The sequence below is a fragment of the Apodemus sylvaticus genome, chromosome 15 (genome assembly GCF_947179515.1).
Source record: "Apodemus sylvaticus chromosome 15, mApoSyl1.1, whole genome shotgun sequence".
NCBI classification, from domain to species: domain Eukaryota; kingdom Metazoa; phylum Chordata; class Mammalia; order Rodentia; family Muridae; genus Apodemus; species Apodemus sylvaticus.
The window spans coordinates 38,442,330-38,514,418 of record NC_067486.1 but is presented as its reverse complement, the minus strand read 5'-3'; positions in this window follow the sequence as shown (position 1 = coordinate 38,514,418).

The window sequence follows — 72,089 nt, the reverse complement described above, 5'->3', positions numbered from 1 at the left end:
TGATTTGCATTTCCCTAATGACTAATGATGTTGAGCACTTCTTAAGGTGCCTCTCAGCCATCCGAATTTCTTCAGGTGAAAATTCTTTGATTAGATCTGTACCCCATTTTTAATAGGTTTATTTGGTTCCCTGGGGTCTACCTTCTTGAGATCTTTGTATATATTGGATATTAGCTCTCTATCAGATGTAGGGTTGGTGAATATCCTTTCCCAATTTGTTGGTTGCCATTTTGTCCTTTTGACAGTGTCCTTTGCCTTACAGAAACTTTGTAATTTTATGAGGTCCCATTTGTCAATTCTTGATCTTAGAGCATAAGCTATTGGTGTTCTGTTCAGGAACTTTTCCCCTGTGCCCATGTCCTCAAAGGTTTTCCCCAGTTTCTTTTCTATTAGTTTCAGTGTGTCTGGCTTTACGTGGAGGACCTTGATCCATTGGAGTTGAGTTTAGTACATGGAGATAAGAATGGATCAATTTGCATTCTTCTACATGCTGACCTCCAATTGATCGAGCACCATTTGTTGAAAAGCCTATCTTTTTTCCACTGGATGTTTTCGACTCCTTTGTCGAACATCAAGTGACCATAGGTGTGTGGATTCATTTCTGGGTCTTCAATTCTATTCCATTGGTCCACTTGTCTGTCACTGTGCCAATAACATGCAGGTTTTAATACTATTGCTCTGTAGTGTTGCTTGAAGTCAGGGATACTGATTCCCCAAGAATTTCTTTTGTTGCTGAGAATAGTTTTAGCTATCCTGGATTTTTTGTTATTCCAGATGAATTTGAGAATTGCTTTTTCTAACTCTGTGAAGAACTGAGTTGGGATTTTGATGGGGATTGCACTGAATCTGTAGATTGCTTTTGGCAAGGTGTAGCCGCCAGCAGCTACATGTAAACTGGGTTACCTGTTGAGAGAATTTTGGGGTCATAGGGAAGAGCGGCGAAAAGTACGGCTAAGTCAATGTTCACTGATCAAAGCCGTAAACTTTAATGGCGCCGGACCTTTTAACAGTTCGGGCAAACCCTTCCCCCCAGACTCCAGGCTGAGTTCCGGTGGAAGTTGTCTAGCTTCTCTTGGAGGTCTTCGTCTTGACTGCTCCGGCAGCTGGGTGGGTCACCTGTTTAATTCAGGAATTCCTATACCAGGAAGAACAATGAACTTAACCTTTACTACGTGCACTCCACCCTAGGTGGAGCAGGATCCTGGCTAACTGGGAGAAGTTAACCTTGACCAAAGTCAAACTCTGACCAAGTGCAAGACTGCCCCAATATGGCTCTGTACATGTCCTCCCTTTTTTTATTAATTTGAACACGAGGAGGTAGAAAACAAGTGGATAAATATCCTTCATAAGAAGGCGGGCCTTAACCAGGAGGGGAAGCATTGACCGTAATTCCTCTTAAATATTGTATAACGTCTTTTTCAGAGGAGGGGTAATAGGCTCCCTTATTATTTTAAGGACAGCCTCTCGACGTTAACCCCTATGCAATTAGGTGTACTTCCTGGGGACTCAGAAGCAGAAATTCACCTCCCCATGCAGTGCTTTGCCTCGCACGTCTCGCTGGTACCCATGTTTGTTCATAAACAAACACACATAGATCTGAGTTCTATGTGGCTCCCTCTTTGGAGATCCACTTGTGTAAGTTTTGAAGCCAGGGGGGTCTGCAAGTGTCTTTAACAGACATGTAATCTCTCCATCCAGGTGAGCCTGGGTGGAGACAGCCAGTCTGCTTAACAGACAAGGTCAAGAGTTAAAGGTGGAATAGGATTAACTTGTCCCAGAAGTATCCAATTCAGTTGTAAATTAACAACTTTAAGGACCCAAGGCTTGGCCTCTGAGGTGGGAGAGGTAGCCTTGTGAATCAAGAATTAAGCTGTTACTTCTCAGGAAAAGTGGAGACTATATGTTAAATTAACACAGCTGGCTGAAGATTGTTAGCCATCTTCAAAATTGGAATCTTCAATATTGGAATTATTTCTAGACCAGTCTATGGTTGAGTCAGCTGAGCACAATAAGGAGAAGAGTCATTTTAACTCTTCTTAATTAATTTTTCCTAAGCTAGCATAACAGTCTCCATGTTCTGTCCCACAAAGTCTAAAAGCTTGAAGCTAGGCAATTTATCTAACCTGGGACATTTAACAATTGAGGTAAGTCAAGAACATATATCCAATATAGCTCTTATGTTACCATGGTCTGGGCATTCAGCAAGCACACAGTCAGCATATCTTCTGCAGCATTCTGTGGAAAAAACAGAGGACATGCCTTCTCCCCCAATATTAAATCAGGATCATGGCATATGTTAGTAAGTGAATTCCTTCATTTCACCTAGACATCAATATGTCTAATTACAAGATGTCATATACATTTAGCAAGGAGTTTCTTGGCATCTAAATTTTAAAATTTTAAAATTTTCTTAAAAACATGTAAGCATAATTTAAATTATATGTACAGGGACACGATTTCCCCTCTCTTCTTTCTTCCAAGAAGATATTGTTTTATTAATTTAAGTTGGAACACAAAGTATAACCCATAACATAGGCAATAACTATGTAATTATATAAAATATAGTTGCTTTTTCTGTTAGAGCAGTTGCAACTAGACAGCCTAAAAATGAATCATTAGTCACATGTACATATTTTTTAATCTTCTAAATTAGAAATATGAATATCATTTATCTGTAATAACTAAGTCCTCTAGGATTAACACCATTACGTGGTAGAGGTAGAAATTGAGGACATCAAGAACAAATCTTTACAATTTGATGTGCACAAAATATAAAATTATTTCAAATACCTAAAGGACAGTCATTTAGAGAACATATCCTTTGTTCTTAGAAATTTGAATCACATTTGTATAAACTGTAGAAATTAAGAATTAGCAGTATTAAAAATGGACCAATCTTAAGCAATTATAAACCATGAGCTATGTATATCTACTATTATTAAAAGCTTGACCTTTAACATCTTAAAAATAGCTGCTATAGCACCCAATTCAGGTATCTGTGTTGAAGCAGGGAGAAACTTAAAGGAATAAACATGTGATCTGATAGTACAAATTATCTTTTGGATAACAATTATTAATTTTGCCTAAAAATGCTTGCCATGTAATAGATCAACCATTAATAATAAATTTGATTGTTGCTTGAAGCAAGGAACAAATGTTTCCTACCTTGAAAACAGAGGTTTAAGACCTTCTGTGGCAAGCTTAAAATGAGGTAAATATAAGATAAAGCCAATTAATATATCTTAACAACCTTTGAAAGCCATTTACCTAAAAATTCTAAAAGTCTATAGGAGCAAGGGCCTGTAACAAACATTCTATGAACATTATACACTGAAAATTTTAAGATCTTAACTTCTAGTATTGAAACAGAGACAAAACACTTTTTTTTTTTTTTTAAAGCCAAACACTCCTTAGGTGGGGCCTGTAAGGCAGAAACAATTTCTCAAAACTTCCTCACTAGCTTCCCCTGAGGCAGCTCTAAGCTTTGCATTAACTCAAATGTAAATTTTTTTATCTGCCCTAGGATCCACCTTGAGTCCTTGGCAAGGACATTGTATGAGATTCCTCAAATGTAAATATCTTCTAATCTGAGCCTTTTATCTAAGACCAGACCCAAACCTACAAGGACAATTTAAGGATTAAACAAAAGAAACCTGTAATTCCACGGTCAAAGGAACCTGCTTGATATCAAATACATTTTCACTGAGATCTCCTTTTTAATTTTGGAGACAGCAGTATCACTCTTAAAATTATCTTAATTACAAAATGTTAACAATTACGAGCCTGCAAACTGAAAACTGTAGCCAATGACACACTGATTTTTATTGTAACTCAATGTTTTCTTGCAATATTAGAGCACAATTGTAATTTTGGAAGCAAATCTCAATTTTAAACAATCTATTTTCTTTAAAATCAATGGCAAACACATATTTACAGCACAAGGTTTGTCTGCCAGTTCTTATGTTCAAGTGTATAACAGTGTAACTTATTAAAGAGACAATATTTTAAATCTTAATCTTCATTAAGTCTAATCTCCAGGCCAAGATTCACACAAAACACCATGCCAATTTAGGAGCGTCTTAAAGGCCTGTATTTCCTGGATTGCGTCATGCCATGTGGTGTTCAAAATGGCGACTACCCTAAACTACCAGCCTTAATCGTCATGCCACGTGTTCAAAATGGCGACTACCCTAAACTACCAGCCTTAACCATCATGTCACGTGTTCAAAATGGAGACTACCCTAAACTACCAGCCTTAACCTAACTTTGTTAATAACATTATACCTTTTAAATCATGTGCAGTGACTTAAGCCAATACTCTATAGTCAAGACATGTAAAATATACCTTTAAATCCAATTATAAACAAGAACAAAGCATGAGTGGCGTTAGGCCACGTGTAGTTAGTTAAGATAGCTCTAACACTGAATCACCAGTTTTAAACTAACCTTTTCTTAATAACACTATACCTTTTACATAATAACCAATTAATTTATAACTCTTTAGTCAAGAAATGTAAAGCCTTATATCATTAAAACCAATTAGAAACAAGTATAAAGCGACTACATGAATTTCACAAGCCAAACCAAAGTCTTCCCAAATCTCGAGGTTTCTGGGCTTTTAAGAGCGGCTTTTTCCCCAGCCATGTTTCTGTCTTGGGTGAGTGAGCTACGCTGCTGCAGCGTGGCTTTGAATCAATCCCCACACAAACTGTGGCTAGCTCAAGAGGTTACCAGCAGATGTAATCTTTACCAATTTTTCTTTTTAACATGAAACAGTCATTCACACAAAGACACAGAGAGGACATAAACATACACATAGACAGTCGGTGCACCGGGACAAACACGGAAAGATACACAGAAAGTTAAGCGTGCTTGTTAAGCAATTGCATCCATTTTCCTCTTTAAACAGCTCTTAGAAGCTGTGGACATATGCCTATTTTTAAAAACCCCTTTCTTTTCGCCGAAATCAGCTCTTACGAGCTTTGGGCAAATGCCTACCAAATTCCTTCCCCATATTTCCCTATCTTATCAACCCAAGCAGTCCTGCGCTGGGTCCACGCAGTATGCTTGAAAAACTGTATCCATTCCTGCACTCACAACCATAGACACGAATTCACTAGCGCTAGTTTTGCCCTCTATGTTGCTTACCGTGCGGACACCATTAATTTTCACCTTTTTCTCCGAAGCTTCGCTGGATAGGGCTACCTCAAGAAATTCTCTCGTGCCAGGTCGCCCCACGTTGGGCGCCACTATGTAGCCGCCAGCAGCTACATGTAAACTGGGTTACCTGTTGAGAGAATTTTGGGGTCATAGGGAAGAGCGGCGAAAAGTACGGCTAAGTCAATGTTCACTGATCAAAGCCGTAAACTTTAATGGCGCCGGACCTTTTAACAGTTCGGGCAAACCCTTCCCCCCAGACTCCAGGCTGAGTTCCGGTGGAAGTTGTCTAGCTTCTCTTGGAGGTCTTCGTCTTGACTGCTCCGGCAGCTGGGTGGGTCACCTGTTTAATTCAGGAATTCCTATACCAGGAAGAACAATGAACTTAACCTTTACTACGTGCACTCCACCCTAGGTGGAGCAGGATCCTGGCTAACTGGGAGAAGTTAACCTTGACCAAAGTCAAACTCTGACCAAGTGCAAGACTGCCCCAATATGGCTCTGTACAGCAAGGTGGCCATTTTAACTATATTAATACTGCCAATCCACTAGCATGGCAGATTTTTCCATTTTCTGAGGTCTTCTTCGATTTCCTCCTTCAGAGACCTGAAGTTCTTGTTGCATAGATCTTTCACTTGTTGGTTAGAGTCACACCATGATAGGTTCCAGTCCTGAGGCCTCTGGCGGGAGTCTTCATGTGTCCTCTTTGGTATCCAGAACAGCATGGGCTACAACACCATATCTCCAGGCCCTGCAAGAGGTCAGAGGGGCACCGGGGAGGCTGGCTGGGAGGAGTCAGTGTGCTCTGGTGAGGCCTTCAGGTCTCTGCTTCGGGATTTGAGATACGTTTATAGCCAAAGCTTCAACCTTTTTTTAATATGTAAACATTTAAAATTTTAAACATTTAAGAAACAAAATAATTTAAATAACCCATATGCATGCAATTTTAAGAAAAAAATGAGAAGAAATTTATTGTAAGAAATGCTTACGTGTTTCCAGAGTGGGACAACTATGAACACACAAATCCAGAAAGGTCAATGACCCCAGCGGAGCACATGCATGCAAGTGCATAGACATTAAATACAACACATAAAACAAACAGTAACATTGCTTAAAAGTAATGGAAGAGAAGCACACATCGAGCAGCAGGGGTATGTTATATGTGAAGAGCAAATATAATGATGGCAAAATTTTTTCTCACTCGAAAATAACAGGCAGACAGCTACTTGAAATTTTTTAAGAGTTACTCAGACCTAACTTTCACAAACAGAGGTTCATCAGGATTGGTAGAAGAATAAGAGGGAGCAACACAGTGTTGAAGTGACCATAATACATGACATTAACAAAAGAGTTCATTTGTAGACACATTAAACCTGAAAGAATGCATATCAGATATTCCTTAGATAGAATTAAAGCAGTACCAAATCATTCACAAATGGGGAGAATGATGGAGGGACCTGGGAGGGAAAGTGGACAGGGTGGTGGCAGTGGCAGGAGAGGGGAACCTGATCTGGTGTTGGGTAAGGGAAAAGAAATGAAACCCAAGGGCCAGCAGAAAGAAGGGATACAGGCAAAGTTGGGAAATAGGAGGTGGGTGGAACCCTCCAGAATGAACCAGAGACCTGGGAGGTGAGAGACTCTCAGGACTCAGAGGGAGGGACCTTAGATGAAATGCTTGACAGTAGGTAGAGGGACCTTAAAGATCCCACCTCCAGCAGGAAGACAGAACATCAGATGAGGGAGAGGGATACCAGCTCACAGTCACAACTCTGACCCATAATTGTTCCTGTCTGAAAGAATTACAGGGATGGAAATGGAGTGGAGCCTAAGGAAAAGAAGGTCCAGCAACAAGCCCAAAGTGGGATCCAACTCAAGGAGAGGTCCCAAGGCCTGTCACTATTACTGAGTCTATGGAGCACTCACAAAAAGGGACCTGAATGACCACACCCTGGAAGACCCAACAAGCAGCTGAAAGAGTCAGATACAGATATTTGCACCCAACCAATGGACAGAATCTGCTGACACCTGTTGTTGAGTTAGGCTGAAAGAAGTTTAGAAGGGAGACCATGTAAGAGGACCAGCAGTCTCAATTAATCTGGACCCCTGAGATCTCTCAAACACTGGACCACCAAACAGGCAGATAGACTAGCTGATATGAGGCCTCCAACACACAAACAGTAGAGGACTGTTGGATCTGTGTTCATTCAGAGATGATGCAACTCAAGAGACTGGAGGCCTCAGGGAGGTTAGGTGGGTGTTGTAGAAATTTAAAAATAATATAAATTAAAAAGAATAAAAACACTTAAAATCATATGTGAACTTGTACAGAATTATTGAAATAATCAAAAATCAAATAAAAGTTCATTTATAGATTGTAAGTCATGAAACATCTATTTAAACCTTAAAAGTGCTACACATAAAAATTTTAAAAAACAGATAAAACTAAGAATTAGAACAAAATATTAAATCATTAAAATTGATTTATTAATTTTAACAAGCACATGAGTACATATGACAATACTGTAATTGCTCATTATCAATAAGTTGATAGTTTAATAATATATTTACTGTACTTTTGAAGAAACAATATTTTTCACAGAAATACGATTGTTAGTCTATGCTAACAATAGCTTAAAAAAAAGGAAATTGATTTAAAACATCTTTGGAAGTTATTGAGGGGTTTACCTTCAAGTTTCTAGTATAAAATATGGGATGGGGTATTTTCTCAGTATAGTTCAGTGACTGCTCAGCATATATGAGGTCATGGATTTAATCTAGCCACAGCACTCCAGAAACTGGCATGGTAGTTCATGCCTGCAGTCTTCCCACATGGAAAATAAAAGCAAGATCAGAAATTCAAGGTCACCTTTCCTAGTCACTGAACTCAAAGCAACTCTGGGTTGCATAAAAGAATTTTCAACCAAATAACAATAAATCATATATATATATATATATATATATATATATATATATATATGTGTGTGTGTGTGTGTGTGTGTGTGTGTGTGTGTGTGTGTGTGTGTGCATACACACACACATATATATCTAAATAATTCATTTTGTTCATTTCCATATATTTACTAACTAAAACATTGTACATATCAAGAAAAATATGGAGAATATATGTTTTCATATGTTTCATATGTTAATATGTTTCAAGAACATATATTCTTGAAGCCTTATAGATGTCTCAGTGAGTAAAGGCAATTGCAAAGCAAGCATGGAGACCTGAGTTCAAACACATAGCAGCCATTTAATGTTATTAGCTAATTAGCTCATAGTTGGTTCAGCTTACCTCAGCTTTAATATGAGAATTTGATTGGTCAACAATATATTCAAATTATTACCAAGTTGTTACCTCTTATTAAAACTAGTTTTGTGTACAATTTCTCAAATTTTTCTACTTTGAAATGAGACACCTAAGGAGTATTTTTAGTTTTAGTTGAGGATGTCATTGTCTGGGAATTTATTTTATGCTTCCCTCATGGTTAGATCAGAGTTAGAGACCGAAGGTGGGAGATGTAACTTCAGTTCATCACACCATATCGAATTTTTTTCTATGTGATTTATAGTCTATCCATGTTCCTCTTGATCACTCTACAGTATCCCTCTTCGCACTCCTTAATTTCACTGGTTTCTTCCCTGTCTTGTTTGGAACGAAGCCACTGTGCCCAATGGAAATTCATTCTCATCATATTTGGAACAGAGTTATTATTTTTGAAGTGCTTATTAAAATTACAAAATTAAACCATTTATCTGATTTTCAAAAACAGTAAAAACTTTAATTTAAGATGAGATAAATACAAATATTTTAATGATTTTAATTTGTTCTTTTTCTTCTAAAAGTTTTATGTTTTCCTTTCCATCCACAAATCACAGAATATTGTTAATAAGAGGTTTTTTCAACATCAGTGTGGTATGAAATGAGATAACTATTGAGTACAGTAGATAAGTTGGATGTAGCAGGGGTTTTATCAGTAGCCCTGACTTAGACTAAATCCTAGAATATATTAATTTTTATAGCATAACATTTTATTTTGTACCAATATGACATCAAAAGTACTTTCAGATATTTTTGACAGTCTCACAAACAGTAAAATTGATATAACTAAGGAATTGTTGTGCTTGGTTATAGTTCACTTTATAAATTATCAATTTGTTCTTTCATTGTTTAACTATGTCCTGTGGAAATAATTTTCCTAGAGGGAGGTTCATAAGACTCAAGAAGAACTAAGCAAGGTAAAAAGTCTCATGAATGTTACAAAGTATAGTAACCTCAGTCGTTCTCAAAGACCCAAGATTCACTAATCTTTTACAGAGTATGAACTCTGAAACCCCTGGGGAAGAAAGGAGACACTTTTCAGTAGAACTCTATAAAGGTTGAACACTGAGTTCAAAAGAAAATTATTTGAAGTTCCCTCCCATGCTAGTGTGGGCATTTTCTTGAGGCAGATACCTTTGACTATCCCATACCAAGGTAAATAATCCCTTAAAAACTCATGTATTTACCTAGGTAGACTTGAGTGGAATCTTCTCTTTGGTTGATTCTATACTGATGGTGAACAGATTTTCTTTCTTATCTCCCTGAAGAAATCAGAAAATGTGAATTCATATACTTACTTACTTACTTGTCATTAAATATCCCAATTATATTCCAACTTTTAAAAGATTATTTATACTGTTCCAACATACTTTCTTTCTTTCAAACCTCATTCACTGTAGGATAAAATGTTCTATGTATGCTCTCTTATCCTTAACAAAACTTCTTAAAGAAACAATTCTGGCATTTATAGCATTTGCAATCGGTTTGATTTCTCCTTAACTCAACAAATTCCTGCATCTAGTGATAAACTGTCGCCACTGCTTTGATATCATAGAGAGCTACTAATTTGAAAATTATCTCTTTGCATTTATTGAAGGGTTTGGCGTGTCATGTCTCAACATCTTTCTGCTATAATAAATGTCACAACTCAGAAAATGCCTATCCAGAACAAAGCTGTGGCATTTTCTGATGTCTGTAAAAGTCTTCTTGATACAACTTATTCATGTAATAACTATCTTGTGAAAACAATTCCCATAATTCTTTTCACCACCTCTTTATTCATGTTTTTAATTCTTTAATTCATCATCCCAAACTCTCTTGTGTAGAGACCAAAATTTGTCTCTAGCCTCCCTAATTTATCTATTGGTATTCTTTCTGTGCATTGTTGGAAACGGAGTTGCTTCTACAGTTCTTGAAATAGTCTTGTATCATATTCAATTGCCTGAGAAATGAGCCCTAATAAAAGCAGTAAGAGGTTTTGCTAATCAGTTTTTATGTAACTATACATTCATCCTTTCTCTTGCCCTCCTACTTTGCAATATAGATTTTTCTACATACTAACTTCTGACTTATTCTTCAATAAGACAATTGTATTTTTATTAAAAATAAGAACACACTTTTCAGCAACCAATCATTGTAAATACCTATTTTTTGGATATGATTTTTTCATGCTTGAGTTAGACTCCTCTTTGTATAAAGAGCTTTGTCTTCTGTGAATATCTTCATCTTTGTTGAACCAATGGGCTATCCTTGATATTTAGATCTCATAGAGAATATGTAGAAACATTTAAGTAACGATTAAAAATAAACTAAGATTATTTTTTTATTGTTGATTCAATTGTAAGGTTTTTTTAATTTATTGATATATTTATTTACATTTCAAATGATTTCTCCTTTTCTGGACCCCCACTCCCCGAATGTCCCATCAGTCCCCTTCCCTCCCCCTGTTTTCCCACCCAACCCTTCCCACTTACTTCCCTGTTCTGATTTTGCTCTATACTGCTTCACTGAGTCTTTTCAGAACAAGGGGCCACTCCTCCGTTCTTCTTGTACCTCATTTGATGTGTGGATTATGTTTTGGGTATTCCAGTTTTCTAGGTTAATATCCACTTATTAGTGTGTGCATACCATGATTCACCTTTTGAGTCTGGGTTACCTCACTTAGTATGATGTACTCTAGCTCCATCCATTTGCCTAAGAATTTCATGAATTCATTGTTTCTAATGGCTGAAGAGTACTCCATTGTGTAGATATACTACATTTTTTGCATCCACTCTTCTGTTGAGGGATACCTGGGTTCTTTCCAGCTAAGCTTATTCTCAGCAACAAAAGAAATTCTGGGGGAATCCGTATCCCTGACCTCAAGCAATACTACAGAGCAATAGTGTTAAAAACTGCATGGTATTGGTACAGTGACAGGTAGGCAGATCAATGGAACAGGATTGAAGATCCAGAAATGAACCCACACACCTATGGCCACTTGATCCTCGACAAAGGGGCTGAAAACATCCAATGGAAAAAAGATAGCCTTTTCAACAAATGGTGCTGGTTCAACTGGAGGTCAGCATGCAGAAGAATGCGAATTGATCCATCCTTGTCTCCTTGAACTAAGCTCAAATCCAAATGGATCAAGGACCTCCACATAAAGCCAGACACTCTGAAGCTAATAGAAAAGAAACTGGGGAAGACCCTTGAGGGCATCGGTATAGGGAGAAAGTTTCTGAACAGAACACCAATAGAGTATGCTCTAAGATCAAGAATTGACAAATGGGACCTCATAAAATTACAAAGTTTCTGTAAGGCAAAGGACACCATCAAAAGGACAAATCGGCAACCAACAAATTGGGAAAAGATCTTCACCAATCCTACATCAGATAGAGGGCTAATATCCAATATATATAAAGAACTCAAGAAGTTAGACTCCAGAAAACCAAACAACCCAATTAAAAAATGGGGTACAGAGTTAAACAAAGAATTCTCACCTGAAGAACTTCGGATGGCAGAGAAACACCTTAAAAATGCTCAACTTCATTAGTCATTAGGGAAATGCAAATCAAAACAACCCTGAGATTTCACCTTACACCAGTCAGAATGGCTAAGATTAAAAATTCAGGAGACAGCAGGTGTTGGCGAGGATGTGGAGAAAGAGGAACACTCCTCCACTGCTGGTGGGGTTGCAAATTGGTACAATCACTCTGGAAATCAGTCTGGTGGTTCCTCCGAAAACTGGGCACCTCACTTCCAGAAGATCCTGCTATACCACTCCTGGGCATATACCCAGAGGATTCCCCACCATGTAATAAGGATACATGCTCTACTATGTTCATAGCAGCCCTATTTATAAACTAAGATTATTAAGCCATAAATATTGTTTAATCTCATAGTTCATTCCTAAAGTGAGTCACATGGACAGGTCCATGACTGACCACTAGAGCCATAAGTAGTGTGTAAAGGTTAGGCATGGAGACTCAGGACACAGCCAAATACCATACACAATGTTATCCTTCCCTTAGTTTGTATATATGGTTCTCTTGGCCTCAATAGTACTCAATAAGGAGTGCCTTTATCATCATAGAAGTTTCTCATCATCTCCCAATATCTAAGTAAAGATCGTTTTGTATGTAAATTAACTTTTTCAAAATGGCAATCTGAATTTCTCTTCTTCTCTATTGCTTTTATTGTATTTTTTACAGTTTTAGAACTCCATACATCACTTTGTTATATATGTCTTATTAAGCCTTAAAAGATAACGTTTATTTTTATGTAGGCCCCTGATTTCTCCACATAGTCAATATGAATCCTGGAGCTATATTGATGGATTAATCCTTTGCTGGGAGTATAATAATTTTTCAACAATAACAAATTTTTGAAATTTTCAATAAGTAGACTCTATCTTTAAAGCATCCTAGTATATACTTGGAAAAGACACCTTATAATATAAGTAGATGAAGAAGTTTAAAATCATAGAAACTTTCCATAAAAATATATAATAATTTTTATATAAAACCCATAACAAGATAATTGCTAAAGCTTTTCTTCCATTATACTCAATTTTGATCACTCAATAAAATAATGTCAATTTTTCTTATTTCTAATTTTCAATAAGCCTAAAATGGACAGAATAATAGGCCATAGATTTGATATAATTGTAATATAAGAAAGTGTCCAAAAAGTTGAAACTCTTAAATAGTTACAGTGAATTTTATTTGATTTTGGTTAAAGCAGAGAATTGTGTCTTAGCATACTTATCAGTGGGTAAAATGCTTGATGTGCATATTTGATGTGCTGAATTAATTCAAGCTTGGGTTTAAAGATTCTAATTTGATCCAGACTTGGTAGCATCTGTCTATAGTCATAATATTTGTGTCAGCGGTAAGGTGAAAAGAGAAGAATCACTGGAAAGCCTCACATCAGCTCACTTGGAATGCAAAGAAGTAAACAAGAAACTCTCTCTAAAAGAAGGCAGGAAGCACGGGCTGGCATGCAAAATTGTCCCCTGATTCGTATATACACCCTATAATATGTGTCTACCTGAATTAACACAACACAAATGTATGCCCATACACATGTACCTGCATTGCACGAAGATTACAAATGATATACAATTGAACTTACATTAGTTTTCATGGAAAAGTGATTGTTTCTAAGATACTAGGGATCTACATATGTGGTAGAGTTACATTTCCACTATTTTAAACAGCTTTGCTTGTGACTAAGGTAAATTGAGCAATGGCTGAACAGTATCTATATTGGTCACCATGCACCCCCACATATGCATTGTTTTTATGTACTTTTAAATTTATACATAACTTTATATGCACCAAAATGCCACACTCATATGAAAGCCATTTAAAAGAGTATGCAATCTCTGGAGATTCTCATTAACATTATTAGTATTAATGAATGAGCACATGAAGCATTTTAGGTTTATTTATTATTTTTGCTTTGTTTTGCCTCACTGGTTTTCCACAAAAAGACAAGAAAATGTTCTCTTATATTTTCAATTTTGAAGTAATACAATACAATACAATAAATACAACACAATAAAATTGCATTGTATAAAACAAGTTGTTTTACCTGAATACTGAAACATTACATACAACTAATAAGATTAGAGTCAGATTGGAATCCTGTTGGTAAGTAAAATCAATAAGAAAAATGAATGTGTGGATGTGTAGCTCTGATGAATCTGTAATGATATGCAGGTGATTACATCTTCCAGTGAGTTATTATAGTTACTGCATTGTAAGATGAATATATTACAATTAGTTATTGATTTTGACAAACTTTCACATATTACTTTCTTGTGTTACAAATGAGACCAGTTAATGTTCATTCTTCTACAAACCTATAAATTATATTTTTAATCTTCACCTTATTGTTACCATGATGAATATTTGAATGTAATGAGCCATATGTGGACCAAAGAATTTTTCCATAATAAAATGCTGAATAAAATTTGCAACTCATTATAACTACCAAAAAAGATTGTCTTGTGAAACAAGTAAAGAAGAATCAGACCCAAACTCTCATTAAACTTAATTCTGAGGCTAGGAATTTGCTACATTAGTTTTATAATCATCACGAAACTTGTGGAGACAAAGCTGACTCAGGGAGAACAGAGCACGGATTCTAGATAGCTAGCTCTCAAATAAAAAGCAAAGTCAAAATGCTCAGTGCCTTAATCCTTTTCAACAATACAACATTGCTGGCTGGATATGAACAGAAAAATTTTATTTTTCTTTAATGAATCATTATAGATATGCTAGATATATTTTATTTAACATCTCCACAGCTATAGCTCTCCTATAAACTTAGGTTTATTTTGCACAGCTTTATATACAGATCTTTGCCAAGTGTATGCTGTTTCATTCAACCTACTTCATTTATGTGACTAACTTTTAAAAATAGAAAAGTATATTGGATTATTGTTGCCTACACATTCTCAAGGAATAAGGTTATAATTTCTTAATAGTTTTGAAGTATGGTTTTAGATATTTTAGTATATTATGATAGGTATTATTTTAATTAATTATCCAGTTGGTTAATTAATGGTCATCTGATATAGACCAATGTATTTCTACAAGCCTGACTTTGAATCACTTTAAAGATGACTTTAAGATAGTCATTTGTAAAGCTCCTTTAAATTCTTATATCTGATATACTTGAGTTAGAATCCATTTGCTTCTAGATGTGAGCGTTAGAATCATTTCTGGCTCAATCATGAATATGGATATGGGAAGTTAACAAAAATTATTTCAGGCGAATGATGATGACCTGAAGAGCTACTCAACAGATTATTCAGAATCAACCTCTTATATGAGTTTCAGTCATTTGACTAACTTCCTCTTTACAAAAAAAGAACATTTTGTTGTCCTTCATCAAATTCCTGATTGAGGGATCTGGATGGATGGCATCAAGGTCCTGTTGCCTGTCCTTTACTTCTTGTCAGTGTGTGATAGACACATAGGCCTTTTATATGCTCAAGTCCCTGCAGACGCTTTTCATAGGGAGCAAACTTCCTAAAGATCAGATGTAGTTAGCATTCAAATTCAATGCTTGAAGGTTAACCCAGTCAAACTGTAGCAGGCACACACCTGTCTCACCAGCACTTGTTAGCTGAGGGAGGAAGGTCCTGAGATCAAAGCCTGCTTAGGCTACATCTGGAGATCCTGTGTGGAAACAAGCAAACCAACAAAGAAAAATATTTTTTCTACTTTTTTGGGTGGCACGATTAAGGAATATATAATGTTATGGTGGAATTTTTATTAAAGAAATAGTCTAATTTGTGCTTTATGTATTTACTAGGAAAAAGGAATATATAAACAGTCAGATGATGTTTAAGGTAGATCATTAGATGAACCACTACATCCATACATTTACTACTGCAAAAACCAAACACAAGGAGCTTCATTTTGTAGATGCAAGAGAGGGAGTTTCTCTTGTTATTGCAAGTTAAATGACATGTGGATATTCACTTAGTGTCCATGGGATGACAGGGAAATTGATGGAGCTTACTCTTTGTGTATATTACACCCAACAATTAACCACTATATAATTGCTATACTGCTTTCAAAATGTCCTTAATTATAATTTTGTATAGACATCAATCAGATCAAATCTTTACCTCTTTGAACAAGTATTTTCACTGCTGCTTCAGTTCTGTTTTTGATCTTAGTACCCTTTTGAGTATAGCTCTTCCTGTTCTTCCTGGTAGGCTGCTCTCTTCTTTAAAATATCCTAGAGTTCACTCCTCTTTCATTCTTGCACATTTCTTTTCTGTTTGTTTGTTTGGATTTGTTTTTGTTGTTGTTTTCATTGGATATTTCATTTATTTACATTTGCAGACTGAAGATATGGAAAGTTCCTGTACTCTTAGCAACACCAGTTTCTGCTTCTTTAAATTAGAACTTCACAAACTCCAGCTTTTCTTGATACTTTGTTAAGTATTAGCTATTTGTTATTAGCTATTAATAATAAATATTTGCTTATTAATTTGGTTATTGCTTTGAAGATTATTTCTGGGTATTTTATTGCTTGGTTGTATTTTTAAAAGGGATTTTTTTTAGTTTCTCTGGCAAGCTGGTTGGGCAGATGACAAGAAAGTTTATTTCTTATACAATAATTGTATTATTTATTTATATATAAGAATAAACTACTTTAGAAAATAAAAATTCACTTAACTCCTAAAAGCAATGTATTTATTGAGACCTTTGCAGATTTTTCCTGCATGAATGATGTAATTTGTTACTTTAAGTGTGCTTCTAAAGTCTCAATGCTAGTGAAAACATGTGGAAACATAGAGTGTAAAGTTATGATTAAAAATACAATATGCAAATTTCAAACTGTTAATAGCTAGTTAAATATCATGCAAAGTTTTTGACCAAAAATAAAAACAAAGGAAAAATAAGGCATTTAAAAATATAAATTATTGTGAATAACAATAAATATGTAAATCAGGTATTTATATATAAATTTGACATTTTTCTTTTTCATAAAATTGTGCTAACCTTTCATTTTATGGTATCTAAAGTGCTTATGTAAAATAATAAAAATAAATTACTTTAATGTCAGATTAAGCTTTTGTGAAAATATAATTTGGTACAGACATTAGATCTTTTCAGTTAAAAATCTAAAAGAAACTTTTGTTTTAAATAAATAAGATTACCAAAACCTCAGAATAATTTTTTTAAAAAAAATTATTCTTAAGAACAAAAAGATTTTCCTACAACATTTTAGGGAAAATTTTATTTTCATAAATCAATGTCATCTATATTAGACTACTAACATTAACATGTGTTAAGCAATTCTGTGACTGCAATGTGAAAATAATGTTTTATATATATTAGATTTTTTTTATTTTTGTCAATTTTTACTTGAAAACCAAATGGAATTATTGCATAAGAAATTGTTTTTTTTAAAGTAATTAACTTTCACTTTTAATAATGTTACATTCATAGACCTTTGAGCTAGAATGTTTGATGCAACAAATATTTGAGTAAGTTTGGTCTTAGCTAATTCTGTATATATAACAGATTTAGACATGTTAGAGAATTATATTACCCCTTAAAATCCTACTAATAAGCTCTATAAATACTGTCATATAGGTTCATATTTGAATACTATCTTTTAGAGATGACTGGAAAATATTGTGAACTGGAGCTTCATTGGAGAAGATGTGTCAGTGGGGTGGGTATTGAAGTTTCAAAAACTCACACTAGATTTAGTATTTCTTTGTTTTCTTGAGTCCACTGGATCAGCATACAAACCCCTTAGCTCTAGTACTGTGCCTATCTGCTTCTTGCTAGGAAAATGATGGACTTGAGAGATAACGTCTTTCATTGGTTCAGACTCCATCTTAGAGAACCTGACTTAAGGTTGAACTTAAGTTAACCAAAAAAAGTCAGCACCTAACACCAGATTCCAGGTTAGCACTAGATTCTAGGTTACTCTGCAATAACTCTGCACTGGCACTTTACCTCCAAACGACCACCAGTCAGGTGGAAAGCAGAAGTTATGTTTATGGTTTGGCTCCCAGAACCAGCCAATTATTTTAAAAGGCAAAAAAATCCACAATAGTCTCCCAATCAGATGTGTGCCAAGCTAGAAGCCCTCTGGCTTATTTACTTGATTCTATAAATGCTTATTGAAATTGGGCTCTAGACCTTTCTGTCCTGCTCTGTTAGGGGCAGTGGTGAGCCCAAGCTCAAGCTTGAATAAAAAGTTCCTAGTGTTATTACATTAGCGTCTGCTCCTTGGTGGGCTTTTGCCTTTTGCAAATGGGTAAAACAAGACTAATCCCCTGAAACTGTAAGCAAGGTCCAAAACAACTCCTTTATTCTCTTAGAGTTATCATGGTTGTCATATCTTTTCATAGTAGTAGAACAGTTACTAAGACTGATGTTGTTTCCAAGGACTAGGATATTGCTGTGATTGACAGTCCTAGACATGTTTTTGGAGGAATATGGAAGACTTTATGACTTTGAACAAGAAAAATAGTTAATGTTGAACACTTTAAATAGGGGTAGTTAGGCCATTCTGGCAGGTACTGAGGCCAGTGTGGACTGTGAGGACCCAGCTCTAGATTTTACAGACAGGAAGTGTATTGGAGACCAGTCCAGTTTAGGAAAGAATGTGGCTGCCCTGTGCCCTTGTGTTAAACATTTGATGGAGGCTAAATTGAAGAACCTCAGATTAACACCATTGGCAGGGGATTTCATGACAGCTTAATATTGCATCACATTGTATTTGATACTAAGTGAAATAAAAGGAATGGTGGCTTCAGGGCAAAACCTCACATAGTTAATTCTGGGACCTATAAAAGGTCAAAGGTCTGAAGGATATCTTAAACCAAAACAACACCAAAATGTTTATGCAAATGCAACACATCAAGTGGAGAAGGGTTTCAGTCCAAGCAGGCACCATAACTTTGCCTCTTAGGCAAAGTTATTCCGAATTGTATTTCAAGAAGGATACTAGATCTGTGCTGGTGCTAAATGTTATGGGCAACGAAGCCTCTTTTGCAATGGTATCAATGACTGTAGACTCATAATTGAGAATGAGAGACAATGAAGGCTTTGTGACAACCCTTCATGCTCCATCCCCCAAAGAAAGAAACATTCCAATTAGGAAGCTATTGAAAGTATCCTTTAAAAGGGTGATACAGATACTGAAAGTGCAGGTCTTCACAGTTGATGGTTTCTGCTGTGTGTGAGTGGGGATAGGGAAAGACTCAGATATCTTTAAGGAGCTGAGAGTTTGACCATGCTATGGTAAGTATATGGGCAACACAAACTTGTCTTGGTGTAGGTTTTGTTCTTCTTCTTTCAGGAGGGTACAAGGGGGAGGGGCATGTCTGAGAGGAATGTGAAGTAAGTATGACGAAGGTGCATTGTATGAAATCCCTAAGTAGTCAACAACAATATTATGATGGGAAAAACGAGGGAATAAAAGGATAAAAGAAAGAAAGAAGAAGAAAATATACAAGAAAGAGGGTATAGAATATTCTCCATGGTAAAAGAAATCCACTACAGCTGTGTATTTTTCCAGTTGCCCTCCAAGAAGGGCTATTTCTGCCTGGAGACATGGATAGAATATTGTATGAAACAGTGAAGGTGAGCCCTGGATTGTGTTGGTAACCTCACAATTTTGGAAATGCCAGAAACTTGGGATACCTGCCAAGGAAAGCTTCAGACTAAGTAGAGAACTATAAAAAGAGACTAAAATGCCTTGTTGTCAACAAAATTAAAGAGTTTGAGATCTTTTACATCAGACATGGAAATGTAGACTTGGAGGAGGGGGCTAGAGGGTTTAGTGTGGTGGTTTTAATTAGAAGAAGTTTCTATAGGCTCATATATTTGCATGTTTAGTCCCCAGTTGAAATATTGGAGAATAATTCAGATGTGTCCCTTTTACAGTGGTTGTGTCCTTGTGGAGGGGTTGTATCTTGGGTGGGCATGGGCTTTGAAGTTCCAAAAGTCCATGACAGACCCGGTCTCTCTCTCTCTCTCTCTCTCTCTCTCTCTCTCTCTCTCTGTCTCTCTGCCTACATTCTCTAGATGAAGATTTAAATCTCTCAGTTATTGTTTCAGTGCCATACCTGTCTATGTCCCCCCATGAAGATAATGACTAGCCATCTCAAATCGTGAGCAAGCCACAATCAACTGCTTCTTTTATAAGAATGCCTTAATTAAGGTGTCTCTTCAGAGCTATAAAACAATAACTAATGAACATGCATATATGTTTATGTAGATGTATATATCATTGTATGTATGTGTATTTTAAATCTATCATACAGAAGTGCCAATATTAGTATCTCTCATCTAACCTTCCAACTATATACCAAACCATTACCCAACATGCTACGTTATTGTTTAGAGAATGGAAAGAATAAATTGGCTAGATAAAGTTGCAAGAAACTGATTATAGGAACTTGATACTTTCAACCTAAACCAAAAAAAAAAAAACAAAAACAAAAACAAAAAAAAAAAAAAACAGTATTTTAGGCAAATACTTTAGTACCTCAGGTCATTAGAGAGCCAATTGTAAGTCTGAATGAACCAAATGTTCAACAGTTAATAATATATTTTAGTTTGAATCTCTTTAATATTAAAGCCATACTTTTCTACCAAAATCAATAAACAGAAGGAAAACATTCCTCATACTTTAAATCCTGTAGAAACTTACTACCAGTTACAATTTTTATTTAAAGTGAATGAAAAGCTACAGTATATGTCAACTATAGTTTTTAGTACATTTTAAATTAATACTTTAGATATGTGCTTTCCACAAATGTAACAAAATAATTTAGTATATTAAATTGAAATTAGTAATTTAATATAGTTTCAAAAATTGATAGCCTAAATGAAAAATGAGATTTCTCCTATGTGAATAGCAAATGAAGGTGTTTGTATACAACACATCCATTAAAATAAAAATTGTCATCAGATACTTGTCTAAGGGACCTCCATCCTTGCTTTCCTAAGCATGTTCTTTAAAGATGCTATGAATTTCAGTGTGGCCATTTGTCCCAAGTTAAAGTTTTACCTCAAGAAATATTTGATCTACCAACCTAAGTTTATCCTATCTCACAAATTTCTGATTTACAATAAAGTTGGTATCCTGGTATTTAATGTACGCCAAGTTATATAAAAACAATGATGGATCAAACAAAGCCTCATTTTCCCTTGCATTAGGAAAGTTAATTTCTAAGAGTAAACTTAGATTGATGTTTCTGTGTATCTGATATTGTTCAAACAGTTTCAGATACCCATTGGGTTTTTAAAGGGCTGTGTGCCCTATCCCACGAGTTATGATAAGCCAACTGTGGAAGTTTACAAGATAACAAGAGATCCATTGTAGTTGTGAGACCGTAAAGAATATTCATATGAGTCTTTTTTAAGCCCATTTCTTGTAAGCTTGGAAGAGAGGCTGAGATTTTCAGACCCAAACTTCTGGTTTGGAACCAAAACAGGAAAGAGAAGTGAGAACATTTCTCATTTTATTAACTCTGTCCTATACTCAGGGAAGATGATGTAGAAATCATGATTGTTCTCGGTCTCCAGGAAGGGCAGGAGACCTGGTGTGCACCTGGAAGCAGACTGGGAGCACACAGCTTGCTCCAGCAGCATGGAGCTTGGGTTCCAGTCCTAAGGCCTCTGGCGGGAGCCTTCAATTGTCTGCTTCTGGATCTGAACAGCCTGGGCCACAGCACTCGGTCTCCGGGAAGTGCAGGAGACCTGGTGTGCACCCAGAAGCACACTGGGAGCACACAACTTGCTCCAGCAGCACTGAGCTTAGGTTCCAGTCCTGAGGCCTCTGGTGGGAGCCCTCAGATAGCCACTTCGGGATCCAGAACAGCCTGGGCTGCAAAGCCACATCTCCAGGTCCTGCAAGAGGCAAGAGACCAGCTGGGAGGAGTCAGTGTGCTCTGGTGAGTCCAGCAGGTCTGAGCGGTCGGAGCCTTCGGGTGTCTGCTTCAGGATATGAACAGCCTGGGCCACAGCACCCTGTCTCCGAGCAGTGCAGGAGGTCAGCTGTGTACCAGAGGCCACCTGGAAAGAGGTAGCTTGCACTGGTGAGTCCAGCATTGACAAGACCAACTAACACCAGTGAGAACTAGATGGCAAAAGGCAAACACATGAACATGACTAACAGAAATCAAGGCAATATGGCAGCATCTGAACCCAATTCTCCTTTAACACATGTCCTGAATACCCCATCACACCAGTAAAACAAGATTTGGATTTAAAATCACTGGTCATGATGCTGGTACATGAAAACATGAAGGACATACATAAAGAAATTCAGGATAAAATGGATCAAAAGTTAGAAGCCCTTACAAGGGAAACACAAAAATCGTTGAAAGAAATTCAGGAAAATACAAAAGCAAATAAGGAGGAAACGCAAAAATCTCTTAAAAAAATACAGGAGAACTTTGGTCAACAGGCTGAGGTCATGAAATAGGAAACACAAAAATCTCTTAAACAATTACAGGAAAGCACAAGCAAGCAAGTGAAGGAGCTAAGCAAAACCATCCAGGATCTAAAATCACAAGTAGAAACTACTAAGAAAACTCAAAGGGAGGCAACTCTGGAGATAGAAAACCTTGGGAAGAAATCAGGGGACATAGATGCAAATATCAACAACAGAATACAAGAGATAGAAGAATCTCAGATGCTGAAGATACCATAGAAACCATGGACTCAACAGTTAAAGAAAATGCAAAATGCAAAAAGCTTGTAACCCAAAATATCCAGGAAATCCAGGACACAATGAGAAGAACAAACCTAAGGATTATAGGCATAGATGAGAATGAAGATTTACAACTTAAAGGGCCAGCAAATATCTTCAATAAAATTATGGAAGAAAACTTCCCTAACCTAAAGAGAGAGATGCCCATGAATATACAAGAAGCCTACAGAACTTCAAACAGACTAAACCAGAACAGAAATACCTCCTGTCACATAATAATCAAAACCCAAAATGTACTAAACAAAGAAAGAATATTAAAGGCAGTAAGAGAAAAAGGCCAAGTAACATATAAAGGAAGACCTATCAGAATCACAGCAGACTTCTCACCTGAGACTATGAAAGCGAGAAGATCCTGGCCAGATCTCATGCAGACTCTAAGAGAACACCAATGCCAGCCAAACCTAGTATACCCAGCAAAACTCTCAATCACCGTAAATGGAGAAACTAAGATATTCCATGACAGAACCAAGTTTACCCAATATCTATCCACAAACCCAGCCCTACGAAGGATCATAGGAGGAAAACACCAATACAAGGAGGGAAACTTCACCCTGGAAAAAGCAAGATAGTAACCTTCTCTCATCAAACCCAAAAGAAGTTAACCAATTAAATTTAAAAAATAACATAAAAAATGACAGGAAGTAACAATCACTATTCCTTAATATCTCTAACATCAATGGACTCAATGCCCCAATAAAAAGACATAGACTAACTGACTGGATACATAAACAGGACTCTACATATTGCTGCATACAGGAAACACACCTTAGGGTCAAAGACAAACACTACCTTAGAATAAAAGGCTGGAAGACAATTTTCAAGAAAATGATCTCAGGAAACAACCTGGAGTAGCCATTCTAATATCAGATAAAATTGACTTTCAACCCGAAGACATCAAAAGAGACTCTGAGGGACACTTCTTTCTGGTCAAAGGAAAAATCCACCAAGAAGAACTCTCAATCCTGAACATCTATGCTCCAAATGCAAGGGCACCCTCATTCATAAAAGAAACTTTATTAAAGCTCAAAGCACACATTGCACCTAACACAATAATTGTGGGTGACTTCAACACTACACTTTCCTCAATGGACCGATCAGGAAAACAGAAACTGAACAGGGACACAATGAAACTAATTGAAGCTTTGGACAAATTAGATTTAACAGATATATATATAGAACATTCTATCCTAAAGCAAAAGAATATACCTTTTTCTTAGCACCTCATTGTACCTTCTCCAAAATCGACCATATAATTAGTCACAAGACAGACCTCAAAAAATATAAGAAGATTGAACTAATCCCATGCCTCCTATCAGATCACTATGGAGTAAAAATGGTCTTCAATAGCAACAAAAACAACAGAAAACCCACATACACGTGGAAACTAAACAATATTCTACTCAATGATACCTTGGTCAAGGAAGAAATAAAGAAATTAAAGACGTTTTAGAACTTAATGAAAATGAAGACACAGCATACCCAAATCCATGGGACACAATGAAAGCAGTGCTAAGAGGAAAACTCATAGCCCAGAGTGCCTCAAAAAAAAAAAAAATGGAGAGAGCATATACCAACTGTTTAATGACACACCTGAAAGCCCCGGAAGAAAAAGAAGCTATTTCACCCAGGAGGAGTAGAAGGCAGGAAATCATCAAACTCAGGGTTGAAATCAATCAAGTAGAAACAAAGAGAACCATACAAAGAATCAACAAAACCAGGAGCTGGTTCTTTGAGAAAATCAACAAGATAGATAAACCCTTAGCCAGACTAACCAAAGGGCACAGAGACAGTATCCAGATTAACAAACTTAGAAATGAAAAGGGAGATATAACAACAGAAACTGAGGAAATTCAAAAAATTATTAGTTCCTACTACAAAAGCCTATACTCAACGCAACTGGAGAATCTGGAGGAAATGGACAGTTTCCTAGACAGATATCCAACACCAAAACTAAATCAGGATCAAATAGATAAACTAAACAGTCCCATAACACCTGAAGAAATAAAAAGGGTCATAGAAAGTCTCTCAACCAAAAAAAGCATGGGACCAGATGGCTTCAGTGCAGAATTCTATCAGACCTTCATAGAAGACCTAACACCAATACTCTTCAAACTATTCCACAAAATAGAAACAGAAGGAACTCTACCCAACTCATTCTATGAAGGCACAATTACGCTGATACCAAAACCACACAATGATCCAACAAAGAAAGAGAACTTCCGGCCAATTTCTCTTATGAATATTGATGCAAAAATACTTAATAAAATTCTTGCCAACTTAATCCAAGAACACATCAAAACGATCATCCACCATGATCAAGTAGGCTTCATCCCAGGGATGCAGGGATAGTTCAATATAAGAAAATCCATCAATGCTATCCACTACATAAACAAACTCAAAGAAAAAAAACCATATGATCATCTCATTAGATGGAGAAAAAGCATTTGACAAAACTCAGCATCCTTTCATGCTAAAAATCTTGGGAAGAACAGGAATTCAAGGCCCATACCTAAACATCGTTAAAGCAATATACAGCAAACCAGTAGCCAGCATCAAACTAAATGGAGAGAAACTTGAAGCAATCACACTAAAATCAGGGAATAGACAAGGCTGTCCTCACTCTCCATATCTTTTCAATATAGTTCTTGAAGTTCTAGCTAGAGCAATTAGACAACATAAGGAGGTCAAGGGGATACAAATTGCAAAGGAAGAAGTCAAATTATCACTATTTGCAGATGACATGATAGTCTACTTAAGTGACCCGAAAACCTCCAGCAGAGAACTCCTACAGCTGATAAACAACTTCAGCAAAGTGGCTGATTATAAAATCAACTCAAGCAAATCAGTTGCCTTCCTATACTCAAAGGATAAGAAGGCTGAGAAAGAAGTTAGGGAAAAGACACCCTTCCCAATAGCTACAAACAATATAAAGTATCTTGGGGTGACTCTAACCAAATAAGTGAAAGATCTTTATGACAAGAACGTCAGGTCTCTGAAGAAAGAAATCGAAGAAGACCTCAGAAAATGGAAAAATCTGCCATGCTCGTGGATCGGCAGGATTAATATAGTTAAAATGGCCATCTTGCCAAAAGCAATCTACAGATTCAATGCAATCCCCATCAAAATCCCAACTCAGTTCTTTACAGAGTTAGAAAAAGCAATTCTCAAATTCATCTGGAATAACAAAAAACCCAGGATAGCTAAAACTATTCTCAACAACAAAAGAAATTCTGGGGGAATCAGTATCCCTGACTTCAAGCAATACTACAGAGCAATAGTGTTAAAAACTGCATGGTATTGGTACAGTGACAGACAAGTGGACCAATGGAATAGAATTGAAGATCCAGAAATGAACCCACACACCTATGGTCACTTGATCTTCGACCAAGGAGCCAAAAACATCCTGTGGAAAAAAGATAGCCTTTTCAACAAGTGGTGCTGGTTCAATTGGAGGTCAGTATGCAGAAGAATGCAAATTGATCCATTCTTATCTCCATGTACTAAACTTCACTCCAAGTGGATCAAGGACCTCCATGTAAAACCAGACACACTGAAACTAATAGAAAAGAAACTGGCGAAGACCCTAGAGGACATGGGCATGGGGGAAAAGTTCCTGAACAGATCACCAATAGCTTATGCTCTAAGATCAAGAATTGACAAATGGGATTTCATAAAATTACAAAGTTTCTGTAAGGAAAAGGACACTGTTAAACGGACAAAAAGGCAACCATCAAATTGGGAAAGGATATTCACCAACCCTACATCTGATAGAAGGCTAATATCCAATATATAAAGAAAGAACTCAAGAAGTTAGACCCCAGGGAACCAAATAACCATATTAAAAAATGAGGTACAGATCTAAACAAAGAATTTTCACCTGAAGAAATTTGGATGGCCGAGAGGCACCTTAAGAAGTGATCAACATCATTATTCACTAGGGAAATGCAAATCAAAACAACCCTGAGATTTCACCTTATACCAGTCAGAATGGCTAAGGTCAAAAACTCAGGAGACAGCAGGTGTTGGCAAGGATGTGGAGAAAGAGGAACACTCCTCCACTGCTGGTGAGGCTGTAAGATGGTACAACCACTGTGGAAATCAGTCTGGTGGTTCCTCAGAAAACTGGACATGACACTTCCAGAGGACCCTGCTATACCTCTCCTGGGCATATACTCAAAGGATTCTCTGGCATGCAATAAAGAGACATGCTCCATTATGTTCATAGCAGCCTTATTTATAATAGCCAGAAGCTGGAAAGAACCCAGATGCCCCTCAAAGGAGGAATGGATACAGAAAATGTGCTATATTTACACAATGGAATACTACTCAGCAATTAGAAACAATGAATTCACAAAATTTTTAGGCAAATGGTTTGATCTGGAAAATATCATCCTAAGTGAGGTAACCCAGTCACAAAAGAATACACATGGAATGCAATCTCTGATAAGTGGATATTAATTAGCCCAGAAGCCCTGAATACCCAAGGCACAAATCACATAACAAATGACTCCCATGAAGAAGTATGGAGAAGGTCCTGATCCTGGAAAGGATTGATCTGTCATTGGAGGGGATTATAAAGACAGAGAAAAAAAGGAGGGAGGTCATTGGAGAATGGATGGAGAGAAGAAGGTTTATGGGACATATGGGGCGGGGGGATCTGGGAAAGGGGAAATCATTTGGAATGTAAACAAAGAATATAGAAAATAAAAATATTAAAAGAAAAAGAAATCATGATTGTTTAACTGAATTTTATAATCACAACTTAAATAGTATTTTATGAAATGCTATTTAATGAATTTTTTTATGTCAGCTAACTGTAATGCCTAAAGCACCATTTCACACTGTTCTTTAATCTGCATATAAATCTTAGGTATCATCTTTGCTTCTAATTAAATTCTTTTATTTAATTATATTCTACTTTCTAATCTATATTTCTCCTACGTTTTACCTTTTCTGATTCTATTCAACACTGTTTCCAAGCATGATCCTAGCTAGAAAGGTATTCTTTCTCAAAGCTCTATTGTGACTTATCATGTTATTATATATAAATATTTGCCCATCTTCTCTGATTCCGTTTATTTCTAATACCCTTATTGCACAGTAGAATATGCCACTGGACAGAGGAACTGGTCAGGTTGTAGCAAAGTTCTGAAGCCTGATTAAAATAACTCATAATTGTGAATGGCAGAAGTTTGAACAAGCTCCCGATGAGATTCCTGTTCTAGAACATGTGAACATCAAACCCCATTATGACCATGACAGTGAGTCATGTAGGGACAACACCTGAAGTTTACCACCAGGCTAGGGGTTCCTAACTTCTCAGACTGAGCCAAAGGAAAGATCTACTCCTAGATTCCAGCCCAATCCCCAAATGTTTGTAAGGTCCTTGTCCATAAGAAATGCATACATAAATTACTTCACCAAAGATTAACTGAAAGTACCTATAAGAGTTTAGGGAAGTGCTTTCTTCACCTGACCTCAGCCTGGCATAACCTGCCAGGTATGGGAGCTTGATTGCAACTACTTCCTGCTCGGTGGCCCCAAATATAGCTCCTGGTTGTCCATTGCATCTTACTGCCTGGCTTGCTCTGTCTTCCCCTTGGAATGTTGTAACACTTTGGTCTCTCTGGCCCATGCATGAGCCCCTTGAGGCCTTTTGTCCTGCCAGCTGGGCAGAGGATTCCACACAGGCTGTGCTCCAATACACAGACCTATATAGAACAGCATGTCCCCCTCTTGGTTATTTGCCTTCCAGTTTTCTTATGTTTCCTAGCCTGTTCAAAAGTTAGAGCATTGTCTCCCTGATCATTTTGCTGCTTCCGTTGGGCTTCTTCCCTGTATACCATTTTCCTTTTTGTTCCTCTAGATCTCTATTTATTAATTATATTCCTTCATTACTAAAGTTTCTCTATCTATATTTCTTTATGTTGTTAAAATGTCAAAATATGATTTAATACATGCTACTTGTTTCTTTATATATATTATGTATAATGTCTATTTTGTTCATAGTTGGAGACACAGCACTAACAATTATATAGTGAAATCTCAATGACTTATTTGCTGAGTTGTAGGTCTGTGGAATGGGCCGGTGTACCTGTGGAGGAAGCCTGTTGGTCTGCTCTGGCACCTAGAAGCACTGTGGGGTCTTTTCCATTGCTCCAGCAAAGTGGGTTTAGATAAGAAGAAACAGCCCACGATTTTAAAGCTTTATTATAGAAAAGTAGGGAGAAAGAAAAGAAATAGAAAAGTAAAGAGAGAGGGGTGTGAGACCTGGCCATGACCACGTGGAAAGAGGAGAAAAGAATGGAGGGGGGGGGTCAAGAGACAAGGGAGAGAGTGTGGCCAAGAGAAAAGGGCAAGAGAGTTAGGACGGTACAAGCACCCCTTTTATAGGTTGCTGGGCTACCTGACTGTTGCCAGGTAACTGTGGGACAAGAAAAACCTGGTTGTGAAAGGATAGAAAATAATACAGCCTAACTCTAATGACTCCAAGAAACCAGGAGTTTAAAATGCTATCTCGTTTTGTTAGAAACTAGGTAAAAGGTTTCTTTTCTATTAACTTCAGAGTGTCTGGCTTTATGTGGAGGTCCTTGATCCATTTGGATTTGAGCTTAGTACAAGGAGAAAAGGATGGATCAATTCGCATTCTTCTGCATGCTGACCTCCAGTTGAACCAGCACCATTTGTTGAAAAGGCTATCTTTTTTCCATTGGATGTATTCAGCCTCTTTGTCGAAGATCAAGTGGCCATAGGTGTGTGGGTTCATTTCTGGATCATCAATCCTGTTCCATTGATCCTCCTGCCTGTCACTGTACCAATACCATGCAGTTTTTAACACTATTGCTCTGTAGTATTGCTTGAGGTCAGGGATACTGATTCCCCCAGAATTTCTTTTGTTGCTGAGAATAGTTTTAGCTATCCTGGGTTTTTGGTTATTCCAGATGAATTTGATAATTGCTCTTTCTAACTCTGTGAAGAATTGAGTTGGGATTTTGATGGGTATTGCATTGAATCTGTAGATTACTTTTGGCAAAATGGCCATTTTAACTATATTGATTCTACCGATCTATGAGCATGGGAGGTTTTCCCATTTTTTGAGGTCTTCTTCCATTTCCTTCTTCAGAGTCTTGAAGTTCTTGTCATACAGATCTTTCACATGTTTGGTATGAGTCACCCCTAGATACTTCATACTATTTGTGGCTATTGTGAAGGGGGTCATTTGCCTAATTTCTTTCTCAGCCTGCTTATCCTTTGAGTATAGGAAGGCCACTGATTTGCTTGAGTTGATTTTATAACCTGCCACTTTGCTGAAGTTGTTTATCAGCTGTAGGAGTTCTCTAGTGGAGTTTTTTGGGTCACTTAGGTAGACTCTCATGTCATCTGCAAATAATGATAGTTTGACTTCTTCCTTTCCAATTTGTATCCCTTTGATCTCCTTATGTTGTCGAATTGCCTGAGTTAGTACCTCAAGTACAATATTGAAAAGATAAGGAGAAAGGGGGCAGCCCTGTCTAGTCCCTGATTTTAGTGGGATTGCTGCAAGTTTCTCTCCATTTAGTTTGATGCTGGCTACCGGTTTGCTGTATATTGCTTTTACTATGTTTAGGTATGGGCCTTGAATTCCTGTTCTTTCCAAGACTTTAAGCATGAAAGGATGATGAATTTTGTCAAATGCTTTTTCAGCATCCAATGAAATGACCATGTGTTTTTTTTTCTTTGAGTTTGTTTATGTAGTGGATTGCATTGATGGATTTCTGTATATTGAACCAACCCTGCATTCCCAGGATAAAGCCTACTTGATCACGGTGGATGATCGTTTTGATGTGTTCTTGGATTCAGTTGGCAAGAATTTTATTGAGTATTTTTGCATCGATGTTCATAAGGGAAATTGGTCTGAAGTTCTCTTTCTTTGTTGGATCTTTGTGTGGTTTTGGTATCAGCGTAACTGGGGAAGACCCTTGAGGACATGGGTACAGGGAGAAAGTTTCTGAACAGAACACCAATAGCATATGCTCTAAGAGCAAGATTTGACAAATGGGACCTCATAAAATTACAAAGTTTCTGTAAGGCAAAGGAAACCATCAAGAGGACAAATCGGCAACCAACAAATTGGGAAAAGATCTTCACCAATCCTACATCAGATAGAGGGCTAATATCCAATATATATAAAGAACTCAAGAAGTTAGACTCCAGAAATCCAAACAACCCAATTAAAAAATGGGGTACAGAGTTAAACAAAGAATTCTCACCTGAAGAACATCGGATGGCGGAGAAGCATCTTAAAAAATGCTCAACTTCATTGGTCATTAGGGAAATGCAAATCAAAACAACCCTGAGATTTCACCTTACACCAGTCAGAATGGCTAAGATTAAAAATTCCGGAGATAGCAGGTGTTGGAGAGGGTGCGGAGAAAGAGGAACATTCCTCCACTGCTGGTGGGGTTGCAAATTGGTACAACCACTCTGGAAATCAGTCTGGCGGTTCCTCCAAAAACTGGGCACCTAACTTCCAGAAGATCCTGCTATACCACTCCTGGGCATATACCCAGAGGATTCCCCACCATGTAATAAGGATACATGCTCTACTATGTTCATAGCAGCCCTATTTATAATTGCCAGATGCTGGAAAGAACCCAGGTATCCCTCAACAGAAGAGTGGATGCAAAAAATGTGGTATATCTACACAATGGAGTACTATTCAGCCATTAGAAACAATGAATTCATGAAATTCTTAGGCAAATGGTGGACCTAGAGAACATCATACTAAGTGAGGTAACCCAGACTCAAAAGATGAATCATGGTATGCACTCACTAATAAGTGGATATTAACCTAGAAACCTGGATTACCCAAAACATAATCTACACATCAAATGAGGTACAAGAAGAAAGGAGGAGTGGCCCCTTGTTCTGGAAAGACTCAATGAAGCAGTATTCAGCAAAACCAGAATGGGGAAGTGGGAAGGGGTGGGTGGGAGGACGGGGGAGAGAAGGGGGCTTACGGGACTTTTTGGGAGTGGGGGGGGCTAGGAAAGGGGAAATCATTTGAAATGTAAATGAAAAATATACAGAATAAAAAAAAATTAAAAAAAAAAAAAGAAAAAGAAACTAGGTAAAAGGTCACATTCCAGAGCCTGCCCTTTGTTTAGACCTAGCAGAAAGGCCTTGAATAGGTGATCCTGGCCCCACAGGGTAACTAGAAATGGGCTAAGCTTATCTTCTGTAAACTTAAGCCATTACCCCTAAGCAGGAGTTCACACAGCTGTAGACATTATAGGAAACTAATTGGTCCACTGAGCGTGGGCTCCGATAATTTAAACTGATTGGCCTAAAAACTATGGAGTGGTACAAATCAATTGGCTCCCATTTCGTGGGCTCTCCATGCTAAGAAATGATTGGTTTGTGATTCGCGGGCTTTGTCGTAAACTTATAAAAGCTGTAGCAATAGGCACTCAGGGTCCATAGTCCTCTAACCCTGCATGGTGCACGGCTATGGAACCCAGAATTCTGGAATAAAGAAATCCTCATGCTATTGCATCGAGACCGTTTCTCGCGAGTGATTTCGGTGTCGCCTTCCGGGGTGGGGGGTGCTGGGGCACCCTCGGTTTTTGGGGTCTTACAGTTGTAGCCAGATGACTGTGGGGGTGGAGTCCAGCCAGAACACTTGGGGCCTGGGGCATGGCCCTATGTGACTGATTATACAGGGTTGTATCCAACACTGAATGAGTAAAATAATCTATCGAATAGATTAATGAATTGAGCAAACACATTCAAAGGAAAAGTATTTAAAAGCAATTTAAATAAAACTGAATTTAAAAAAAGTAGATTGTTAATTTTTGTTTAGGGTTTTCCTTATAAGTGATATTTTTGGATATTTTCACACTCATAAAATTGAATACAAAGGAAATTTATGTGTGCTCAAGTAACATCTGAAAAATCTATATTGGCTTTGAAGTCTTTAAATGTCTACTGAGTATATAGAACATATTCATTATACACAATGCTTCTAAAAAAATGGAGTTTCTCTCAGATTACAAACACCGTTTAGTGACATTCCACTGAATAATGCTCTGTTCCTGTTGCCTCTATGATTCTTCAGGTGTCCCATCATCTAAATGATGCCACATAGCTCAAGCTGAAACATATATTAGGCTTTTCTCTTTTCTAACTATACAAAAGATATTTGTAGCTTCACAACTTCAAAAATGTGCTTATTCTTCTTGATTTCCTTCCCCTTTATCATCTGACTGATGAGTCTTTCCTTCTAAAGAAGAGAGGTCATACTTACTTTCTTGATTCCTACCATCTAGTCCATGCTATGAAATATGGTGAAAATTTGAAGATTGACCTATAGTTTTCACAGTGTGTTTCAGGAAAAGGATGATCAGGGATCTGAGTTCTTTTTCTGAGTTTGTCTGAGTTGTTGCAAATATTTCCCAGATGTATAGAGCCTTATTGATGTGTCATTCCACCTGGCAGTAACTTGACATCCACCAATGTGAAGTTCTTCTCCCAGCCTTTGAGCCGGAACTTTTGTGTAGCCATAATCCCCTCCACCTAGGGTGGAGTGCTCAGACCAAGGTAAAGCCCATTGCTCTTCAGGGACCTGCAGTTTCCTGAGTAACACTAGCCACCTGTGGGAGCAATTGAACCAGTTCTGTGGAGAAGCTTCCAGCCTTTGGGGAAGGGTTTTCCTCTGCCTATATATTTGGAGTTCTTCATTAAACTTTGAGACCTTGAACAGTAATGTTGTCTTGGTCTTCATCTCTTTCTGCCACCTTCCCATACATCCCCAGCTTCCCTTCCAGGTAACCCATTCTATGTAACTGCAGGCAGTTACATCCAGATATGAAATTAACTCCTTAAAAATGAGGCATTTGAGAACAGTGATATTTTTTAAATAACTTTCTAATTTGTGCTTCAACAATTATTAACTAAGTGAAAGCAAGCATTAGACTCATTCCCAAATTCCAGATGTTATTAATGTGAAAGAGTATTTATTTTACCATATGATAGTACTTAAAATAAAAATATTTTAGCCTGTGACTGAAAATTTATTTTCTAACTGTCTAAAAAAGTCATGGCAACAATGTAAATAATGCAAAATACCACCTTGAAATGTGCTACTTTTCAAAACATGCTTCATTATCTCTATGTGGAGTACAAGAAAATAAAGGTGTATGGGGACAGAAAAATAGAGGAGTGATTTCAGGTCACAAATGAAAAAAATTAAATGGTGGAAGACTCTCAAGTGAAGAAATATATATGATGTGAAACTAAGAACCATATGTATAGGGTTTGAAAGTAAAAAAGTATGATAATGTTTGCAGAGGAGTTAAAAGGGATTTCTGTTGGAACTTGACAGGTGGCTGAGTACTTACTGATCTTACAATGGACCAGAGAATGACACTCAAGATGATCTTGACACAAGTGTGTATGCCTGTCCCTCCGGGGTCCACTAGTAGATGCTCAGTCTAATGGGGTTGCTGTTAGCATGTGGCTGGACCTTCAAGAGGAAAGGTATAGTGGGAAGTCTTTTGAAAACATGTTTTTAAGAGAGCTCATTGGGAACCTTATCTTTTTCTTTTTTTTCTTTCACTTCCTTTTTTTTCTTTACTTTTACCAGGTTGATTTGCAATATAGCTCTTTCAACTACTCTTGGCAGAATGTATAAGCAATTGCCTTCTTTCCTTTCTTTTGATGCTAATTGCCTCAGATATATCATTGTAATGATGGAAATGTGACTAGCTAACAGAGTATGAGGGTCATATATCAAGAGCTCAGATGAAATAGGACTAAAGTGCTGAAATGTAGGGTGTTTGTTTTGTCAATTAAAACAATAAGCAGAAAGAGCCAACAGGTGTAGAAATCATTTTTGTGAGACTTCAGATACAACCTACTGGATATTTTAAACTACAGTCTATGGAGGGAGGAGAAAGGAGTTGGCATTGATAGGGGGTAGACTTTGTATAAGAACAGGAAGACATTTTCAAGTTTTCTTGTTCTGCCCATCCACATATTGGAAGGTGTATCAGAAGCATCTGAGGACTTCAGTCCAAGGTCTAACACAGAGAGATCTTGGAATGAATGTGTCTGGGTATGGAACCCACTGATATAAATGAAGGGTATGAATAACCAGAGGAGAAGAGTCAGGAATTGTAGCTCTCTTCACAGCTTGTGCCTTGCTATTTACTATATATGTCTCATTTGTGTAGGCAGGGAAGATTTCTCTGTGAGGCTGGCTACATGGTATTTTCATTGTCACTGGTTGTATAAGAAAATCACTTACAGTGTTTCACAGAACTGAACTCTTCAATATTGTAAAAGCTCTGTGCACATTATGGTGAGGACAAAAGAATGCTGATATAATTTTGAAACAGAATTGCCAAGGAATTTTAATCCAGAATGATTTCTCTGATCATACCCAAAGACCTCCTAGGTTTATGTGATAAGGCTAAAATGCCTTTAAGATGAAATTAGTTTGTGGAACGGAGTTTAACAGTTACATCTAATTGAGGGGCAAATAAAGTGACTAATCAGAGAATGATGTGATAGAATGAGTCAGAAATAGAATATACCTAACTCTTACTAGAACAGCACAGGAAGGAAAATCTACTTAAGAGCAGTACCAGGACAGATACAGACAGACAGGCATCGAGACAGACAGATAGACAGACAGAGAGACAAAAAGACACAGAGACAGACAGAGACAAAGAGATAGAGAGTGACATAAAAAGAATGCAATCAACCTATATGAGACAGATGTTAAATACTTGGGCTACCCAAAACATGATTACCCTTCAAGACTGAAAATACTTAGCAGCAGCTGTACTGCAAGCCACTTCTCAATTATAATGGCTGACATATTGTTAAGAAGAAGCTGCAATTATGGAAAATTGTAATGGGGCTGCAGGTGTTAATATTGTGAAAGACCAATTGTTAGGTGAATAACAATTTACTGATTTAAGAGAGCAGATGCAATTTTCTGAGTCTATTATTGTATATGTGTACTTTATACTTTATGTACTTAAGTAGTTTTAAGAGCCTATTATAAAATGAAGGAACAAGGACACGGGTCTATGCAGCTCACAGAGATTGTTCAAACCCCCAAAAAAGACTTTTAGTGATTTCTGACATAGGTTAGCATCAGTCATTATCAGAGCAATATCAGATCCCAATGGTAGACAGGTATTAATTAATACCTTAGATTTCAAAAATACAAATACAGAGTGTTAAGAAAGCTCTAGGATCTTTAAAAGCTCAATCAGCACCCATGGATAAATGGATTAAAACAACTGATGATATTTACCCTAATGACTATGTTAATTAGAAAAACAATTGCTGATAACTTTACATATCAAAATATCAGTTGTTATAGTTTGGGGAGACCGGGTCATTTGAAAAGGGATTATAGTCAAAGCTTCTAGAATTTCTAGGATTTCTTTAGAAGTCCTGAGCCTTCCAGAATTTTTAGAATATGTGATAAGTGTAGATATTGAACTATTAAGTGCAGGTCAGCATAAATAATTTGAGAAAATTCCTTACTGATGGGAAACTCCTTAAAGATAATCCTGTAAATTAGAGAAACTTCCTAAAAGGGTTATCTCATACTCAGGCAACAAACAACATGAGCTAGACATATCTTTTTAGCATGGAATACCTGATCCAAACTTAGTATCTGAGACTTAATGCATGCTATAGAAGGGAGCTCTGCCCTAGACTTAGCAATAAGTAAAAATTTTACAGTATCTCTAAAAATTCCATGATTAAAAAAATACCCCTGGATGTCATGAACCTGGAAAAATGAGATAAAATGGATTGATTGTTTCTGTATTTGAATTGGTAAAAATCCTGACACACTGGTATAGGGCTAGGTATAGAATGTGAGTTCCTATCTGTTTTAAAAGGCATAAAATACTAGCAGTTGATATATGAGGATTCACAAAGATCTAACTAGACCTTGATAAACAGAAAGAAAGCTTATGATTAGCTGAAAGATACTAGATTGTAGGAAAAAACTGCAGAATTAAAACAAGCTGTAATATACCCTAAAGATGTCTTAAGATCAATATGATATTGAGGGAATGTCGTATATTGGAGAGGACATTTCGTCCATATTTTCACAGGTGGTAAACGACTATGGGTTCCATCTAAAAGAATTCAACTGAATTCCACGTGAAAGGCAATGACTCAAGGAAGGAAGAAACAAGGAAAGACAGCAACAAGGAGGATGTAGAAAGCTGATCCATCCCCCTGCATGGGGACAGCTTAACAAACTGACTGGAAAAGGACAGCTCCTTCATAATACTGGAAACATAGAACATTTGCTGAAGGACACATGATCAGGACTGCAGTTATGAAGGACAATCACATCAAGGGATCTTCATTAGGATATATGGACTGCTACGTTTATGGGATGGATAATTGCTTCTGTTTTAATAATCAAAACTGTATATGATTTTTAGCTTAAACAGAAAGGGAGAAGATGTAGAAAAATTTTAATACAACAGCATGGCTGTTCTGACCACATCTAAATACCTTTTAGGTTTATGTGATTATGTTGAATGAAGAAACACCCTATTAAATACCTTTAACATAAAAGTAGTTTGTAGAAGGAAGAAGCTATTTTTGAAAGTCTCTCCTCTCTCTCTCTCTCTCTCTCTCTCTCTCTCTCACACACACACACACACACACACACACACACACACACACACACACACACACAAAATCAAGGGTAGAGAAAGGATCAGATCTGACAAAGATGCCACTTCTTTGCTAGAAGGGACTAGCTCCTGTTCAGGTCAGACACAGCTGTGGCCACTGTCTTTTTCTGATGCCAACAGTTCTGATTTACTTTGATTTAAAAGTGTAAAACAGGAAATGATTTCCACTTGATTATATTTATCACAGCTTTTGATTATATGCAAACACATTTAAGAATGCAAGCAACAGAAATTTTTTATTTGTTCTCTTTTATTTGGGAGAAGATTACAATGAATTACTCTTATTTCTGAAAATGACCCCTGTGCCTCTTTCAACTGTGAAATAAATGCATGAATATTATATAAATTAAGCCAACATAGTACCATGATAAAAATGCACATTTCTTATAAGTGAACATAAAATTGTTAAATGTTTGTCTTAAAGATGAATTGTTGTGGTATGTATTTTATATCATTACCAGTAATGTTTCAGGCTTATGATATATAGCTCACCTAAATTTCCTATAGCATTCCTATTCTATGTAGTACATGTATAACTAAATCAATTCAATGTGATTTTAAGATCTCATCAATAGCATCAAAAGCATTTGTAATCAAATTATATTGCAATAGAAACTGTGATTTGAATTTTATTGTATTCTTAACTAATTAAATTTATAAACATAGTATTTTATCATCCATTAATTAAGTCCTTGAATTCCTTTTTCTTTCAGGCTTGTCAGCTGAGGTTGATTTTTGTCTACCTGTTTATGGTCATAAATTTAAAACAATTATATAAATATTCATATACTTTATATATCAAAACACATTCAGTAATTATTATTGTATGCTTGTGGTTATCCCATGAATTTCAGAAAGTTCACATAAATAATTAAGGATATCCTTGCCACATTATGCTCTCCTTATGCAATACTTGAGAAATTGACAATTTTAAATTATTTCACAAACATTTTGTTTATTCTGAGCTTAAATTATCCTATTTTGTTTTATACAGTATTAAATTAGATCATTATAAATCTTTGATGGAAAGACCTCCCATATTCATGGGTAGATAGGATTAACATAGGGATAATGACCATCTTACCAAAAGCAATCTACAGATTTTTTTTTTGCAATCCCCATCAAAATTCCAACATGATTTTTCATAGACCTTTAAAGAGCAATTCTTAACTTCATATGGAAAAATGATAAACCCAGGATAGGCAAAATAATCCTGAACAATAAAAGAATTTTGGGAAGAATCAGAATCTCTGACCACAATCTCTGCTACAGAGCAATAATGATTAAAAACTGCAAGCTATTGGTAAAGAAACAGACTCAATGATCAAAGGAATCAAATGGAAGACACAAAAATAAACTCATACACCTATGAAAACTTGAGGTTTGATAAAGAAGCCAAAAACATACAATGGAACAAAGAAAGCATCTTCAACAAAAAATACTGGTATAACTGGATGTCTACACATAGAAGAATGAAAATAGATCCATATTAATTACCCTGCACAAAACTCAAGTCCAGATGCATGAAGGACCTCAACATAAAACTGGGTATACTAAATCTCAGAGAGGAGAAACTGGGAAATACCCTTGAACACATTGGTACATGAGACAGTTTCCTGAACAGAACACCAATTGCTCAGGCTCTAAGATCAATAATTGATAAATGAGACATCATGAAACTGCAAACTTCTGTAAAGCAAAGGGCACTGCCAATAAAAAAAAAAATGGCAGCCTACATATTGGGAAAGGATCTTCACCAACCCTATGTCTGACAGAGTGCTGATATCCAATCATCACGAAGAACTCAAGATGTTAAACACTAATAACCAAGATAACCCAATTTAAAAGTGGGGCACAGAGCTAAACATAGAATTATCAAGAGAGGAATATCAAATGGCCAAGAAGAACTTACGTAATGTTCAAAGTCCTTAGACCTTAGAGAAATACAAATCAAAACAACTCTGAGAATCTATCTTATACAGGTCAGATCAAAAACTTAAGTAATAGCAGGTGCTGGCAAGGATGCAGAGCACTCCTTGGCCACACTTCTCCATTGCTAATAGTACTGCAAATTGTACAAACACTTTGTAAATCAATTTGGTTCTTTCTCAGAAAACTGAAAATAGTTCTATCTCAAGGCCAGCTATACCACTCCTGAGCATACACCCAAAGGAAGCTCCATCATCCCACAAAGACACCTGCACAAGTATTTCATAGCAACTTCATTCCTTTTTTTATTTGATATATTCTTTATTTACATTTCAAATGATTTCCCCTTGATCTCCCCTCCCCACAAGTCCCATAAGCCCTCTTTCCTCCTCCTGTTCGCCCATCCACCCCTTCCAACTTCACTGTTCTAGTATTCCCCTACACTTCTGCACTGAGCCTTTCCAGAACCAGGGGCCACTCCTTCCTTCTTCTTGGACATCACTTGATATATGTATTGTGTCTTGGGTATTCCAAGCTTCTAGGCTAATATCACTGCTTATCAGTGAGTGCATATGATGAGTGTTCTTTTGAGACTGGGTTACCTCACTTAGGGTGCTGTTCTCCAGCTCATCAATTTCATGATTCCTTTCTTTCTTTCTTTCTTTCTTTCTTTCTTTCTTTCTTTCTTTCTTTCTTTCTTTCTTTCTTTCTTTCTTTCTTTCTTTCTTTCTTTCTTTCTTTCTTTCTTCCTTCCTTCCTTCCTTCCTTTCTTCCTTTCTTTCCTTCTTTCTTTCTTTCTTTCTTTCTTTCTTTCTTTCTTTCTTTCTTTCTTTCTTTCTTTCTTTCTTTCTTTCTTTCTTTCTTTTATTTACATTGCAAATGATTTCCCCTTTTCTGGGTCACCACTCCCCGCAAGTCCCATAAGCCCTCTTCCATCCCCCTATTCTTCCCTCTACCCCTTCCCACTTCCATGTTCTGGAATTCCCCTATACTCTTGCACTGAGTCTTTCCAGAACCAGGAGCCACTCCTCCATTCTTTTTGGACATCATTTAATTCGTGGATTATGTCCTGGGTATTCAAAGTTTCTAGTCTAATATCCACTTATCAGTGAGTGCATACCGTGATTGATCTTTTGAGGCTGGGTTACCTCACTTAGTATGATGTTCTCCAGCTCCATCCATTTGTCTAAGAATTTCATGAATCCATTGTTTCTAATGGCTGAATAGTACTCCATTGTGTAAATATACCACAATTTTTGTATCCATTCTTCCACTGAGGGACATCTGGGTTCTTTCCAGCTTCTAGCTACTAAATAGGGCTGCTATGAGCATAGTGGAGCATGTATCCTTAATAAATGCTAGGGAATCCTCTGGGTATATGCCCAGGAGTGGTATAACAGGATCCTTCAGAAGTGTCCTGCCCAGTTTTCTGAGGAACTGCCAGACTGATTTCCAATGTGGTTGTACCACCTTGCAATCCCACCAGCACTGGAGGAGTGTTCCTCTTTCTCCACATCCTCGCAAGCACCTTCTGTCTCCTGAGATTTTTTGTTTGTTTGTTTTGGGGTTTTTGTTTGTTTTGTTTTGTTTTGTTTTGTTTTGTTTTGTTTTGGGTGGGGTTGGTTTTTTGGATTTGGTTTTTTGGATTTGGTTTTGTTGAGACAGGGTTTCTCTGTATAACCCAGGCGGTCCTGGAACTCACTCTTTAGACCAGACTGGCCTCAAACTCAGAAATCTGCCTGCCTATGCCTCCCAGATGCTGGGATTATAGGCTTCTCCTGAGTTTTTAATCTTAGCCATTCTGACTAGTGTGAGGTGAAATCTCAGGGTTGTTTTGATTTGCAATTCCCTAATGACTAATGACACTGAATATTTCTTAAGGTGCTTCTCAGTCATTTGAAGTTCTTCAGGTGAAAATTTTTTGTTTAGCTCTGTACTCCATTTTTAATAGGGTTATTGGTTTTCTGGGGTCTAACTTCTTGAGATCTTTGTATATATTGGATATTAACCCTCTGTTGGATTTAGGGTTGGTGAAGATCCTTTCCCAATTTGTTGGTTGCCGTTTTGTCTTTTTGACAGTGTCCTTTGCCTTACAGAAACTTTGTAATTTTATGAGGTCCCATTTATCAATTCTTGATCTTAGAGCTTAAGCTACTGGTGTTCTATTCAAGAACTTTTCCCCTATGCCCATATTCTCAAGGGTGTTCCCTAGTTTTTTTTTTTTCTATTAGTTTCAGTGTGTCAGGTTTTATGTGGAGGTCCTTGATTCACTTGGAGTTGAGCTTAGTACAAGGAAATAAGAATTGATCAATTCACATTCTTCTGCATGCTGACCTCTGATTGAACCAGCACCATTTGTTGAAAAGGCTATCTTTTTTCTACTGGATGTTTTCAGCTCTTTGTTGAAGATCAAGTGACCATAGTGTGTGGGTTCATTTCTGGATCTTCAATCCTATTCCATTGATCCACTTGCCTGTTGCTGTACGAATACCATGCAGGTTTTAACACTATTTCTCTGTAGTAATGTTTGAGGTCTGGGATACTGATTCCCCCAGAAGTTCTTTTACTTTTGAGAATAGTTTTAGCTCTCCTGGGTTTTTTGTTATTCCAGATGAATTTGAAAATTGCTCTTTCTAATCTATGAAGAACTGAGTTGGGATTTCGATGGGGATTGCATTGAATCTGTACATTGCTTTTGGCGAGATGGCCATTTTAACTATATTAATCCTGCCAATCCATGAGCATGGAAGGTTTTTCCATTTTCTGAGGTCTTCTTCAATTTCCTTCAGAGACCCGAAGTTCTTGTCATACAGATCTTTTACTTGTTTAGTTAGGGTCACACCAAGATACTTTATATTGTTTGTGGCTATTGTGAAAGGTGTCATTTCCCTAATTTCCTTCTCAGCCTGCTTATCCTTTGAGTATAGAAAGGCTACTGATTTGCTTGAGTTGATTTTGTAACCAGCTACTTGGCTGAAGTTGTTTATCAGCTGTAGGAGTTTTCTGGTGGAGTTTTTTGGGTTACATAAGTATACTATCATATCATCTGCAAATAGTGATAGTTTGACTTCTTCCTTTCCAATTTGTATCCCTTTGACCTCCTTATGTTGTCTAAGTGCTCTAGCTAGGACTTCAAGTACTATATTGAAAAGATACAGAGAGAGAGGGCAGCCTTGTCTAGTCCCTGATTTTAGTGGGATTGCTTCAAGTTTCTCTCCATTTAGTTTGATGTTGGCTAATGGTTTGCTGTATATTGCTTTTACTATGTTTAGGTATGAGCCTTGCATTCCTGTTCTTTCCAAGACTTTTAGCATGAAAGGATGCTGAATTTTGTCAAATGCTTTTTCAGCATCTAATGAAATGACCATGTGGTTACTTTCTTTGAGTTTGTTTATGTAGTGGATTGCATTGATGGATTTCCATATATTTAACCATCCCTGCATCCCTGGAATGAAGCCTACTTGATCATGGTGAATGACGGTTTTGATGTGTTCTTGGATTCATTTGGCAAGAATTTTATTGATTTTTTTTTCTTTGCATCAATGTTCATAAGGGAAATCGGTCTGAAGTTTTCTTTCTTTGTTGGATCTTTGTGTGGTTTTGGTGTCAGCTTAATTTGGCTTCGTAGAACTGGATGGGTAGTGTTCCTTCTGTTTCTATTTTGTGGAATAGTTTGAAGAATATTGGTGTTAGGTCTTTTTTGAAGGTCTGATAGAATTCTGCATTAAAACCATTTGGTACTGTGCTTTTTTTGGTTGGAAGACTTTCTATGACCACTTCTATTTCTTTCGGGGTTGTGGGACTGTTTAGATGATCTATTTGATCCTAATTTAATTTTGGTATTTGGTATCTGTCTAGGAAATTGTTCATTTTCTCCAGATTCTCTAGTTGTGTTGAGTATAGGCTTTTGTAGTAGGATCTGATGATTTTTTTTAAATTTCCTCAGTTTCTGATGTTCTATCTACCTTTTCATTTCTAATTTTGTTAATTTGGATCTGTGCCCTTTGGTTAGTCTCCAGAAACTGGAAACAACCTAGATGTTCCCGAACTGAAGAATGGATAAAAATGTACTACATCAATACTATTCAGCAATTAAAAACAAAGCTATCATTAATTTTGCAGGCAAATTCATGGATCTTAAGACTATCTGTCTGAATGAGGTAACCCAGTCCCAAAAGGATATGCATTGTATTTATTCAGTTATAAGTGGATATTAGTCATACAATTAGGGGATACCCAGGCTATAGTTTACAGACCTAGGACGGGTGAGCAGGAAGGAGGACACAAGCAAGGATTTATAAGCCTTCCTTGGAAGAATTGGAATGGAATGATCATGGATGGCAGATTAAGGGAGGGAACTTAATGGAATAGAAGGTCTAGAAGGGGTGGAGGGGTCAGATGTGGGGAGGGATAGAGGAGATGGCCAGATAGACATGAAAATGAACAGAAATCTGCATCTGTTATGGGAGAAATGGGGTCATCTCCAGGCATAGATAGGGTGGTACCCAATAATCAATGAGAATGTCCTTAGTTGTGACTCACAGCATTAGGGATGTTGAACCTGGGAAGGCTGTCTCCTGTGGTCAAGCAGGGAAATGGAGCAATATGGACACCAAGCCACCAACAAAACTTTTGACTCAAAACTTATTCTTTCTATGCAGGAATTGGGGATGGAGCAGAGATTGAGGGAATGACCTACCAATAACAAGCCCAATTTGAGATTCATCCTATGATCAAGAACTAATACCTTACACTACTAATAATACTTTGGTATGCTTTCAGTCTAGCATGGCTGTCCTCTGTGAGGTTCCATCCATCCACTGACTGCCTCAGATAGAGAAATAAACTCACAGTCAAACAGTGGATGGAGTTTGGGGACTCTTATAGGAGAATAAGAGGAAGGATTGTGGAAGGGATAAGAACTCCACAGGAAGACCAACAGAATGACCTAACCTGGACCCTTGTGGCTCTCAAGGACTGAAACACCAATCAAAGAACATACACAGGTTGAACCTAGACTTCCCTGTACATATGTAACAGACATGCAGCTTGGTCTTTATGTGAGTCCTGTATAACTGGAACATAGGCTATCCCCAATTCTGTTTCCCTTATGTGTAATATGTTCTTCTAGCTGGGCTGCCTGGTCTGCCCTCAGTGGGAGAGGAAGCACCAACCTAACAGAGACAGATACAATTAGCATATCAAATGATTCCCATGAAGAAGGAAGAAGAGGGCCCTAATCCTGGAAAGGCTTGATCCAGCATTGTAGGGGAGTACCAGGGCAGAGAAAAGGGAGGGGGAATGACAGGGGAATGGATGGAGAGAAGAGGACTTATGGGACATATGTGTGTGTGTGTGGGGGGGGGGAACTGGGAAAGGGGAAAGCTTTTGGAATGTAAACAAAGAATATAGAAAAAAATAAAGTGCAGGGGGCAGGGGGAGGATAACAAGAGAGAGACACCCAGGTGCTCAGAGGAGAACGGTAGGCAGGAGGCAAGAAGGACTGGCTGAGGAGTGACTGGGAAAAGGGCAGTGAGCAAGATATAAAGTGAACAAGTAAAAAATAAACAAACAAAAGAAAACAAGACATTTATTTCAGTGTCCTTAGGGATTAATGTATTGTCTACTGGTAACTCTAGAGGCCACACTAAAAATTTAATATAATTGAAAAATGTGCCCCTATACAAACTGTAAATATTCTAATTTCATTAAACAGGCCATATTATGGAAATTTTCGTTTTCATTTAATATATTTCTATTAACAGCATATCTCTAATTCTATATTGAACAACATGAACTGCTAAGTTTTAAATAGTTGTTTATAATGTAACACTAATCTAAAATCAAATAATCTGTACATTTTTAAAATGTCACAAAACTACTCAAATGGAACTAGATAATGATGAAACAAACTAATATCATTGAAAACTCAAATTCCCAAATTGAGCCGTATGGTGTGTGGTGCTTTCCAGAGAAAGGAGCATGTGAAATGGAGGTTGCCTGAGAAAAAGAGTGAGGTTCTACCCTAGGACCTAATTTATATTCCAAGCCTAGGAGAATCCATGAGATTCTTTATAAAGCAGCAGAAAAAGATAGCAATAAAGCACCTGAGAAGGAGCAGCAGAAAAATAGACATTAGGATTTTTTTTTTTATTTTATCCCACTGAGTGTAGAAAGGGTACAAAAAGCCAGCATCTTATGTGTGCAACAGCAGTGCTTCAACACCTGGATAAACAATCTATTTTTCCTCATGTGCTCTCTTAGGATAACATAGTAAATGAAGAAAAATAGCAGAATAGGAGCATCAATGTGTGTAAGTCTCTGAGGATAGAGCCTAATACAGAAGATGCTGTTGGAAACAGGGTACAAATCATTGATCAAAGAGACACTCTGCTAAGTTCATGCAGTACTTTACTTGGAAAGTGATAAAAATAAAATAGAGGACAGAAGCCAGCAAGTATGCTTTTGTCAACTACAGGCATCTTAAGAGTGAAACAAAATAGACTTTTGCTTCTAAGCAACATGATGTAATCAATAAAAAATGAGAGATTAATCAGTTATCTCAAAATGCACTTTAGATCATATCATAAATATTAGGGCTTATTGTATACTTTGAGGAATTGAGAATGAATTTAGAATGCAGGTCCCTTTGTTTAAATGTGCAATCAATATTTCTCTCTGAAAATCTATATTGGTTTTTCACTGTTTAATTTCTTTATAAAATCAGAACTAATCAGCAGGAAATTTACATTATAATATGCATTTACAACATTAGAATCAAGTATCAGATAGATTCTTGAAGATATACTGAAATTATTTAATTTGTGTTACAAACATTACCCACATATCTACATTTTGTTCTTGTCAATACTGTACAAATAGTGCACTGGGGTAATATTCTTTGTTTTGTCTTTGTTTTTGCTTAAGATGCATTTATTTTTCTGAAATTATCATTTTTAGCATACTCAGAGGAAGAATGATTGCGGTGAAGCATGGTTTGTAACCTTGTCTAATGTATATAAAGCTCTAGGCTTAATTGCCAGAACAAGGAGGAAAGGAAGGACGGAAGGGAGGAAGGAAGGAGCAGAGGATAGAAGGAAAGATGGAAAGAAGACATGTAATGTTGCAAAAAGGGATTATTCATTGCTTTTCTCCTTTTACTTTTATGTATTCATTTTCAGAATACACATTATGTTGGTGAAGCAGTATGAATAAAAGCATACATGCAAAGATTCCTTTGTCATTTGTATTTCTTAAAATAACATTACCTGAAGCAAATTCTTAGTTAAATGTCAAGCGTGTCTTCTCTGGTTCTCAAAACTTTCTCTTACTCAGTTAAGATAAATTACTTAGCTTCTAGGAACTTTCATTCTCACTGAGGTCTCATGCACAATTGATCCTCTGGAGGATTGAGCTAGGAAAATCTTGAATAGTCTTTGTAAATTTAGTGCCAAAGAATATTAAGCACACATGTGAGAATAACTATCTGTACAATGTACACCTTTTAAAATGCTTTATTTTATTATTTTTATGCATATAGTGGTTTGGCTGCATGTGTGTATGTGTGTGTGCTCGGTGCTTACAGAGGTCAGGAGAGGTCATCAGAGAACTAGAGTTATAGATGCTTGACAGCCAATATGTTGGTGCTGGGAATCAAATCAAAGTCTCTGCTATAGCAAAAAGTACTCTTAAACACTCAGCCATCCAACTGGTCTTACACATACACAATTTATTTTTTCACTGAAAACTACTTTAATGCATAAACAATAAGCAGAAATTATAAAGACTTTGAACATTGTAATAGAAAAAATATAGCCCATATAGACTCTTTCAGCATAGACCCCATGTAGCTACACTCAGATTACCTGGCCCTGAAGAAGTTTAGTAAAAATAGAAGTAACTTTCAGTGGTGTTTAGCTCTTTGTCATTGTGGCATTATATAGTGATCCTCAGGTGAATTAGTCCAATTTCATACTATGTTGCATATGGCCCACAATGCTGCAAATTTACAACCCTGTTTCAAGTCAATGAATGAAACAAAATTTATTTTAGCCACTTTTTGTCTTTATATTTATAAATATTTTGTTTTTATGTATTCATGCTCATAAAGTGTGTGAATCAAATCTACCCACATTCCCTGCATTCAGTTTTTTCCCTATACCTCTCTACATTTCCTATACAATTTCATGTACATTTAAAAAATCTTCTTGAATGTAGATTTTCACATACTATATTCTGATTACATTTCCCCTTTCCTTAACTCCTCCCTCTTCTCTCTCCCCATTATCCTCAAATTCATACCCTTTCCTGGTTTTTCACTCATTAGAAAACAGACATCTAAAAAAGAAGAAAAATAAATTAAGAATAAGCAACTTCAACAAACAAACTAAGAACCAAAGAAGAAACAGGAAAGGCAAATATAAATGCAGAAACACACAATTGCACACACAAAAACACAATGAAGACACCAAATTTGGAAACTGTAATGCACAGATAAAGTCTTGTGAGGTTTAAAAATAAATATACTGACAAATATTATGAACCTGTAGGGGAATGAGTCAGCATACCCTGACTGGCTACCCATGGAGATACTCCTGGCATATGGAGACAAATAATGACAGAGCACATGACCTAGCCAGCCAATCAAATGGTGCCAGCAACAAGGGGTAAGATGTCCTGGGTCAATGGGGGCATGGGTGGAAGGTATAAAGACGCTTCCAAGTTCTACAATAAATGCGTTCTCTTCCCCTTCTCACCTGACTCCTGAAGTCTGTGTCCTTGATTCTGTGTCTTCTTACTCCCTACTCACAAGTACCATCACAAGGTGTCAAGGAACAGAACAACATGAGACAATAACAAACAAACAAAACAAATAAAAACAGACAAATAAACAAACCTCCCAAAAAATGTCATTGAGCTTACCTTCTGCTGACTATCTCCTGATAGAGCTTGCCCTTAAGAGTGGTTTGCATACCCAGTGAGACTTTGTTAGAAAACAACCTCCTTTTCCTGTAGACAGTTTGGAGATAGGTTCTCGGTTAAAGATAGTGTCTGCTCATTTTCCCTCTTAGTGATAGTTCCCATCTAGCTTAGACCTGTCCTGAACCTGTGCATGTGTCACAGAGTATAAGTTAATATGTGCATCACATCTATTGTGTCTGAAAATTTGTCTCCTTGGTGTCCCCCATTAGCCCCTTATAATCTTTACAATCTTTACAATCTTGTAATCTTTATCCTTCCTCTTTTGCAGATATCTGTAAGACCTAAGGGATAGATTTGATTAAGACATCCCTATGAGAACCCAACAATCCACAATTCTCATCCTACTCATTGTCCTTGTTGTGAGTCTCTGTATTTGATCCTTTGTACTTCAAGAGAAATATTCTTTGATGATGACTGAGGAAAACATTGATCTATGAAAATAGCAGACTTTTGGGGGGAGTTACTTTATTGCTACATTCACTTGCCAAAACATGTGTATTTGATTTTCCCATAGGTTTATGGCCTGATTAGTCTCAGGTTGTTGGTCAGTTAATGAGTACTGACCAACATGAGTTCAATCTCATGGAGTGAGACTTAATTCTATTAAGACAGTGGTTGGTTAACCCCACAAATTTTGTGTCATTATTACACCAGCATATCTAGTAGGTAGGTAACACTTTTAGATCTAAGACTTTGTAGCCATGTTTGTTGGTTTATTTTCTGGTAGTATACAGAGTATCTGTTAGTACCATGAACACTGCTCAGTAGCGGTAACTGTTCTAGGCTGCCAACAACTTGAATTTTTGTTGTTCAAAGTGTTATGCAGGCATTTTCTTCAGCTTCATCATAGGGATTTGCAATCAGTTTGTGGAGAGTTACCAATAGATTTGGTAGTAATCTAGGTTGTTTTGAGGGATTTCCATGGCTCCTCTTTGGCCAACAACTCAATTAGATGCAGCCCATTCCTGTCACTGGAGATTTTAATTGGGGGTGATAAATGGAGATGTCTAGTTGTGCTTTCGCCTCCCTCATTACTTGTCAACTACATTCAGATATCTTTCATATATGTATATATTTTAGTAAGCTTCTACTCTAGCAGATTTCCATATTATTTGTCAAATGGCCCTTGGTTTGATTTGTTACCTCCCCATATTCCACACCTTTTCTTTTCTCTTTCTTTTTATTAGATATTTTCTTTATTTACATTTCAAATGTTATCCCCTTTACTGGTTTTCCTCAAGAAACTCTCTATCCCATCTCCCCCTGCTTTTATGACATTGTTCCCTGACCCACCCACACACCCATTCTCCCCTCCCCTCCCCCAGGGAACTATGACATTGTTCCCTGACCCACCACACACCCATTCGCCTACACTGGGGCATTGAGCCTTTACAGGACCAAGAGCCTCTCCTCCCATGGATGTCCCACAAGGCCATTCTCTGCTACATATGCAGATGGAGCCATGGGTCCCTCCATGTGTACTCTTTGGTTGGTGGCTTAATCCCTGGGAGCTCTGGGGGGGATGGGGTCTGGTTTGTTGTTATTGTTGTTCTTCCTATGAGATTGCAAACCCCTTTAGCTCCTTCAGTCTTTTCTTTAACTCCTCCATTGGGGATCCTGTGGTCAGTCCCATGGTTGGCTGTGAGCATCCACCTCTGTATTTGTCAGGATCTGGCAAAACCTCTCAGGACACAGCTATATCAGGCTCCTGTCAGCATGCAATTCTTAACATCCACAATAGTATCTGGGTTTGGTGAGTGTATGTGGGATGGATCCCCAGGTGAAGCAGTCTCTGGACGGCCTTTACTTCAGTCTCTGCTCTACACTTTGTCTCCTTACTTTCTCCTGTGAGTATTCTCTTCCCCCTCTAAGAAGGACAGAAGCATCCATGGTTTGGTCTTCCTTCTTCATAAGGTTCATGTCATCTTCCTCTTTCCTCTCTCTCAACATTGCATTTCTTCCTGAAACAAGACATTTTCTATAAAACACAGTCTTCCTAAAATATTTAGCAAAACTAACGAGTCAATTATAATATGTATATTTCAAAATAACTACAAAATGAAATCATGTTCCACTTCTCTGGCTTTTAACATAAGTGAAAAGTATCTCTGGCAGTTTAGACTAGATGGTAAGAGAATGCCAGGAGCAATCAAGAGAGTAAGTGGAGAGTAAGGCAAAAATTTTGATAAGCCATTCATGGAATATGGATGGACAGTCTGACTTGATGCGGAACACAGCTGAGACAGATTTTCTTTTCACTTTGTGTAAAATGTAGAGATGAAGTATTTGTGATGTCTGTTCTTCTCATAAACAGACTCATGGCAGAAATGTAGACATTTTAACTCCTGACCCATAATATCGGACAAAACAAAGTTATCTAGGCTTAAAAATTAGTTGGAAATAGATTGGTTGTGCTGGTACATGCCTTTTATTCCAACACTCTGAAGACAGAGTCTGGCAGATCTCTTGAGTTTCAGGTCAATCTGTTCTATAGAGTTCCTTCCAGGACATCGAGGCCTATACAGAGAAACTGCCTCAAAAACTAATTGGAATGACTTAGTAGTAGTTCAGCCCTATGTGGGGAAAAAGAATGACTACTGCAAGAATAATCACATTGACATGAGGGTGAGAAAGCACTTAAAATTTTAATTAGTAATAATGAATAACTTAAAAATGTGTGCAATATAGCAGTCTGGATCTAAAATCAGGAACTTAATTAAGTTCACTTTTAATGAAACACCTAAGAATCATGCCAGCTAAGTGTTATTGTTGAGATCTATAATGATGACCATTCAGGAGTTTCAGGAATACTACCACCTTATTGGATCTTAGGTCTAAGAGTACAATTGTAGTATTATCCACATGTTTGAATACACAAGTTTAGCTTTGCAATTCTTCCTAAATGATGTTGTTGTAACATATGGGTGTAATGCCTGTAGAGCCTTCTAAAATGGTTGTAGAGAGCAGAGATAATAGAAGGAAACTGAGAAACAGTATTTCTTATTAAAAGAAGGTTATTCTGTGACGATACCACACAGATAAGTCTCCTTATGTTATCTTACTCTTATGGAACAGATCTCATTTTAATCCCTCTCCCTTGCCAGTTGGATAAATAGAAAGGGGAATGATTGCTCTGGAAACTGGCACTGCTAAGTGTTAACAGCCAAGTGTGCAGCACCATAAATGAACAGATTGGGCAAAACTAGTTATGATGAAATAACTTTATAAATTATAGAAGGTCTACATATGAGAAATGATAATCTAAATGACAGATTCTATTTTATGTTGTATATAGCCTTTATTTATCATGCATAATGAGAAAAAATGATTCCCCTATTTTGAGAGATTGAGATTGTTGAAGAAGTTTAACTAAGAATCCTCATTTGAGAGAAGGAGTATGAAAAGTGGTAAGTTTTCTTATGACAGTACAAATCCTTATTGGAACTCCGAACAAAGCCAAAAGCGAGTAGAGGTCTTTGGGAAAATACACAGCTTTAGTACACACATACACATATATCTGGTGGCCTTTATTTGCTTGCATCCTATAGTGTCATCTAGAGTTGTAGTTAAACTGGATCCAATATAGACACAATTCTTATAACCTCAAAATGAAGATATTGCATATTAGAATAAGTGTTTCTTATGATTTTCCTAAAATAAAAAAATGCTCTATAAATTAGTATCATGAGTAAGGTATTTCTTTTAGATTTTTAATTAGCTTATATAAATATTATTACCATATATTAAGAACATAAAGAGGTATCACTATAAGTTCAGAATATTTGATACTTACTTTAATCATATTCGCCTCTGCTACCACTTATTATTACCTTTTTCTTTTCTAGTTCCCTCTCTAAATCTGTAGAATTTCACCTTTTGCTTTCAAGCTGTTTGGTTTTATTGTTGCTGTTGTTATTATTGTTGTTTTGGAACAACTTGCACATATTTAGCTAAGTAAGTACCAGAACATTTGTTTGGTTCAATTGCAACACCACCAAAGAACAGATTTGTCAAAACTGATTGTGATTAAGTTGCTCTCTTAACGTACAATGTCTACATATAATTTTAAAAATCTAAATTACAGATTCTACTTTATGTTGTAGACATATTTTATTTATTATGTAAAATGAGAAATAGGATTTTCTAGATTATTTTGAGAGATTGAGAAGTAAAAAAAATTTCTGAAAAAACTGAATTATCAATAATTAATTGGGGCTTTTCCCAATGATAAGTACTACATTATGGAGATGAAATATGACCCAAATGGATCAAGGACCTCCACATAAAGCCAGACACTCTGAAGCTAATAGAAAAGAAACTGGGGAAGACCCTTGAGGACATCGGTACAGGGAGAAAGTTTCTGAACAGAACACCAATAGCGTATGCTCTAAGAGCAAGAATTGACAAATGGGACCTCATAAGGTTACAGAGTTTCTGTAAGGCAAAGGACACCATCAAGAGGACAGATCGGCAACCAACAAATTGGGAAAAGATCTTCACCAATCCTACATCAGATAGAGGGCTAATATCCAATATATATAAAGAACTCAAGAAGTTAGACTCCAGAAAACCGAACAACCCTATTAAAAAATGGGGTACAGAGTTAAACAAAGAATTCTCACCTGAAGAACTTCGGATGGCGGAGAAGCATCTTAAAAAATGCTCAACTTCATTAGTCATTAGGGAAATGCAAATCAAAACAACCCTAAGATTTCATCTTACACCAGTCAGAATGGCTAAGATTAAAAATTCAGGAGACAGCAGGTGTTGGAGAGGGTGCGGAGAAAGAGGAACACTCCTCCACTGCTGGTGGGGTTGCAAATTGGTACAACCACTCTGGAAAGCAGTCTGGCGGTTCCTCCGAAAACTAGGCACCTCACTTCCAGAAGATCCTGCTATACCACTCCTGGGCATATACCCAGAGGATTCCCCACCATGTAATAAGGATACATGCTCTACTATGTTCATAGCAGCCCTATTTATAATTGCCAGATGCTGGAAAGAACCCAGGTATCCCTCAACAGAAGAGTGGATACAAAAAATGTGGTATATGTACACAATGGAGTACTATTCAGCCATTAGAAACAATGAATTCATGAAATTCTTAGGCAAATGGATGGAGCTAGAGAACATCATACTAAGTGAGGTAACCCAGACTCAAAAGGTGAATCATGGTATGCACTCACTAATAAGTGGTTATTAACCTAGAAAACTGGAATACCCAAAACATAATCCACACATCAAATGAGATACAAGAAGAAAGCAGGAGTGGTCCCTGGTTCTGGAAAGACTCAGTGAAACAGTATTTGGCAAAACCAGAACGGGGAACTGGGAAGGGGTGGGAGGGAGGACAGGGGAAGAGAAGGGGGCTTACGGGACTTTCGGGGAGTGGGGGGGGGCTAGAAAAGGGGAAATCATTTGAAATGTAAATAAATTATATCGAATAAAAAAATTCCATGGTGAAAAGAAAAAAAAAAAAGAAATATGACAAACATTATTTGCTAACATTATAAGTAAATGATAAACTCTTAACATTTTTGTACCTGTTCTATCTTCTGCAGTGATCTATGAACCTTAATTGGAAGATGTACATATTATAGATATATCTATTGGGACCTCTCCCCAACTCTGTAGTTGGATGGGCTATGGTTTTCTGTAATTTTTTTTTTGTTTTAGTTAAGATTTTTATTTCTCCTGAAGAGATACCATGACCATGGCAATTCTTATATAGGAAAAGGTTTAGTAGGGTCTTGCTTGCAGTTCAATGATTTTTGGTCCATTGTCATAAGAGTAGGAAGCATGGTAGCATTCAGGCAGACATAGTGCTGGAGAAGGATATGAGACTTCTACTTCTTGATCCACAGGCAGCAGGAAGAGAGAGATACTGGACATGGAACCTCTAAGCACAACATCAAGGGCACACTTCTTCTGACAAAATCCCAACTACCCCAGCAATACCACACCTTCTAAATAGTGCCTCTCCTTGGTCACCAAACATTCAAGACTATAAATCTATGGAGGACATTATTACTAAAAAACTTCTGTTGCATAGAGAAATTTCCTTGATAAGAGGTGACTACTTCATTTACCTGTGGGCATAAGGACAAATATTTAGAATGTAGGTAGGGATTATGCTGGTCTAGTAAAGTAGTAGTTGTAGATTCTCCTCCTAGATCCATGACTTGACTAGCCCCATGTAATTGAGTGGATTTTAATTCCAGGTATAATTTCCCTATTGTTGAGTGGAATTTCACTCTCTAAGTGATTTCATCTAATTTTAAACACATGAGCAATTTCTAAGTAAGGATTCACAAGTAAGTTTCCAAGGCTACAATTATAAATTCCTTGAGGCAATTTTCTCCTGAAAATAATCGACAATTTTATAGATAATTAAATCAGTAAGTATTATATTTTAACACAAAGTAAGCTTTTGTTCACCTAGATTAGAAAGCTAGAATTAATTTTTCTAATTCAATGTTATTATGCTATCTAAATGTTATAAATATATATCTTTTTACTTGTATTCCTTCTTTTAATGCTTTATTCTACTTTTATTGATTGTCAATTAATCATCCTTTCATGTGAATTATACCATGGCATTTAAATATGTAATACAAAATATATGATGTTGCAGATCGAGTATTTATTTTGACATCGAAAAGCATGGCATATAAAAATAAAAAGTAAAAACATGAATTTTTCAGACCATTATATTTCTATAATTTTTTATATAATATACTTTGATCATGTTTCTTCTCTTCCAATTCCACCAGATTCCTGATACTCTCACCCCTAAAAACTTTCTTTTTTATATCTTTATCTCAAAACAATACAAATAAAACACATAAAATCACAAAAGTGAAACTCAAAACAAAGAAAAGACAAATAAGGCAAAATATGACAAAAAACCATGAAAATCTTCATGAAAAATGAAGTTTGTTTTGTGTTGACCAACTCCTCCTGATCATGAGTGTTAGGATTCTGTCTAAACTCCACCCCACAATTACCTGGCAATAGCCAAGTATGCTCCTCCCCACAGTTACCTGGTAACAGCAGGGTAGGCCTGGCCCACTATAAAAGAGGAGGCTTGCTCCTTCCTTTCTCTCTTATTCTCTTACTCTCTTAGCTTTTTTTCTCTCTTGCCCTCTTAGGCTCTTCTCTCTTCTCTATCCCTCCCTCTCCTTCATGTGGTCATGGCCTACCTCTACTTCTCTACTTTCTCCCTTTCTCTGTCTTTCTCTGCCTCTACTACCCTCTTAACTCCCCTCTCCATGCTCTGAATAAACTATGTTCAGGTTTATACTACTATACTCTTGTGTGGCTAGTCCCTCAGGGGGAAGGGATGCCTCCTTGGCATGGGCCTGCTTAGACATCCCCTTCCCCCTTACCTTACCCCCATAGAATATAATCTTTACCTCTTTATCTTTTTATAAAGACATCAAAGAAGCTTTCCTTAGTGTGTAGTTGATAAACTCAATGATACTCCATTAAGCAAATGGTTTTTCCTTGCAGCAGGTAACAACTATACACGTTCTTGGTTAGGGGTAGGACCTTGTGTCCACTGTCCACTCTTGAGATATGGGACACTTGCTAAATGGAACATTCATAAGTTATGTTACAGTCTCCAAGAGTTTATATGTACAACAGTTCCATTGTTTTCAAGAGACTATTTCCTTGGGAATTATTGATAAACTGGGGATTTTTCTTCTTCTTTTCCTTCTTCCTTCCTTTCTTCTTTCTTCTTGTTCTTCTTCTTGTTCTTCTTGTTCTTCTTGTTCTTCTTGTTCTTTTTCTTCTTCCTCTTCTTCCTCTTCCTCTTCCTCTTCCTCTCTCCTCTTCCTCTTCCTCTTCCTCTTCCTCTTCCTCTTCCTCTTCCTCTTCCTCTTCCTCTTCCTCTTCCTCTTCTTCTTCTTCTTCTTCTTCTTCTTCTTCTTCTTCTTCTTCTTCTTCTTCTTCTTCTTCTTCTTCTTCTTCTTCTTCTTCTTCTTCTTCTTCTTCTTCTTCTTCTTCTTCTTTCTTCCTCCTCCTCCTCCTCCTCCTCCTCCTCCTCCTCCTCCTCCTCCTCCTCCTCCTCCTCCTCCTCCTCCTCCTCCTCCTCCTCCTCTTCTTCTTCTTCTTCTTCTTCTTCTTCTTCTTCTTCTTCTTCTTCTTCTTCTTCTTCTTCATTTTCCTCATAAATTCCTGAGATTTGAAGAGAAAGGTTTGATGAATATATTCAATTTAAAATGAATTATTTCTGGTTTCTCAAACTCTGCACATTGTGCAGTTGAAGGGTTTTGTGGTAATTTACATTTATTGCAGGAAGAAATTCTCTGAATGGGTTGAACAAGGTACTTAACTGTGGGTTTAATAGTATGTCAGAAAGAGTTATTTTATTGCTGTGATACCTTAGCATAACAATAGCACTAGATTGTCCCCTAGGCCCATGACCTACTCTGGCCCTTTTAAACTCATTTCTTTAAAAGGATTAGAAAGATTAAGAATTGTGACCCTGTAGGAACAAGGGTGGTTTTGTTGGAAGAATTATGTCACTGGGAAGGGAGGGTATGAAGAAAGGAAGGGTGTGAAGGTGCTTTGAGGTTTTAGAAGCCCTGTCAAACTCAGTCTCTGTCTCTTGGAGGATATCAGCTACAAGCCATGACAATAGCCTGTGAAGATTAAGGTGTTTTATGAGACCCCACTGACCAAATGACTTAAGAAATTTTTTCATTTCAGAGACTGAGATTTTAACTGGTAGTAGAAAATGTCTAGTTTTATCTAGAATATCTAAAGTGTCTAGAACTTTATCTCCCCCAATAATTTGGTGACTCAATTTAGACTATTTTTATATCTATGGAACATCTAGAGTAGTAAGTTTTCAAATGTCCTTTTATATTAGATGTTTGCCCTGATATTCCTTCTTTTACCCGTCTCTGCTCTGCCCTCTCCATTTAATCGTTGTGTTGGATAGTTTTATGTCAACTTGACACAAGAAAATGTCATCTGAGAGGAGAAAGCCTCAATTAAGTAAATACCTCCATCATACTGAGTTTAGGCAGGCCTGTAAGGCATTTTTTTTTAATTAGTGAGTGATAGTGCCCATTGTGGGTGATGTCATTCTTGGGCTAGTGGTCCTGGTTTCTATGTGAGCATGCCATGAATATCAAGCCAGTAGACAGCACATCTTCATAGCTCCTGCATTGCCTCAGCTCCAGCTTCCTGCCCTGATTGAATTCCTGTCCTTACTTCCTTTGATGAAGAACTGTGAAGTGGAAATAGAGGATGAATAATCTCTTTCTTCACCAAGTTTCTTTCACATGGTATTTCATAAAAAAAAAACCCTATGAGCAATAACCTTAGTAGCAATATTAATCTCAGCAAATTCAATCCTCCTATTCTAGTTCCTCTTTATCTCTCCATAATACTATATTCATTTCTACTTCCTTAGAAGAACTTCATCTCCATCCTCATAACCTAGTCTCTTGCTAAGTACCTAACCTCTGTGGTTATTTGAATAGTAGTATACACACTGAAAACTTAAATGATAACATTCATATATAAATGAAAACATGCTGTATTTCTTACTTTTAGTCTGGGTTATCTCAGTTAAGACCATTTTCTAGCTCTGTCCATTTACCTGCAAATTTCATAATTTCATTTTTAACAGTTGAATAACATCTTGCCATGCTTTCATGATCCCATTGCATGAACTCATGTTTGGGTTTCGATTCTATTCTATTGACAATGTACCTATTTTCATTATGATAACTCTGTAGTACAACTTGAAATCAGCATTGGTGATACCTCTAGATGTGCCTTTATTATTCTGGACTGTTTCATCCTGTATGCGTGCGTGTTCATGTGTGTGTGTGTGTGTGTGTGTATTTGTTTGTGTGTTTGTTTCACTATGAAAGTGAAGATTGGTATTTTTTCAATTTCTGTGAATAATGGATAGATAGATGATAACTTGGATAAGGGTTGCATTTTTCTTTTTTTTACTTTTTTGTACTTTCACATCTGATACTTTTGCCAATTATCTGAAATCCATTAATTTTTATCCAATCAAGCTTCTTTAATTGTATTTATCTTTTCATTTACCATCACTTTTTCCCTTCATGTAAGTTGACTTTTACTTTTCATGTAATATCATATATGGACGGTAGTGACCAAGGGATCACTTGGTGTCAATTTACACTATTAAACTTTTCTCATAGGCAACACATGGGATGTTTTGAGTGGTTAATCCCTAATCCAGATTCTGCCAAATGGACAATCAAATTCTAAAAGGCCTTTCTTTCTGGTTTCTACACTTTCTACCAACTCACATACATAATCTGTTCTGTTATACATCTTTATAGATTCATCCATGTACATATTCCTGTTCCTACATTCTGAAAAAAAATCACAGTTTTCTATTTACCATCAAATCTCTTTTAGATTTTACTGTATTATCAACTCATTCAGAACCACACTTCAATTACATGCTTTTAAAATAAATCCTTATTTGTTTTGGTGTGAGAGAAAGATAAGCACACATATTTAAATTTCTGTTGTGATTAGATAATAAAAAAATGTTTGTTGAATATACTTCAGATTCAATCATCCTAAGATTATTTTATGAGTTCTGTATTTAACATAATAAAATATATTAAGCAATTATATTCATTTATATTTGTAAGGGAAAAGAGGCAATATCTTAATTTAATGAACTTAATCACTGTGGTGGTGAAATTATGTCAATGTTTATTTTTAGTATAACTAATCAAGTTAAATGATATTCATTGATTTATTCTTGTTAAAAATTACAAGTTCCTTTTTCTCTTATTTGAGAAAAATATATTGTTCCATTTTATTTCACTTACATTTTTGTGAAAGTAAATGTTTCTTTCTCATCATGAAAGAGGAAATTCAAGATAATAGTTATTGTCCAAATGTTGTTTTAAATTTCATGACTATAAAATATCAGCTTTACATGGCATTTTAAATTTGAATCATATGAAACTATTTCTATTTTATTTTATTTCTATTAGAAACAGTTTAAATAAATCCTATTTTATGTCTATTTGAAAGGGTATTGAATGGCTCCACTTTAAATGGATGACACCTTTTTAAAAGGTTTTTAATTATTCCTCTCTTATATATGATATTTTTCTATGTTAATAGTAATCAAAGAATGAGGCTGAGATTATAAAGATGGTTCTCACAACATCATGATTAATATGTGCCTTTGTAAATAACTATCCTGTTATTTTCAACAAGACAGTCAATATAGATATAAAATCATATATCTTATAGAAAAAAGAAATTTTTATTTTTTTGTTAAATTAAACTCATGGGAAGTTTTATGTTTGTCATGCTTATGTGTGCAAAGCCCATAAAATTGAGAAGTGAACTCACATACTAATTTCTAAAAATCTATCTTTGGTCTCCAAATGTTTCTTTTAGAAGAATGTTTGTGATTATGACTGAGTGCTATGCTATATATACAGCTAATGTCAATAAAAACTATAATAATTTATACATAATTCATATCTTACTAAATTAAATATTTTTCATATGTATAAATTCAACATTTAATTAGAAAATCAATTGCTCTTTATAAGGCTTTATTCTGAAACTACCATGCATATATAATATTTTATTTATACCATATAATATTTTGTAGACTACATCTTACTCATGAAGATATTATCAACTGACCCAGTTTACAATTGGTACATTTGAGGCTATGAGAGGTTAGGTGATATTTTTATTATTCAACAATCACAAAAAATAGAAACAGATTTATGGAAATGTTTTGTTAGTCTTCAAATTAGAAAGCTTTACTGTTTATGAACTAATTTCTTGCCAGGCAGTGATGGCACACACCTTTAATCCCAGCACTTGGGAGGCAGAGGCAGGCAGATTTCTGAGTTCGAGGCCAGCCTTGTCTACAGAGTGAGTTCCAGGACAGCCAGGGCTACACAGAGAAACCCTGTCTCAAAAAAAAAAAAAAAAAAAAAAAGAACTAACTTCTTATACAAATCAATTTTATTTTATTCTGAGTTTATTTTGACTATATTATATAGAATTTTAACCAGTAATCATATCAATTTTCATAGTTTTCATGTTTCTTATCAAACAAAAATGTAAATAATTATCTTAATTTTTTATTCCAAAGTAGGTTTAAATATTTATTCTAATTTGAACATCTGCACTATTCCTCTACAAGAGCACTTTTCCCTTCTCTGTGGAATCCATAGTTGGGGAAATGGCTAAGCAAGTGGAGCCCTTGGTCGGTATGCCTGGATCCCTTGCTTAAGTCTCTGAACCTCTTAAACCTAATGTGAGAGCTGTACTACAGCTCAGAGCTACAGAGCTGTAATCCTAGCTAGAGAGATCACATTAGGAAGACCAATAAGTCCAGATCACCTTTAGCTAAACAGTGAATAAGAGGCTAGCCTAGTATTTTTCAGGCCATAAATCAACAACAACAACAACAACAACAACAACGCCTTAGATGATCTGTAATAGTGACATGCTTTGTCACAATTGGTGCTCATTATTGAGAGGCTCAACACATCGATTAAAATTGGTCTGATTTCAAGGATTAGGAACATCTTCTTTCACATAGGCCAGACCAGGCAGTCTTCTGCTATATATGTGCAGGAGACTTCAGACCAGCTTAAGTATGCTGCCTGGGTGGTGGTCAAATCTCTGGGAACTCCCAAGGGTTCAGGTTAGTAGAGACTGTTGGTCTTCCTGTGGGGTCACCCTCCCTTTCAGCTTCTTCAAAACTTCCCATAATTCAAACATAGGGGTCCTTGACTTGAGTCCAATGGTTAGGTGTAAATATCTGCATCTGTCTCACTCAGCTTCTGGTAGTGCTTCTCAGAGGACAGCCATGCTAGGCTCCTGTCTGTAAGCACATTATAGCACCAGTAATAGTGTCAAGCCTTGGTAATCACCCCCATGAGATGGATCCCAAGTTGGGTCAGTAACTAGACTGCATTTCCTTCAGTCTCTTCTCTAATTTTTGTCACAGGAAAAATTCTGAGTCAGAAATTGTGACTGCATTAGCAACTCTGTCCCTTCACTTGAGGCCCTGACTGTCTACTATAGGTTGACTCTTTCAGTTCCTTCTCCCCATTGTTGGGCATTTTGGCTAAGGTAACTTCCACTGAGTCTGAAAATCTCTCACTTTCTAGGTCTTTGGGACTTTTAAGAGGGTCTCCCAATCCCCACCCCCTGAGGCTGGATATTTCCATTCATTTTACTGGATTCTCTCCTGCCCCACCACCCCATACATGATACTGTTCCCCTTTTGCCCTCTGTACCCTACACAGATAATCTACCTTCCTCTGCCTCCTATGATTATTTTCTTCCCACTTCTAAGTGGGATTAAAGTATCTACCCTTGAGTATTTATGCTTGTTAAATTTCTTATAGTCTGAGGGTAGTATCCTAGGTATTCTGCACTTTTGGCTGATATCCATTTATCAATGGGTAGATACCATGCATATCCTTTTGGGTCTGAGTTACTACACTCTGGATAATATTTTTTATTCCCATTCATTTGCCTGCAAAATTCATGATGCCCTCATTTTTAATAGCTGATTAGCATTCCATTGTGTAAATGAAGTACATTTTCTTTATCCATTCTTTGGTTGAGAGACATCCGGGTTTTCTCCAACTTCTGGCAATTACAAATAAGACTGCTATGAACATAGTGGAGCATCTTTTGAGTATATGCCTAGGAATCATAGAGCTGGATTTCCAGGTCTCTTTCCAGTTTTCTGAGGAACCGCCAGGTTGATTTCCAGTGTGGTTGTACCAGTTTGCAATCCCACGGAATGTTACATTTTCTCCACATCCTTTCTATCCTATGCTGTCATTTGAATTTTTGATCTTAGACATTCTGATTGGTATAAAGTGGAATTTCAAGATTGTTTTGATTTTCATTTCCCTGATGACTAAGGTCTTTGAACATTTCTTTAAATGCTTCTCTGTTTTCTGAGTTCCTTTATTGCAAATTCTTTGTTTAGTCCTACACCCCAAATTTTAGTTGGGTTATTTGGTTTTTCAAAGGTTAATGTTTTGAGTACTTTGTGTATTTGGATTTGTGTATTGAATAAAGGGTTAGTGAAGATTTTTTCTGGAGGACCCAGGAAAGTGGGATGACTGGTTGGTGGGGGAGGTCCCCTCTAGGAGACAAGTGGGAGGAGGAATGAGGTGTGGATTTGTTGGAGGGGAAACTGGACAGCTGGAATGCAAATAATTAAAATATCTTAAATAACTGATCTGATCTAAAATGTATATTATATCAAAATTCTGGTAAGGAAAGATTTAAGAAAAGGAAACATCAGTGACTTTTGACTCTGGAACAGGCATATCAGCCATTTTGTTTTTTCCATAGCATGCTGCCATGGGAATATTTAAAACTTTTTATTTTGATACCATAAAATTAAGAATTATTAGTGTTTTTATTTTCATATCAGTGTATCAGATGAACAGTCTTTCCTCACAGAATTCATTGTGATTACACATAGAAATTTTTCAATTATTCCTTTATCTTTTAGAAATTATTATATAATCATCCTCCCTTCCTATTTCAAGGCTTCTAATAAGCCTACTTTGTATCTCCTCCCTTTCAAATTCATGTTCTCCCTTTTCAGTATCCTGTTTTGAGCCAGTTTGTTTACAAGAGAACCCCTCCACCCATTTTGACTTCCTACAGGAGAACATTATGAGCATTAAGGTGGTAAAATATTTGGTTTTTGTATTTCTGTACTTTTCATATTGCTAATATCTTTCAATTATAGACTTTTAATTGTCCATATGTTTTAAATTTGTGAGTAAACCAATTCAATTTATTACAGAAAATAATGTACAATTTCCATGAATGAGCTTCATGTTTTCACTCCACCATTTTGGAATGATACAATTTGAATGTATAAAGAAACATTTAACATAAGAAGTTTTGTCTTCATTAACTTGGCATTTGAATAAAATAATTCTTTTAGTTAAAAACTAATTGAAAAGTTATTCAATAGTCATAAGGAATATGTGTGCTTAAAATATTCTTATATTTTGATCATTATGAAATACCTAGCCAGGTATAAGATTATTATTGTAAGTTTATAGTAAGAATGATGTTGTTTAATAATAATTAGTAGTGACAAAACTGATTCATTGAGAGTAGGTTTTTTTCTAAGACAACAGCATTTAAAATTTACTTGTGCTAAATGATACCAAGTTCTCAAATAATAGGAATATAATTTGATTTTGTTCAAGGCAAGAACATCATTCTTATTTCTACAGATAATTGTGTAATAAAAACTGTCTTTTCTGTAGCATGAGTATGCCTACTTTGGTCATGATACATTCTTGCAATTCACTTACATCTTTCTCCCAGATCTCATATTTTCTATTATGTTCATAATGCTGACATTAAGTGAGTAATATGTTTTTACCACAAGGGAGGGTTAGAAAGTTATGATATCCTGAACTGAGAATATATTAGGTTTTTCTTTGGAATTTTTGACAGTGAAAGATGTCAGAAGATCAAACACCAGAGAGAGTTTGTAATAAGGAAAAAACACCAGAAAAGTAATCTTTAATAAAGTTCACTCAGGAAGTATTCTTCAGGGCCCACTTATTTAAATGCAATAGAGAAAGAGCTGACTTGACTGTTGTTTGAGTATAGCAGTAACCTTTGTTTAATATAGGTAGAAACATAGAAGGTGCCACTGCCTTTTATCTGTTTCCTAGAATGAACTACCAAAACTGAAAGTATGTACTGGAAAGCAGATAGAAGGATGATCATTATAAAATTTGTTCAGCTCCAAAGAAATGGGCTACACTCAGATGAACTTATCTAAGCTAATTAAAATAAATAGTATTAAATGTATTAGGAAAATAATTACATGCTATTATTTTCTGGAATTATATATCTTAGATAATTATATATTTTAGAAAATTTTGTTTTAGTATATTTTCAGGGTTATACATTTTAAACGAATTTACCTATGCATTTCTTCCTGTCTTTACTCTGAAATACATTTTTCTAGTTATAGACATGTCTTTTTAGAAATAGAACTCTTTTAAACAAAGAGTTTAAACTATGTAATGCATCGATTGTTGTCTAAAATGCTAACTAATTCAGATTTTGCAAACCAACATTGAAAAGAGACTATTCCTGTTCAGGTAGAATTTATGATTTAGTAATTTGGTCATAGGTACAAAATATATTTGCCAAGAGCGTATAGTTATTATAAAGTTATTGTAAAGTGATAGTTATTATAAAGGCATGCGGATAGCATAAATCAGAGACAATGGAAAATAAATGTTTTATTTTAAAATTGTATTTATTTATTATATTTTAATTAAACATGATTGCATCCCTTTTTCTTATTCCCCCCAATGCCACATGCATTAATGTTGTGTTATATATATATATATATATATATATATATATATATATATATTTATATATATATGTTTTATATGTATTATACATATAATACATATATACATATATACGTTATATATATTATATATGTTTTATATATTATATATAATACATATATACATATATATGTATGTATAAATATATAAATGCAAATGAAACCTGGTGAGTCCCTTGTTTGTTGCTTCTTTCAGTGCTGACCTCTATATACTGGACAAGCAATCTGGTGACTCATCTGTGGGGGAAGATAATTCGGTCTTTCTCGACACTCCTAGTGGTCTATAATATTTTCTATTTTAAATAACTATGTGAGATAATGTGTAATATAAAATGTGTCAAAATAATATAGAAGGCAGAGATAACAGGACAAAGATTATCACGCAGTGATAGAAGCAAGAATATTACAGAACAGTCTGACATTTTCTAGAGAGAACTACATCAGCAGTGGCATATTATAAAAAATTTGAAATACCAGATTGTTGTTGACAAAATTACTTGTGCTTTTAAAAAATGATAATAATTGTGTATTTACATTTTATAGATATAAAAATCCACTGGTTGTTATTATACAAAGGAAAACATGTTCCCTGTGACTATTGTAAGGAAACAGAAGAGAGAAAACATAGGTGGCATTTGTAATGATATGGGTTGGAATTCAATGGTAGCTTGACATATATATTATGCTTTCTATGGAAAAGTATTAACATAACTGATTTTTAAGTAGATTTTTCTTAATTTCCTGTTCCTAAAAGTATCACAGTTGTGATATTGTATATTAATTCTATAAAGAATAGAACACTGTTGTTAAAGATGGTGCCAATTGGTTTAGAAACTGTAAGTGTACACTATCATGCCAATTTAGTATAGTCATATATGCCTGTCATATTAAGACCCAAAATAATAACCATAACAATGAAAATACTTATTTCATTACAATAGATAAAATGTCTCTTAACTTAGTTTATATTTATGTATAATAGATACATATAATAAACCAAATTACAGGAAATTAATTTGCAATTTATAATTTCATAATATTATTAATATTTAATTTTATACACAATATAATCAGTTTGGTTTTTCTATCACTGTAGTTGGTAAAAAGACTTCCTAAACACTGGTCAGTGGAAAAATGGAATCAAGTTGAAAATTGTACTAAAGATTTCCTAGACTCCAAGGAATGATTATGATTAATATTTTATTTTGATATTTGGTGCTAGTGATTGAATTTAGAGACTTATACTTTCACTTACTGCATCCTAAGTCCATAGTCTGCTGCTACTTTCTTATGCTCATATGTACATAAGGGACAGTTTTTGCACTGTATAAAAATAAACTGAATTTCACAGTAAACTCAGTAATACTCAACGGTAAATGAAACACAAAATATATGTGTTTAAATACACATATATTTTAAGCATACATAATTATAATTATTGAAATTTGCCTGAAATTAAATTAAACTCTGGTGGAACTCTTGATCCTATCATAGGATATGAATTATCCTTACATTGTCAGTATTGTGAAACTTGTGTTTGTTATTTCGATATGATATGGTTTGTTAAACTAACTGTAAATAAGAAGTAGTGCATTCATTTTACCTACCAGGGAAGCCTCTACGGCACATTTGTGAGTGGAATTTTAATGGAACAGATGTTTTCTTCAGAGGTAGTATGTAAATAATGATATCCTTTCCAAGTTTTTGGAAGTGATAAATGCAACAATGCTTGATTACATTTCAGAAAGAGAAAGTACTTAGAAACTGATGATATTAGAAGTTTGTAGAAACAGTTTTTACATGAAAACCTAAAGCAATCTTATCCTTGCTATTTCTTTTATTTGGTTACTGGCAAATTCTGTAGTCAATTATTACAGATTATGTGAACTACTGTCTTAGCAAGTGCTATATTAAAAATTAAGTTTTAATCAAATTTATATGAGTGGTATAATTGATTGAAGTCTTATTGCCTGAAACATCAATTTTAGGTCTATTATCTTTCCCCTTTGGGGGTCTAGAGTAGTCCATTCTTTGATATTACAGAAGAAATATTATGAAAGGGCTCATTTTTCTGCATTTTGAGGAGTTTGTTTTTAACCAGTGTGATCTTAAATTTAATTTTACATTGATGTTTGGATGGTCATAAATATGCAATAATCACAGAACTCTTCCTGTATATCCTATTTGCAAATAATGAGCATATATTTCATACCTTATTTTTGAACCTGTGGAGAATGCATAGCTATCTGCTTTGTTGAATAACAAGCATAACAGTGCATTTAAATGCCAGCAATATCACTCGGTCAACTATGGAATGATGATCATTTTGAAATTGTAATTTGTGGGTAGAGAAAACATGTTAGATTTAGCTGGAAATGAAACATTCTCATAAAAATCTCAGTTGCCAAGTGACTGTTCACCACCTAATGCAATTATATTTGCCTTGGTGAATTTAAAATGAAGTTAAAACACCTAAAGCAGCACACTAAATATCAATTCTTGAAATACAAATGTACAACCAAGTGATTTACTGCAAAGACATGCACCTTTTTTCCTACGTGAATATCATCGATGATTTGAGGATGAAGGGCATGACCAAATGTGCGTGAAACATGTAATCATTAAAAACAGTCCAAATCTCTTTTTAAAAATGACTCAATATATTTTAACCAGTTAGTTGTCTGTTTTATAAAATATTTTAATAGTATAGAAGAGAGTTATTCAGGGCATGGGAGGGGAGTTAAGAAGGTAGTAGAGCCCGAAGAAGGGAGACAGACAGACAGACAGACACACACACACACACAGAGAGAGAGAGAGAGAGAGAGAGAGAGAGAGAGAGAGAGAGAGAGAGAGTAGAGAAGGAGAGGCCTGCCATACCATGAGCACAGAGAGAGAGGGGACAAGGGAATGGGGAGAGAGGCGGGCGGGAAGGGAAGCAGAGGAAGGGCAGGAAAGAAACAAGGGAGTCCCTCAACAGAAGAAAGTATACAGAAAGTGTACATTTACACAGTGGAGTACTATTCAGCTATTAAAAACAATAGATTCATCAAATTCTTACTCAAATGGATGGAACTTGAAAATATCATCATGAGAGAGGAAACCCAATCACAAAAAGAACACACAGAGTATGGACTCACACAGGATACGTGGCTATTAGCCCAGAAGCTTGGAAAACCCAAGATACAATTCACAGACCACATGAAGCTCAAAAAGAAGGAAGAACAAAATGTGGATCCTTCTGTCCTTCTTAGAATGGGGAACAAAATACCCACAGGAGAAGATACTGAGACAAAGTGTGGAGCAGACACCAGAGGAAAGATCATACAAAGACTGCCCCACCTGGGGATCCATCCCATATACAATTACCAAATCCAGACACTATTGTGGATGCCAATAAGTGCTTGCTGACTGGAGCCTGATATAGCTGTCTCCTGAGAGGCTCTGTCAGTGCCTGACATAGGCGGGTGCTCTCTGCCAACCACTGGACTGAGTACAGAGTCTCAAATGGAGGAGATAGAAAAAGAACCCAAAGAACTGAAAGGGTTTGCAGCTCCAAAGGAAGAACAACAATATGAACCACCCAGTACCCACCAGAGCACCCAGGGACTAAACCACCAACCAAAGAGCACACATGAAGGGACCCATGGCTCCAGCTACATATGTAGCAGAAGATGACCTTGTTGAACAGCAAAGGGAAGAGAGGCCCTTCATCCTGAGAAGACTCGATGCCCCAGCATAGGGAAATGCCAGGACAGGGAAGTTGAAGTGTGTGGGTGGGAAGGAGGGGGATGTGTTAGGAGATTTTCAGAGGGGAAAGGAAGAAGGGGGATAACATTTGAAATGTAAATAAAAAATATCTAATAAAAATTGTAAAAGAAAAAAAGAAAAGAATCAAGAGAGGGAAAGAGCAATGTCAAATGATTTTAATCATCAAGTAATTTTATTGAAAGAAATCTATTCAGTTAACTACATATCAAGATCTCTTAAATTTATGCTGATATAGCAGCTATATCTCTTTAAATGTATAGAGGGATTTTAGGAAGGTGAGAAAAAGACTGGGTGTTTTTTCCTAAGTATTTGGGTATTTACAAGTCATCTTAGTATTATTTCAAATATCATAAGAAGAAAATAAAGGTCTTTGATGGTAATTTGGTTTAAAGCATTTGGTTTTTTAAATTATGTTTTATGAAATAAGATTGAAGAAGTATACTTTGTTAGGAAGGTTATATCTGTTACTGAGACTATAGCTTTTAGATTTTTCTTAGTTTAGTTTTTGTTTTGTTTTGTTTTTGTTAGTTTTCCCTCAAACAAAAGGGAACATCTGAAACATTTCAGCAAAGAAAACTGGACATTTAAGAATGTATTTAAGACAATAAATAAGGAAGTTCATTTCTACACATACTTTGAAGTGGGTTATTTTACAGATAGAGAAGGTACTTTTAGCTATCTTTATATTTTAATTGTCAGAAAAATTATGATTGTGGACTATGATTGCATATATGCACAAAACAAATCCAATTTACAGTTGTTTCTTTCTACCCTTTTTTTCTTACACCATGAAATGGTGTAAGAAATTTTAATCATTTCTGCTTTTCTTCTGAGTTTGTTTTACTCTATTGATAATAAGATACATATATATTTTCCTATTTCTTCCCTTTTTCCTGTGTCAACGCTATCCTAAGATGCACATTCTTTTTTTAAGGTATTTTATTTATTTACATTTCAAATGTTTATCCCGTTTCCTTGTTTCCCCTCTGAAAACCTCCTATCTCATCCCCCATCCCCCTGCTCACCAACCTACCCACTTCTTCCCTGTCTTCACATTCCCCTACACTGGGGCAACTAGCTTTCACAGGATGAAGGGCCTCTCTTCTCATTGACGTGTATATTCTTTTTAATTTCAAGTAATACGTTCTAGAAATCATTCTATATTTTTACATACAGTTCATCCACATTTTTGTAATAAATTGCTGTAGACCAGAGTGTACCTCTAGTTTATTATATTACTCTCACTGATGTGTACTATTTGATTGTTTTAGAATTTGAAATTAAAAATACCATTACTGGATGACTTTATGCGTATACACAGCAGTGTATACTGTCCCTTTGTGTTACTCTGTTATTTTGACTTCTAAATATGACCATTCGAAACTGTAATTTGAGGGTAGAAAATTCTCTGTAAATGAACCTTTCATACAAGAATTTCAGTTACCAGGTGACTGCTCACTACCTACTGTGCTTATCTACAATTAGGCAATATTATTTGTAAGCGTGCTTCTAGTAGGGTTCTAACATTTGCCATCTGACCAGCAGCAGTATTTTGCATTGGTAACAGAATGTGAAGCCATTACTATGTATCTATATATGTTAGGTAAATAAGGATTGCTATTTTATCAAACTTTAATTTATATTTATCTAATGAATAATAAATAGAATATCTACACATGCTTATCTGCCAAACTTTTACATAAATTATTTTTGTGTGTTTTCTTGTTTCCTTGGAAAGAGAGAAGTCAGTATCTTTAATTTTTAAGAATTCTTCATATGTTAGTGATAATAACCTTTTATCTGATAGCATAAATAGAAACATTCCTATCTGTTTTATGAGTAAAATATTCACTTTGTTTATGTTGGGATATATGATGCACCTTAAGGGTCCTTCAATGCCCATCTGGGCAAAACTTGAGTGTGAGGACTTGGGTGAGTTTAGCCTTTAAGGATTAGAATCTATTAAAAGGTCTTATGTTACTGGATTATGCTCTCTAAAAGGACAAATACTGTTCTTCCCTCTTTTTCCACATTGTATTTGTCATACAAAGTTAATAAGGTTTCTCTTATGTTATTTCACTTGATTTGAAATTTAAGTTATTTAATGATTAATCATTACTTATTTATAGACAAAAATCTCTACTGTGAGCCAAAGTAAACTGCTTTACATTTTAAAATCGATCATTTCTCATGTCTTCTTTTGATGGCAAGTAAAAAGCTCACTAACACATGATAAAATTTCATTATATTATGTGCTGCCAAATTAAGGAAAAATGATCAATATTTCATTTTCTCTAAATTTAGAGCAATAGAGACTATTTTTCTTACATTAATTAAAGAAAATTTTGTATGAATTTTCTTTCCCTACTTGAGGGGCAACATACACAACATCTAGATGTATGATCTATTTGGAATTGAGTTTTCAAGGACACTAGTGAAGTATGAATCTAATTTTATCTTTTTCCAAGTGATTAACCAATCCTTGCATCATTCATTAAATTGTCCTTTCTTCCTTTAGAAAGTTGAAGGGCCACTTTTATCATACATTGTATGATAAATTCCAATGTTCACTTGCATGAGTTTCTGTATCTTTCTCTGTTCCAATGACCTGGTGTATACTTCTGTACAAGAACTCTATAGTTTTAATTAATGTAGCACTCACTGTAATAGCTTTTGATAGTGATCCAGTTTGTTGCACACAGTTTATTATTTTAGTGTTGACAGTGGTCCTTCATAGGGATATACTGTTTTGTTTAGCAATTTAGTGTTTGTAGACAATGGAAATGCCTCCTGGAATGATTATGTTGCATAAAGATGTTGGTAACATTTATGTAGAGAAAGAGCATCTTAAAAGACAACTTATGCTAGCTTTATTCTCTGTGAAAAGTTCCAATTATTTGGATTATATTGTATCATATTCATTTTACCTTATTTAATTTATTTTAAAATAGTTGCTACTTATTTGGCTTTATATAGAGAGATTCTATATATCTCTGGCTCCTCATATGAAGGCTCAAAGAAAATTTGCAGGAGTCATATTTCTCCTCTTCTAGAATATGGACCCTGAGTATTGAATTCAGTCACCAATATTAGGAGAATTGCATTCTTACAATGTATAACCAGACTGTTAGAAACAAAGAAATAACTCAGTTTACTAAAAAAAAAAAAAGCCCAAAACAAACAAATAGCAATAAAATAAAGTATTGAACTAAAGGATGCTATATCAGAATGATAACCAAAAAATAACAGAAGTAACTATTGGTCAAATACATATAGAATCATTTCCAACTTCTGAAGAAAAATGAAGATAGTCTTATATTTCAAACCCAAGTAAGTTATTATCATATAATTAAAGATATAGTGGATAGATGTGACTTGAAATACATATAATTTCTTCAGATTCTTCACACTACTAGTTGTCAGTGAAACAGTGGAATAAATTCAGAAAACAAAGGCAAGTAAGATCAATGATGAAATGGATTCTCCAAAGTATCTGAGATCAGTTTTCTAGTCTAGTCTGATATTATTACATTTG